Genomic DNA, 72,089 nt, shown 5'->3' with positions numbered 1-72,089 from the left:
CTGTTAATGACAACACAATTACGGTCAATGTTTAGCGGCTGGCGTAAAAAAAATAATAAAAAAGGTCACGGAAACTGACGGCGTAAAAAAAATCAAAAAGTCAATGCCGGAAAACGGCAGCAAAAAAATAATTTCTGAAAAAAAGAGAGTCAAAATTGGATTTTTTTGTCAAAATTGATTAAAATGGGGTTACAATTAAGAACTGGATGTAAAATTAAAGGTTGGGGGTAATTTTGTCATATACATAAATTTTTCTTTATTTATAGTACATATTAAAAGGATGGGCTTATTGGCGAAAGAGATATAGCCCATGAACTTAGAATAATAAAGATGGTTGGTCAGAGACTTATGCAGAATCGGCTTCGAATTCTAAATAATATCAATGAGAGAGCAGAATCCGACGGAGTCTGCCCTCTTTCTGATTGACTGTGTGTCGGTGCCTGCTCGCTGGAGAAAAGAGATCCCACGCTCACCATCTCCACCGAAGTGTTAAGGTTGAAGTGGAGACGAAGAGGGTGGGATTAGGTGGGCTGGAGGTAGGGTTTTGGTCCTTTTGGATTGAAGAGAGGGGGTTTTCTGAATCTATCAGGAACTCAACTAAAATTATGAAAACTTATGAAAATTCTTAGATTGATCTGAAATTTTAGTATTTTTTTATTAAAAGGGTATTTAGGTATTTTTAGGTTAAGAAGTATACTCCTAGTCACACAAATCGGGAGTGTATCGCACTCGCACCTCAAACATGCAAGGTCATTATTGTCTTTGACTAGTTTTCATAGAGAGTATGTGCTTATTTTTTTAACACAAGGGTTTTTTCGGTAATTTGAAATTACACATGGGTATCTTTATATATAAAGGAAAGGTTTTACCCGAAACCCTAATCCCGTTTTTGTGAAATATTTCTCATGGCCTATGGGATTCTTAAATTTCCATTCTTGGATCTTGCGGCCATGTTATTTGAATTTTTGTTTACCGCCAGAAGTGAAATCTGAATTTTGCTTCTGAAGAACTCCTCAAACCAGCGCCATAATCATTAAAAGGTATTCTAGATGAAAAAAGGCTTTATTTTTTTCTCTTTTTATTAGTTTTGATTTTGATTTATTTTGTCCTGATATTATTTAATTGGAGTTTTTCGTACATAATTTTCTGAACTTGGATCTCTTGTGTGTGAGTTTTTTTTTTTTTTGGAATTTGTTAAATCAGTTTTTGCATTAATTTAATTAATTGATTACATTTTGTGACGTGGTATTTTTCCAGATTTCAAACTACAGACATTAGAGAATTTTAAATGTGTGCTGTTCGATTCATTTTATTTCGATGGGGAAACAGTCTTCTTCTATCTGTTTGTAAATGCGCCTTTTCCAGCTTTTTGTTTTCTTCTTTATCATTTTCTGGAATTTAAATTTTCAGTTGCCATTAGATTATTCCTTTAGTACTACTACTTCTTAGTGAAGCCGAATTATTTTGCAATTATGTAACTGCATTATCTCATTATTTGAAATAATATTGACTTTGGAGTAAATATCTATTTTGTGAATGAAGTGTATTGCAGTTCTAGATCTTGCTACAACACATTCTGTTTTGGTAAAAAACATAATCCCGATTTTCATGTTTCGTTGGTTTTTATATTTTTTTGTTTGTTGATGAATGCCCATTTCATTGTAATATTGTAATATATTGGTCGAGCAAGTGACGCCTTGTAATTTTTTCTTTTAGTTGGATGAAAATTTCGGCCAAAAAAAATTTACAATTTATATTTTCATGAAATATTCACAATTGTCCATTTTGCTCAAATGGCGTTCAATTCCACTGTTTTACGTTTTCTCGAGATGGTTCCTTTTACTAATTTATGTTTTTTTAGGCCTGAAGAGCGTAAAATCAGTGTTTCGTTATTTGTTAACTGCTTGGTTCCACTGCAGCTTTTATTCATTTCCAATTGTCCGACGCGAAGCAGTAGGAGGAAGCAAGTTTGTTCAGGTTTCACCTTCTGAACTTCCGCCTCTTCTCCCCTGTATCTGCCACCATCCACCACTGAAAGCCGAAGCAAGTTTGTTTACATGTAATCCCATTAATATTAGTTGCAATAAAATATTTTAAAGAAATGTGTTTATGAAAGTATGAAGAATTTTTACCCATAAATAATAATAATAATAATAATGATAATAATCTTTATACATAAAAGAAAGGTTTTCCGAAACCCTAAAAACAGTTTTTCTTATGTTCTTAATTCCGTTTTCTTTCCCTTCTCCACTCCTTATTCAATTCTCTGACGGTTTCTTCACAGCCTGCGTTACAAGGTAAGTTTTCTTTTCCTTTGTAAATTAATTATTTGAAATTATTCTGCTTCACCCCACTTCTCCCAGTTTTTCGGCGCTTCATCTTTCACCCATTTCTCCCTCTGTTATTTTATTCCGTTTTCATTTTCCTTTTCTTTTCCACTTCACACACACATCAATCCCCACTTTTCTCAGTTCTTCATCGTCTCCATTGTCACCCACTTTCTTCTCTGTTATTCTTTTTCTTTCTCTCCACTTCATACGGACATCAATTTTCCAATTGTGGTTTTCCGGAAATATTATTTTACAAGACAAGGAAAAAAATCAGCTTGCTCGAGTTAATCCATAGAATATGAAGTTGGTGGTGATTGATCGGTTTTTCTGGCATGTGCATAATTTTATTAGTGTAGTTTCTTTGTTTTTTTGATAATTAATTAGTGTAGTTTCCTTTTCTTTGTTTATTTGATAATCGATTTGTTCATAAAAGCATAAAAAACCTTAATTTGCGTAACCAACTGAAGAACCATTACCTGTAGCTTCCTTTTCTTTGAAAACTGAAACGGTGGTAAACTACTATCAACAGAAGAAAAATGGTCGTCGGACGCCGATTTGGAGTCAGAATGAACGAGCAAAAGTGTTTTACATGGAGATGAAGACATATAATCCACAGCAAATGCAATTTATAAGCAAGTGATGCGATATATTATTTAATTTATTATTTAATTATTAGATTAGTTAATAGTTTATTATTAATTAATTAGATTAGTATATTTATAATATAAATATTACCGTGAGTTAGTAGTGGTTAGGATATTATTAAGTATTTTATTAGTTAGGTCATTACCTTTCCTAGTTAGATTAGGATTCTAGGGTTTTATTCTCTTTAAATAGTCGTCTTGTGCTAGGGTTTTATTATGAAGAGAAAAATATTAAAGAATAGATCTTACGTTTCGTAGGAAATATTTATGATACTCAAGAGATCGTATCAATTGGTATCAGAGCGAAGTTGCGATTAACACCAACGCTTCGTTAGCAAGGCAGCGATTATATCAAAGCTACGCTGGAGCAAAGTTGAGATCACATCAAAACTTTGTGAAATCATGATGTCAGAAACAAGACGGTTGGAGCGATTGGAAAAATCCGTAGAGAAATTACGGATCGATTTTCAGAAATTACTCGAACAAAGTTACGGACGACGTCAACGCCAACACAAAAGCCGAAGGGACCGCCGCCCATCACCGCCAACGCCACCGCTACCATCACCACCGCCGTTGCCGAGCCTGTCGCCGGAGGGAGAGGAAGAGGACAACGATGATTTTTTCGAAGAGCCCCGATTTTTTGTGAGTTCGCCGAAAGAAGAATTACCGGATTCGGTAGAAGTAATTTGGGATGAAGACGAGAAATTAACCAATAAGGAGATTGAAGAATCACTCGTCTTAAGTAATTTGGAACGGGCACGAGGAGTTAAGTAGCGAGGAGGACAAAGAATTAAAAAATATAGTGGAAGGATGCCACGACTTCCTGGAGAAAGGAAACGAAGAAGTGCTTGTGATTGTGAGTGAGCCAGATTCTATAAAGACAGTCGAAGAAAAAGTTACGGTGAATGTAAGGAAGACGAAACTCGAAAAGACAATTGAGACGAAGGTTGATTTATCGGGTAAGAGATTGAGAAATTTCGTTCGGGCAGATGGACTCATGTTTGGAAAAAAGCTCGATTTTTCATCATGTTTTTCGGATTCAATCGGAAAGAAATTCGATGGTGTCAAGCATAGATGGAAACATAGAAAAGAGAGACGATTATTGGGCAGAACCTTGAGGACAAGGTTCATTTCAAGAGGGGTGGTTTGATGCGATATATTATTTAATTTATTATTTAATTATTAGATTAGTTAATAGTTTATTATTAATTAATTAGATTAGTATATTTATAATATAAATATTACCGTGAGTTAGTAGTGGTTAGGATATTATTAAGTATTTTATTAGTTAGGTCATTACCTTTCCTAGTTAGATTAGGATTCTAGGGTTTTATTCTCTTTAAATAGTCGTCTTGTGCTAGGGTTTTATTATGAAGAGAAAAATATTAAAGAATAGATCTTACGTTTCGTAGGAAATATTTATGATACTCAAGAGATCGTATCAGCAAGTAAATGAGAATAAACACATATATAATAAAATACAATCTTCAATCCCTTACACCATATCTAGCCTTTTCAGAAAGGAACAGTGACGACCCAGTAGACTTTCAAAAAGACAACAACAGAGAATAGTAAGTTAATTGAAGAATCGGATTCCTTCTTCAATACGATAATTGGTAGGATCAGAGAATCGGGATGTGGATAGAGACGAATATGGTTGCCGACAGAGAGAGAAAGGAGATGAAGAACCCTAACCAAGAAAATAAATGTAGAGAGAGAGTGAGTTGGAGAGAGGAGAGAGAGTGAGAAAATTCAATTACAAAGAAAAAGTTGGGGGACAAAGTCTGAGAACTGAGTGCACATATCGAGAGAAAATTGGAATTAATTTTCCCGAAAGAATATCAAAATTCAATTTCAAAAGCCAACCAAACATACTTCTCATTTCTCGAAATTGTGAAATGAATCTGAGAAGGCGTCCAAACATAGCCATTGTTTTGTCAAGAGTGTTCATGTTTTTTATTTTGTTTAGCTTTGTTTGATACACAACTTTGATTAAGCATAGCAAAATGATGATTGAATATAGGTATGTTCATATTTCCAAAACAAAAAAAAAAAGTCGTTACAACATTTTTCTCTATTCGAGGCCTAATTGCTTCGGTTCATTGCTAGATTGTTTAAAAATAATTAATATTTTGGATATTCCCTGTTTTTACTTCTCAAAGTTTTTTCGGCGATATATTTCTTTTCTAGACAAGCTAAGTTTGTGAAAAAAACTCGATTTGTTTTCGCGAAAGGATTCCTACGGAACTTTCCTATGTTCTCAGAAATCAGTTCACATATTCAAATTTACACCATGGTTTTGTTTTCTCTCAAACATCGTCGTCGTCGTCGTCATATTTTGTTTTTATATGCTCTTTACGTTGGTGTCCATGTGCATGTAATGCAATAAGCGGAACAAGTTATAAGATGAATGAGTAATTGAGGATTTATGCCTATTGTTTTGCTCATTGATTATGACTGATCCGAGTATAGGATATTACGAAGCACATTTCCTCCTTCATGTCATACCTACCGTACACAACGGCGGAGGTTATTACGTTCAAGATTGTGTACCTCCACACCCTTGGAATTAAACAAAAAAAAAAAAAAGAAAATCATATCTATATACCAATAGAAATTGGTTAGGGAGTTTTTCTATCTTTTTTTTTTTAATATTTAGAATTGTAATAAAGTAATCAATCTAAAATTTATTACATATTAAGAATCTTTATTTCCAAAATTTATAGAATTCCCTATCAAAATGTTAGGACGAAAATTTCGCTATCATTCATTCCTGTGTTATGCCATAATAATATACTTTTTGTCTTTCATTATATCCATTTTCATGCGGACGTGTTTAATGATGTTTTTATATTCAAAATAATTTTCTTCTTTTCTGGACTACCGTGCGTGCATCACACGGGCATGATTACTAATTTTCTATAATTATATTTGATGTATTGATCATTTTCATATCGTTGACATACAAAGGGTTGACTTGGACAATTTTGATGGGATAATTCGATTCTTCTGAAATAGAATAACGTATTAATTAATTTGACTTGGGACAATATTGTCTATGTGGTCGTTACAGGAGGAGTGCGTTGTATGATTCAAAATTAATTAAAATGTCTACAAAGTCCCTATTAGCTTTATATTTCTTAATTATTTTTGTATGTTTCAAAGTTCTACACCAAGATGCTTTTAGAGCTAATGTAACTTTCATTTTTTGTAACCATGAATTCCTTCTTAAAAAGATATTGTTGCTACTGTTAGAACAAAAATATTGCGTAAAATATTTCTCTCACACCACTCATGAAAAAGTGCTAATAATAAGGAATATTTTGATCATTTAATCTATAAGGAATACGTATAAATTGAAAATGAGGGTCTTTGATATAACCCCTAAATAGTGCCACCTTATCAGCCTTTTTTTTTATTATTATTTTTTTTGTTTTTCTTTCGTTTTTACTTTTTTTTTCTCTATCAGGTATATTAATCGACTATGAGATATAAACATAGTCGATTAAGGAAGTGACTACTAAAAAAAAAAAAAAACTATGTAAAAACGAAAATCGACACTATTTTACATAACAAATAATATACATAAATTGTAATTGATTTATACGAATAGGAATCCAAAAATGAATTGAAAAAATAAAATCAAGTAACCTTAATCGACTACCAAAAAATTCAATTAACACTTTAATCGAGTATCAGAGCATAGTCGATTAACTTAATCGACTACAGAAAACATAGTCGATTAAGGGTCCAGCCTACGCGAATTTCTCTACCCGCGCCGTCCTCCGTCTGATCTACCGAAAAACCCTAGATCTGCTCCTCCTCGACACCAAGCCGCCGCCACACCACAGCATCACCACCACACTTCCATATTATGACGGCTTTTAATGACAAATAAAGTAAATTACATTCCGCAGCACCAACCCAAGCAAAACCACCACCATTAAACTACCCAAACCCAATTTTCCATGACCACCGCCATATCCAAAAAGAGGCAGCAAAAGCAAATTAAAATCCATAACCTGCGGCGACGAAGAAAAAATCTTCACAAAATCGAGAAATTGTGGGTTATCCTAGATGAGGGTCTTGCTAATTTTCTCAATTGAAAATACCCCTAGGTACCAAATAAATTACCTCACAAACAAAAATACAAATCGAAAATACACAAATATATGCATATGTAACTACATGTAACTGTAGTAAACTATAGTCATTCGTAGTTATGTTTTTCTTTACCCCATATTTTTAGTCGATCAATTATTTATACAAAAAATATAAATTTTAGTATTGATAATATAAATCAGCTCTGAACTAATAAAATACAAATTGAAAATACACAAATATATGCATATGTAACTACATCTTATTATATGTAACTAGTAACGTATAGTAATGTATAGTAATGTACAGTAGTATATACAGTCTGTTAAACACTGTAACTTGAAGTAGATGTAACTTCAACAAAAAAAGTTGACACCTTCAAGGAGAGGATCAAAACAATAATTATTATTTTAGTGCAAATCAATGAAAATTGAAATATCAAAACACTCACAAATCAACAAAAATTAAGAGATTGACAGATACAAAGAGAGGCAATAGTTGCGAAGTGCTACTAATTTTAGACCAAACCGCCAATAACTCCTCACCCCAAGCGCTCCTACCAAAACCCTAACCATCGCTTACTACCTAAGGTTCCGCGCTCACAAATGAAAAAAATATATAAATAAATATGGCAATAAAAAAATGAAAAAAAATACCATCAAAATATAGATCCCGATGAGAGGAATCCAACGGTGGGTAGCCCGTCAAATTCCGACTGCCAGAACACTAATAACACCTCCGACAAGACCCACCGTCGTCGAAATACGCACCGACAGTAAAACGATTGCATAAATATATCGAGTGCTCCAACCTGAATGAAATCACCACCAAAAGAAAGAGCTCGACGATAGGAATCCAACGGTAGTTAAACCATCAAATTTCAACCACCAGAGAGAGAGTTATGACTCCAGGAAGCAACTTTACCGGTTGGAGATCTATGGGATGGGATATGAATCTCAGAGTTGAGAGAGAAAGAGAGAGATGATTGTGAATGGCTAGGATTTAAACTGATTTTAAAAGGACACTTTTAAAACTGATTTTATGCACAAGAATTTAATTAGCTTGGTGGTTAGTTATATATAATTTTCATACGAGTGGTGTGACACCTCCTAGTTATAATATGGTAAACCGATATGGTTTGCCTTTAACAGAATGAACGGAAGCTATATATATATATATATATATATATATATATATATATATATATATATATATATATATATATATATATATATATATATATATATATATGTGTGTGTGGGGAAAATTTCAAAGTTTAAGAAAACATTTTCACGACCCAAAAACTTAAGGACGAGGTGGGCTTCGTAAGAATTTTGGTGAAGGGATTTAGTAGGGTGGAGGAGTATTCATCAGTCTACTCTATTAGCCCTTTGTAAAATCTGAAATAGGTGTCGCTATGATAATGCATAATGATAATATATATTAAAGTCCATAGTTAAGACAAAATATTAGTCTGACATAATATGGCCATTACTTATGGCGGAATATTATACATGGACCATAAATATCAAAAAGGGGTCCATTTTCGGGGGAGTTATCCTCCTTTACCACGGATAATAATGCACATGAGCTACTACGGAAATAGTAATTGTCCTAAGGACAATATACACAAAAGATAAGATTACAAGCATTATAAGTAGATCCTCCATACGAGTAAAAACCCGGAGTCGGCTTCTCGAACCGTCGACTAGTCCAATCCGGTGGAGTTAGTACCACTAATACCTGCAAACGGAGAATATCTATATGAGCTAACAAAGCTCAGTAAGGATCTCGAAAGATACCGAGATTTGAAATTATAGTTCTACTACGTATATCATATTGTATTCAATGCAAATAAATTGAAAGTAGGTATAAAACACATATCTTGGATTTACACATCGTAAACTAAAAAAAAAAAAGAAAAGCTTTTTCATTTTATCGGATCCGATGAGAAATTAATTTCTTTACTTAGACAATAAGAAGATTATTCTGAGCCCGTTTTCGGTGGAATCAAACCACCCAACTGTCGTATCTATAGTTGGAATACCGGCCCCCCGTATCCTTTCTCATCCTTTCTAAGTAATCCATTAACCTCCCCAATTTATTTTACTTAATTTCAAAAGTGGCATGGTCGAAGTATTTAGAATTCCGTTTGGGTACCTAAAGATACAAATAGTTCACAGCAACTCATAAAGAATTTGAAACATCATAAGACATCACAAATATCAATCAAGTGACAAAAAATCACACATCACACAAAAGATCAATCATCACTATATATCAAATTACGTATTCATGCATGCATACCCACATATGCACTCAATTAAATCACAACATACGACTATTAGAGACTTACTTAATTTCTATAATTTCCTTAAGCCACTTAACCCCAAATTTCTTTGCTAATTAATTTAGGATCAAGAAAACATATCAGTTTAGAAGGTTTAGAATATTCAGCACAACGCCCCTAATTTCTGGAAATTACAGTTTTGACCCCAAAGTTCAAGACCTACACATGCAATCAACCTAAAAGTTTAAAATCCACATTTTCATGAAAATCAACCCCTGGCAATTCTGAAGTTTCGGAAAAATGCATAAAACCGAGTTAGAAATTACTATATGCAGAAATTTTGGAAATTACCTATTTCACCCTAAATTCTTTAGATCTACACATGCAAGACCATAGAAGTTCCAAAAATTCTTTTTCTTACCAAAATTTTAAAAACTGAAATTTGTCCTTCACTAAAGGCTGGAAAACAGTTTTTGGAAACCTATATAGGACTAATTTTTCAAAAATTATAGATTTGGCCCAAAAAGCTTTCGATTTATACATGCAACCACACTACAAGTTCAAAATTCACCTTTTTATGAAAAACCTCTAACAAACCGAAATTTTCTGTTCAACATATGCAGAAAACGAAGTCAGAAAGTTAATTTGTGCAACAACTTCGAAAATTACATTTTTCACCCAAAAATCTTTAGATCCATACTTGCAAGACCACTAGGAGTTCAAAAATCACTTGTTTTGGTAAAACTTCCTTAAATCTGAGATTTTCGTTCAATAGATGCTAGAAAACAGTTTTGAAAACCCATATAAAACTGATTTCTCATAAATTACAGATTTGGCCCGAAAATATGCAGATTTACACATGCAACCCCAAAACTTTGCCCAAAATTGATTTTCTCCACATTTTTTGTGAAATAACTAACAGTTTCTTGAAATTAAACCACTCGAATCCACCATTTATGACCTCCGATCATACATGCAGTGATATAAATCATATGAACTAACAAAAGTGAACATTTAAATGCAAGAACAACATAAAACAAGAAAGAGGGGTGTCTTTTAAGTTAATTTCAAAATTATTTTCTTGATACTTGATACCTCCATTTGCAGCAAGGATTTCGATTCCTTACCTAAAAATAGAAAGGAACAAGGCTAGCTGAAAAGAAAAGGTTCTGGAGGTCCTTCAAAGGAAAGCCGAGGTTAGAAGAGAAGAAAAGGAAGGAAAGAAGAAGGAAGGGATTTAGAACTGCGGATGGCAGTTCTTACCTCTTCAAGCATGGAGATTCAACCAGGCTACTTTGATGGAGAATGACACGGTATAGATTTCAAGGTGAGAGGTATTTTCACTAGTGAAAGGACACCATGTATTTATAGTGTTTTTGGAGTATTCAAGAGCAAGGGTTAGATATGGAATTCTCATCTTTTGGTTTGAGAAATATCTTGCTGAGTTTGGGGGTGGCTCAAGCTTGATGGAGCTGATGACAATGGTGGTTTCGGTGGTTTGGAGAAAAGAGGAAGATAAGGGAGAGAAAGGGTGAAGGAGCCGAAGTGTGTGAGGGAGAAGGAGACTCTTGGACTTCTAATAGGCATGCATGAGGTGGAGTGTGGGATTAGCCATAGTAGGTATTAGGCTAGACTTAGATTATTATTATTATAACTAGTAATTGTACCCGTGCGATGCACGGGACAACAAATTGCATTCTTTTGATGTTGTAAGAATATAAACAAACGTTTGATGTATCGTATGATCGAAATTCTATTATACTGGAACATTATTAAGTATACTACACAAAAAAAAAAGGACATAACTTTACTGTTGAATAATTTTCCAAATGAATTGAATCAGCTAATACCAGTAGATTGAAAATTTGAACCAGGAAAAAAATCATCAATTATGTCTTCCATGTTGAGCTTAAAAGTAATTAGATTTAATAACTAAGTTAACATAATCAAAACTAAACTATCGACAACATTCCATCGTAAAAGGCCATCTATACATCTTGCATCGGAACTAAGCCCTTCTCCACTGCCTCATTTTAAGGTTGTTTTGCCACTGAAATTAACAATTGGAAAATTAAGAAACAAAAATAAATATAAACAATAAATTAAATATCGCATACAAACAATAAGTCTTGAAGGTCGACTTCCAATAGCTTGTGGCTCCGCCCATTTTTGGTTAATTTTCTCAAATCATCCCTTTCAATAACATGTCCAATAACATATAAAATGAAATAATTGTTATACATAAAATTTGAAAACTTTGGTATAAATTAATGAAACACATAATTTAACAAAATTAAATTACCTATAAGCCATGATGGAAAAAGATGTAAACTAATTGCCACAAATGCAATAGGATGAAGAAGAAGATAAGAAACAAAATCTAAAGACGGGTTACCAAAAGAAGAAGCCTTAGGTAGGGAAGAAATAAAATTCAAATGTTGCAGACATTCTGTAAAACGATGTCACAAAATCCGCTAGGGATGAAAATCAGATTTATTTACCCTTTTCTATAAAAATCGAAAATCAGATTATTATAAATAATATCTAGGAGAATTTGATGAAAATCGATAATAATATTTAAAATAATATTTCGGAGATAAAAATTTGATAAAAAAATCAAAAATTAATATTTAGGAGATAAAAATCAAAAATAAAATTTAAAATAATAGTTAGGAGATAAAAAATTGATAAAAAATCGAAAAATAATATTTCAAATAATGTTAATGAGATAAAAGTTGATAAAATATGAAAATAATAATTAGAATAATATTTAGGAGATAAAACATGATTAAAATCAAAATTATTATTTAAAATAATATTTAGGAGATAAAAATTTGATAAAAATCGAAAATAATATTTAGGAGACAATAATCTGATAAAAAACGAAAATAATATTTAGGAGATAAAAAACTAATAAAAACATGATAAAACTCGAAAAAAATATTTAAAATATTATTTAGGAGATATAAATTTGATAAAATTCGAAAATAATATTTAGGAGATAAAAATCTGCTAAAAGTTGAAAATTATATTTAAAATTATAGTTAGGACTTAGGAGATATAAATTTGATAAAATTAAAAAAATATTATTTATAATAATATTTAGGAGATAAAAATTTGATAAAAATAAAAAATAATATTTAGGAGACAAAAATCTGATCAGCCCTTTTGCTGGATTGTTGGTCCGCAGTGATAAAAATAAAAAAATAATATTTAGGGGATACAAATATGATAAAGTTCGAAAATAATATTAAGGGAATAAAAATTTGATCAAAATTGAAAAAAAAAATTACAAATACGACATTAGGGTTTCTTAGGGTTGCCCTAGCGTTTCTTTCTTTTATATATAAGATTATTTAAAGTTTAAAAATCCTCCCCTTAAACATACACACACACGGTATCCTACACACACATATATAGTTATTATATATCATGGCATGTGTGATGAGTGTGTGAATATGCTAAGTTATAGCATGCATGTATAATTCATCCGTAAACACGTACGCACATAAGGTCACATATAAAATTCGATATCTATTAATTTTGTAACACCCTCCATGTCGTTTATATATTTAAGAATAGTTTTTAGAAAAATGGACTTTATTAAAACCTTCGGATCCTATTTGATCCATTAGAAAATAAGTTTGGAAATCGTCAAAGCATTTTTCTTTCTTCAAAACATAACCCACATTTGAAAGATATAATTTTCATAAAGAGTGCTACTTCAACATAGACGGGGTTTTAAAGCAATACTTGGAATACAGCGGAACACAAAATAACTTTATTTTACATACACTCCGGTTTAATAGACTAGATTCCTAAATAGAGTACATTATAATTACAACTATAAACTTATCAAGTTAAAACACTTAAAAAGAAAGTGACTAATAAAATCTTTGAAAATAGTCGATTGATATAAAAGCTCGTGATTCCTCGAACTCCGCTCCACCAATTTCCATAACCGCTTCGAGAAACTCAACCTTGACATGGGCGAAGAGCTTCCCCTGCTTAACGTATACTCACAAGGTTTTCTCACGTATAAACAAAATATTGTATTAACATGGGGATGCAACGACCGAATAGCTGTAATACACATAAACATAAAGTCCCCATAGTCCGTACTAGCAATTTAAACATATAGATGCAATATGACGGGATACCTATCAGATTCATAACATGGTTATCGGTAATAGACATCGATATTCTGAGCCCGTTTATTAATGGAAGCTATCCACTCTATAGTCTATAGTACCGTAGTTGGAGTACCGGCCCCTCCGTATTTCCGTGTCTACTCGACCGATAGCCATTTAAGATTCTGACTTCCTATACTGACCATGCAAATATCATAAATGACAAATCATATAAACAATTCAAAACACATTAATAAACATTCTCGTACTTTATGTCAACACAAATACTATAATGTGACGGTATCCCTATCAGATTCGTAACATGGTTATCGGTAATAGACGTCGATATTTTGAGCCTGTTTTGAGGGGAGCTACCCACTCTAGTCTATAGTATCGTAGTTGGAATACTGGCCCCTCGTATTCCCGTGTCTACTCGACCGATAACCATATTAAGATTCTGACGTCCCTATACTTGACCATGCAATACCATAAATGACAAATCATTCAACTCCAATAATATAACCATGTTAGATCGGACTTGCGCTTAGCATAATAAACACATAAACGCCTAACCACATAGCTAACAAACCTATTCAAACCATTTTCTTCCTTAGAACTTCTTATTCAAATGACTCACATAATTAATTCAAAACACATAAATAAACATGCTTGTAATTCACATATATTATGCAACGTACACGTACCACACACCAGAGGTATCACATACAAGAGAAGGGGATTATCATATTATTTCATAGAACCACTTTCATAGTTATAACATACTAAAGTGATTATCTTAAATGCATCATTCATGCGTTTCCTAAGCTATACATTTATGTGAACATATAAGCATACGATAATCATAATAGCACATACGCACATAATATATGAAATCCGAATCCACATAATATTTGGCAGATTCGGTACTTCAACTTTGGAAATTCATATATCTTAAACCGTACATACAAACATTATGAAATTTTAACACAACGTTCACATATATGTGATTTATACCATATTAAAACAGTTCAGTAAAATACCTATCCATGGGAAAGAAATAATTCATTTAGTGCAGTAACACCAGCAGAATTTCAGAACAGAGCATTCAACTTTAAAAATACTAATTAAATCATTCTTTCAACGAAACACCATGACATTTCACGGAGAATCAGATTTATCAGTCTATAAACATATCCAGTTCGAATCGCATGAATCGGAACAAGATAAAATATAATTTAAGACATAAATCATAGATGACTCAGAAATCCTGCAGTTTCAGAAAACGGTTCATAACTTGATCAATATAATTCCAAATTACGCATACCGTATATCACAACGAAGCTAACAGAAATATCTACATGCAGAATTAATTTCATAATTTTCAGAAAATAAATCATCGATGAAACATGCACTGGAACCTGAGGCTACGAATCTGGAAATCGAATTAGGGTTCATTGAAATCTATGTTTCATGACCTAGATCCCTAAATCCGATTCCTAAGCATATTAATCAATTAAATCACATAAACATCATCTTATTATTATCATTAATCGAATACAAGGAAGAAGGGGAAACTTTGATGAGTTCTCGTTACGTCTTCGGGGTGAGGCTGCCGAGGGATGGGAGGAAGAAGAGTGAAGACCCCAAAATTCAAATAGAGAAGGAAAGAGGAGGAATCTTCCTTGGCTTATACTAGGAAATTAGGAGGAAGTTTCCCAAGGGCTATTGTGCAATATCTAAAACCATGGGGGTCCTAATAGCAATTCAGAAAATATGTTGTACACTAGACTACATACTCTAAACATGCATATATATACGGCACATACATGGCAATCATACACAAATCATAATACATGTATCTATAACAATTAATTACTACATCTTAACCCATGTAGCATATAAATATACACAATATTCATCTATGCATCTACATTCATTAAACCATAAATCGTAAAACAATTAAAGATACATTGCATAGATTAATTATTCATTTAAAACACATAATGCATTTAATCACATAAATAGAATTACTTAATCATTCAATCAAATCGAGTTGATCGCACATTGCTCATATATAGACATAACATAAAATAGCACAGTGCATATAAACCACGTAATCATTTTGGGTACGCAAAAGTTACTAATTAATTCATGAATCGGAAATTATCAATTTACTCAATATAATTTCATATAATATGCTTATGAAAATGCGGGGCGTTACAATTAGTGTACTATATTTTCTTATTTTGTATTAAATTGATTATTTTTTTTCACTTTTGAAATAATATCCCGTGCATCGCACGGGGAAAAAATACTAGCATGCATTATTTCAATTCTTTTCCAAATTTACATCTGTGAGTATTTTTTTTATATTTTGAAAATTCAAAATATGCTAATGAAATAAACATTTTGTCACTTGCAACTCTAATATGTTTACCATTCCTTTAATATTTTCACCAATTTTATGTCTAAATATTTCATAAATTTGCCCAAAATTTGTAAAATAATCCGTTTAAATTTGAAAATATTACATATTTTTATTAATGTGTATAGTATTAAAAAAAAAACGGGGCGCTGCCCCCAAACCCCTGTAAACTTTTACCCAACAATTATATTTTTTACTATATTTAATTCCGAACACCCTTGGCAAAAATTCTGGATTCGCCACTGATCATCAAGATGTTTCCTCATTTATTTCGATTTTTCCATTTGTAGTGTGTACGATTTCTTCTTTAGGTAGAGTCTGTGCTCCAATGGCAGATCCTTCTTCAGAGATCTTTTATTGTAACTGGTTCAAAATATTTGGTAAAAATATTTTGAAGAAAATATGATTTTCAGATATCTTGATAACGGAATAACTGAAATGTTTTTTTTTTTTTTTTAATATTTTATTTTGATAAAAAAAAGTATAATTTTTAAAGGGCAAAATGCACTTTGCCCCCTTAAAAAACTCATAATTGGCACTTTCCCTCCTAAGAAACCGAAAAAAAAGACTTTCCCCTTCCAAATTGTGCCTCAGTTGTACTTTGCCCCAAAATTCGAATTCTGATGTATTTTTCACCAGATTTCACATATCTCCGTCCAATTTAAGGGGTACATGCGTCATTTTAGTGTATATATGTTTTTCTTTTAAAACTTCACTTGATTTTAAATTTCTCATCTAAGTTGTAAGGACTAAATTGCAATTTTTCAGAATTGCCTTAAAAACCCTAATCCCCTTCTTTCTTCCCACCACCGCACCACCACCACCACCACCACCACCTCTACCACCGCTCTTCATAATCATAAAAAGTCACAATCATCACCAGGACAAAAGACCCACCAACTAATGCTTGCTCTCACTATTTTCAAGTTCTTCATAACTCTAGTTTTCTTAGCCACAGCCATAACCTTCATCACGCTCACCCCATTGTTGCTCAATTTTCATATTCGCATTATTAATTTTTGCAGCTCGATTAACGCTGCTCCCGCCTTCTGCGTCACCAAAAGCGACCACTTCTGCGACGATGAAGACGACGACGTCAGTCACACATAAATCCCTCCAATTTCTTCGGCCACCTAAAATCCTATGTGCTATGTTGGACGACGGATTGTTCGAATTTAATGTTAGTTGGTTATGGGCGGCGGATTATCTGGATCTGGGCTTGGTTCTTCGTGGTGGTGTAGCAACTGCGGTGTGGTGGTGTTGGGTGGCGGAACAAAAGGTGGATGCAGAGTTGTTTGGCAGTGGAAGTGGGTGGGGAGGTGCGACGAGAAGAAAATTACTAATTATTTTTTCTTTTTGCTTTTTTTTTTCTCCTAGTTATATTGAATTTATATTTTTTATTTTGTTTCTTTAAAATGCAATACTATTAAAACTTTATTAAACAATAATGAAAATATTTGTAACATGAATAACAAATACGAAAATGTTTTTGGAATTACGCAAATTTAAGTCTATTGCATTAAAAACTATAATTTGTAAATGAAAAAATTAAACAAACAAATAAAAACTTTTCAGGTAAAATACATTTTGCACACTTCAAAATTTTCAAATGGGTGGAAAATATGATTTGACGCATATACCTCAAGTGGATGGAGAAATTTAATTTCCGGTAAAAAAATATACCGTAATTCTAATTTTGGGGCAAAGTGCAACTGGGATACAATTTTGAAAGGGGAAGTCTCTTTTTCGGTTTCTTAGGGGGGAAAGTGGGAATTGTAAGTTTTTTAAGGGGGCGAAGTGCATTTTGCCCATTTTTAAATATGTTGATGAAATGTATTTTTATTTTGCACTTTATAGTTTCAAAATGAGTGGTGAATAAAATATTTGACATTTGACATCCCAAAAAAGTATCACTAAGAATATTAAATTACAGTTTTAGCTTTAAAAATTCATTTGGGGTGCATTATGCATCATTTATTATGCTTCGAGTGTGTAAAGTGCTATTAATTTTTTTCGAGGGTTCAAAGTGTCAAAATGGTATATTTCAAGGGTGCAAAGTGGGATTCAGAGCCGGCCCAGAGGTGGGGCAAACATGGCCACGCCCAGGGCCCAATTTTCTAGACGGGCCCAGTTTTCCATTTTTTTATATATACATATTATATATTTTTTACACGCAAAAATTAATAGTTTTGTTAATTTTTTTTTTTGCCAAAAGATTTTATTATTCCATTAAATATAGGTGAAAGGGGGCATCGTTAAAACCTTGTGGGTCTAACACAAAGAAAAAGAGTACCCCTGCAATGGTAATAAAAAATCCATCTCTAATCTAACTAGACTATTACAATACAGCCCCAAAATGGGGTAAAAAGTGAAAGAAAAGAAACTACAAGTCCTAATTCTAGAAACCCAATAAAAGTTTGTATTATTGTTGTTAACAACATATATATGATCTTACTATATTTAAGAAGGTAGTTTCTTTACTACATTTGAACAGCAAAACAAAATGATACAATATAAATAAACGAGATGCAGAAAGGATTTTTTTTTCTTCACAGCTTATCATGAAGAAGAAGATTAATAATATTTTTACCGAAACATCTATAGATAAAGAAAAGAAAAAAGTCTTGACTTGATTTGTGAGTATACGCCCAGTTTGCAAGACGATCAACAACCATATTTTTTTGACGAAATATATGTTGTAAACGGAACGTAGCATTGACCTCTTGCATGCAAAGTCGATGAATGTATGAAAGATCCCAGGCAATCGTATTGGTCCCAATGGAGTTTATGACCAACAAGGAGCAGGGCCGGCCTTGACCATTTTAATGCCCGGGGCAAAAAAGATAAATTGTGCCCTCAGTTTTATTTTTCTATAAATGATTTTTACAAAATAATAATAAATTATAAAAGAAAAACTGGAATTTCATTAAAGCCTTGGGTAAAAAATATTCAACGGCACAAAAACTCGCATATATAAAAAAATCAGAATATTACAATTTTAACAAAACAAAATGAAATAAAAAGAACGTTTGAATTCCCACCCCATCAAAAAAATGTTTTTTCTCCTAATCTTCCGTCATCAACTTTCATCTTCTAAAAAAAATTGTCACCTTCTGTCACCTGCATCAATAAAAAAATAATGAAATAATTCATTGAAAATGTTTTCGAGTTGCACTTTCATTCTCATGTTCAATATTGCAAGAAAAACCGATATGTTTATTTTCTTCATTTTTATTGACATCATTCTCATTTTCTACTAATTCCACATTCAAAGCATTCCTATTTTCATTCATATCACTCTCATTTTCTACTAATTTCGCATTCACATCATTCTCATTTTCTACTAATTTCGCATTCACCGCATTCATATTTTCAATAAATTCAGCATTCACAACATTCCCATTTTCAACAAATTCAACATTTATGTCACCTTCGTTATTTAATAATTCTTCATTTGCATCAAAATTATGTTGTTGATTACGAACTAAAATTGCGGGACGAAAATATCTATTCAAAGAATACTCTAAACTTTTGGCAATTGCTTCTTTTCTTTTCTTTCTTTGGTTTTTTTTATATCCACCAAATTGTTTCATGCTTAGAGAAGTAAATTAAACACTAAAATCCAAATAAAAGTAACACACAAAAATGAAAAGAAAAAAGACACAACTAGCAAACTATTAATAAAAAAATAAAAGGAAATAATAATTAGCAAAAAACAATAAAACCTGATGCAGACAACTTCTTGTATTATCAGTGAATCGTAGCAGAGGCAACTTCTTTGATTTAATTGGTGAACATCTTAATCTGCAAAATACATACAAATAATCAGAAATACATAAGAATAAAAGAGATACAAAGAACAACAACTTTAAAATTGAACATATACCACTTTAATCTCCATGGATCTGAAACAAATATATATCTAAAATTAATACTATACACACAATTTCAAAGATCGCAGTTTTGTGGAAGATGTGAAAAACTTTTGTAAGATCTAGAGCGAGAGAAAAAAAATGACGATTAAGAACAAGTTTAATTTAAACGACATAAATTAAGTGAGGAAATGAAAAATTGAATTCATATAAATTAAGAGATAAGTGCAAAAGTATCGGTAATTTAAAAGGTAGGAGGATCAAAATTAAAGAGATTCTTGGAGAGATTTATGGATTTAGTTTGAGAGATTTATGGGCTGTAAATTGGAGTTAATGTTAATTGTGGGAGTTGAACCGTTTGTTTGTGAATTAGGGAAAAAAAATCTGATATATATATATATATATATATATATATATATATATATATATATATATATATATATATATATATATATATATATATATATATATATATATATATATATGAAATTAAGTAAAAATGGGCCCCCCTAGCAACTATGGGCCCTGGGCGGTCGCCCAGTTTGCACCGGCCCAGGGCCGGCCCTGACAAGGAGTCTGATTCAACCATAACCGAAGTAACTAACAACAATTTACATAATCTCAGCCCATGAACTACTGCTAGAAATTCCACATAGTTATTTGAACCCACACCAAAGAAGATAGAAAAGCCAGCAACAAGATGTTCTCCCGAGTCTCGAATAATACCTCGACCAGTACAGTGCTCTGCCGTAGCCAACCATCCGTATATACCACGCCACTCATTTCACTGTTATTGGAAAAAATCGAAAACCCTCAGCCTCCACTTGTACCCGTTGATTTTTCGTGGAAGGCTGCCTTGGCACATGTACCATGCCCATGCTCTGGACGTGATAAAAAACTCTATGGATAATATCTGCACTTGTTATCTTACCTTACATCGAGCAACCCAAAGTTCTCGAAGAATATTGCAAGCCACCGAGGTACGAACCATATTGTAGAAAGACAGATTCTCGGGCATTGGAATCCACACATTTAATGCTTGCTGACGACCTAAGACCCTAATATGATCCCAGTATGCTTTGCTTGAGAATTCACCATTTTGCGTGAGAGTAAAAATCAATCGATCAGGGCAATTAACGTCTAAAATAATATGTCGAATCTTGTCATGCCAATGGGTGGGGATTATCGGTAAATATTCCTCGATATGTGTGAGAGCTTCAGCTACCGTGAGACGAGCATCACATGGCAAGGGTCCAGTGAGTTGTTCACCAAGCCAATTCTCTGACCAAAATGTGACCGCTCCTCGCGACCCACGATCCACTGAGTGCATTCCTCCATTGTATCAACATGGCCGTGAATCGAGTTCCAAAGGGGAGACACCGTCTGCCTACTTATATTAATCCTCTTATCGCAGTATTTGGCTTTGGCAAAACGAGCCCATAACGAGTCACCTTTCATCACTTGCCATAAAATTTTTCCATGCAGGCATCTCATAACTTGTTTAATTGGACGGATACCCAATCCACCTTCCTCAATTGGTGTACAAACCGTGGACCATTTAACCCAATGAGCACGAACATCACCACCCGAGCTCCATAAAAAGAAAGCCATAAGCTGTTCGAGACGGTTAAGAACTAATGCTGGGACTTTCGAACATGCTAATGTGTAAATCGGAATACTGCAAAGCACCAATTTAATTAGCGTGATTTTGGCCGCAAAAGAAAGGATCTTGCCTTTCCATCCTTGGAGTTTTCAACGGACTTGCTGAACAAGACATTCAAAGTACTCGATTTTACTTCTCCCCATGTAGATTGGCGCCCCAAGGTACAGTAGAGGTAGGTCTTTCGTACGTATCCCAGTTAACTGTTCGATACGTATATAGATGACTCTTTGATGTGTTGATTAACTGAGCAGAGGACTTCTCGTAGGCCGTAAAAACGGTCATAAGCGCTTGTATAGATTGTTGCCCGCATTAGCAAAGACGAGGATATCGCCCACATAAAGCAAGTCGGAAACCGCCAATTTCATTTTCGCCACTTTATACTTGAATTTGATTAGCTTCAATTTTGTGGGTGATATTGATTGTTAGAATTTACTGTGTCAGGATAAATAGGAGTGGAGATAGCAGATCTCCTTGGCAGACCCCTCGAGTCGATTTAAATTACCCACAATATTTTTGTTGACTCGGAATGAGTACCAGATACCACAAATATTCCGATAGATAAGGTCACACACGCTGCATGTGAAAAACCAAAGGAGCGCATGGCTCGTAAGAGAAACCGCCATTCCAATCGGTCATAAGTTTTGCCATATGCAATTTAAAAACAATATTCCCTTCTTTACATTTACGATTGATGTCGCGAATTAGGGCCAAAACAATATGAGGTGACTTGCTGACCCTGAACAAATTCCGCTTGTTCATCCGAAATAAGAAGAGGTAAAATTTTCCCCAATCTGGTAGCGAGAATTTTGGAGATAATTTTTCCAGAGAAGTTACATAAACTAATGGAACGGTAATTGGGAATATTCCGAGCACTTTCGGTCTTTGGCAGTAAAACCAGGATGGTTCTTTTCATCTCCTTAAGCATATAACCTCCACGGAAGAAGTCGCCAATAAAGTTATTTAAGTCGTACTTAATGGTCTCCCAACAGGCTACATAAAAGTGGCCTGTAAATCCGTCATTACCTAGAGAGCTCGATGGATTCAAACCTTTGACGGCATCATATATAGATTTCGTCCATGCTCGAAATTCGACAAAAATCAACGTTAAGGTCATCATTAACCAAAGTAGATACTCCATGAAAAAGGTCATCGATCGTCCATATAGTAATCTGAGGCTGAAAATAAATTGGTGAATTTTTTTTCAGCAATGGGACCAATATCTTGAGGATGTGTAGTAAGAGAGCCATCTTGACGAGCAACTTGGATACATGATCGTTTTCGCCGATCTTTAATATCGATGAGAAAATTATGTGTCTCTATGAATGCAGTATAGGATAACGTGTACAAATGTCTAACAGAGACTTGATATGCTTTGAGCTGACAAATGTGTCATATTCTGAATTCTGATACAGAAGTTGAAGGGAGCATAACGTGCATCTGTGGAATCAAGTAATGGCGGCTCGTGATCATAGGTGCATGCATCTCCAGTTTTAATTGCACACGGGTTGTATGTATATACACGAATATTCCTGAAAGAAACTTTGTAAATTATAAAACGTACTTTTGTTGTATTAAAGTGATCGAGTGGACTTTTGTTGTGTAAATGGACTTTTATCTTTAAAATGTAAACCACATAAAGCGAATTCACGTAATTTATGTCTGGAATTGGCATTGCTTAATAATGGAGCGGGCCTCGGTTGATTGTGATTGGGCCCGGAATTGGCATGTGTTGAGACTGGACTGGACCTATTTTTGTGGCTGCATGAATTATAGAATGCATGAAATGGGCCTTTATTTGTTGTTGATTAGGCCTCAATTAATTAGTATATGGTCCTTTAGTGGGCACGTTTTGGGCCACGGACGGGGCCCAAAATATATGCAAAATAAATATAAATCGGGGCGTTGCATAATGGTTCACTCGAGACCACTATTAGTCGTACAAATTGTATTCTCGTCCCGGGCCCCCAAATACGCCGGACCGGCCATGGAGGGATTAATCCTTATTTCGTTCTTGTCCAATTACACCCTTAACCCTATGTTCCACCATTATTGTTATTGCACTTCCTTAACCCTATGTTTTCAATGTCCTTTGTGATTCTTTAATTAAATTATTAAACGTGCATAGAATAGACCACTTGGTTATGAAATTATTGCAAAATAAAGATCTTTATTAATATAGCAGCGATTTTTGGAATTATAATTTCACAACCAACATATTGATTGAGAAATACATATCACCAATCATACACTTTTGTGAAATCCTTTGGAGGATTACTAAATGACTTATATATACCATCACTCCTCGCTTCCCAATAACAAATACCGTTTACGCCGCAACGTTCACCATTTGTCTTATAAACAACAAAAGCTTTATCTTTTCCGTTCCACCAAAGATGGCAAAAGAATAAGGTTCTGCTTTCAGAGCAAAATTGGAAATTAAAATTCTGACCAACACCAAGTGTATGATATCCTAGATCATCATCACCTGACGCGCAATGCAAATACAAACTTGGAGAATTTGTAGGAAGATTGTTGGCAACATACACATGAATATGTTCCTCCAAGATACACGGTTGCGCTTGAACAATGAGAGTTGAAACAATAATGAACAGTTGTAACACGTATTTACCCATAGTAAAATGCATTTTGATATATGACGTTGTCAGTCTTCTTTTTCGTTGAATTTATAGATGAAATCGCTGCAATTTGAAATCAATTAATAAAAATGTAATTTGAAATGAACTATTTTAGAAAATTTTGCCAAATTTCGGTAATTACTTTCTATTTTCATGAAGTTTAAAATTACATTGAGTCGATTTGTTGGATAATATATTACTAAATGTGACTGATCGAATATTGTGCCCCAGAAATGACAATATTGGATTGACAAAACCAATCCTCAAATTATGGCATGAATCAATTCTTATTTTACATTTTTATCTTCGGAGAATGAGAAACGCCACAGAAAAGTTTATTTAAACGGAAAATATTCGACACGTTCTAGACATTTCAATCCCATATAAATAGATATAGAATCAATTTTCCACTGTGCTATTTAATTTGAATTAAGGAAGCAAATCAAGATTTTTGGAGATTTTTTAGTTTCTTAATCAACACACCCCGTGAGAAGTTTGTTGCAGCAGGGTTAGAAGTTTTCTTTATGCTAATCCAATGAAATATATTTGATAAATTAATTACATATATTTACACACAGATAAATATATTCCTAATAAAACTTATTGTGTGAGGATAGGCAATACCGACTTAACTCCAACAAAATTGTCTCTTTTTCTCATGTTGTTTACAATTTGCCCAATTTTGCTTCCACGAAATCCCCCTGCTTCTTCTCTTTAACAAATATTCTGGATAACCGTTCCGGTCTCTATTTTTTTCCCTCCGTCTAAAAAGTTGCCGCCGTACACCGCCGTTTTCCGTTGATGCCAACAGCGTTGCTCCGCGCACACTACAACAAAAAACCTCTATCGAGGCACAGATAAGTGTCCCAAAATACTACATATCGGGACACTTGCAGTTTTTGGGATACTTATTGCAAATGTCGCGTGTATTGGTGTCGCATAAAGTTTTGGGTCACTTAAAGTGTCCCTATATTGTGTTTTATTGGGACAATTATATATGTCATGTGAATATGGTTACGGGATACAAATAAGTGTCCTGTTATGTGATTCCATGTGCAGGGATCCATTCTTTAAGGACACTTATTTGTGTCTTCAAACATATAGGAGACATTTACAAATGTCTTTTCAAAATATTTATATGTCTCAAAAAATTGATATTGGTACATGCTATAAGCTCTCATAAGTAAAAATTAATAGGTATAAAATACCATTTTTTCTTGAGCCTAAAAAAATATAGAAAATACAAGTACAAAGGATGGAATGAAGATCAAATAAAATGTAATTTATTCATTGAGAATCAATAATTAATACAATGTATTTCCATGAGATACAAAATCCCAACTAATATATGGTGACAAACCATAACATATAAAACAGACCTATAGCCTCTAGATAACTTGCACACTACCAGCTTGTTTTGTTCTCAAATTTAGTTCTTTTCCTTTGTGATTTGATCATTTTCCTATATGCATCTTTGAAATCACCCTGTACAATATCAAAGAGGTCACAATTAGAGCAGAAATACTACAACCTATTGAAAGATTCAAAATCCATAAAAAATAGTGAACCATTGCAAATCATGCACCAATAGAGTAGTATGGTCATGAAAAGGAACATACCACACCTAAATAATGTGATAACAACTAACAACCAACAGTGACGTGTGAATTTAAATTTATCTTGAAGTACTATAGTTACACTAAAGAAATTTATGCACACTAGGACTACACCCTGCGGTAACTAGTTATATTATGTGGAAACACAAGTTCTCAAAAGTTAAACCATCACATGAAACATATACTAGTTTACCTCATAGCTCTACTTTGTAGGGCTTCAAATGCTAATCAGTCAAATGTTTATCCCGAAAAAATGTACCTGTGCATCGGTTTTGGTGAAAACCGAAAGAGCAATTTAAATGTAAATGAAAAGAATGAAACTAACATAGTTCAGTACGATACGAGACAATTTCTTCAGGAAATAATAAGAGTTGGTTCATCAATTTTATCAGAGTAACAAAGAAAATAGGCATCCATATAAACGAAATCCTAAATGAAAAATAATTGTAGTAATTATCTGAAAATACCTCATAAATGATTAAATGTCAGGGTGCATTTGGATGGAGGGATTTCAAATCCATAATAACAAATCCCTCGGACTTGTTTGGATTGAGGGATTTGGAGATGGATTTCAAATCCCCACCCCTCCTTTTTAGTTGATTTTGGAGCAATAGTGATGGATTTCAAATGACTCCAAAATTGGAGTCATTTCAAATCCATTCCCCAAATCAAATCCCTCCATCCAAATGGACCCTCGGACCCTCAAGGTAATACAAAATAACTCCCAGTTGATAAACTCCTGCACCAAAATTCAGTTTTGAGTTATTCTGTCTTGTGGCCTACACTAAATACAATGTAAAAGAAAAATATTAGAATCCAAGAAAATTGATAACCAAAACATACACAAAGTCAAGGAAAAAGAATTCACTATCCATATTACAATTGCCATATAGAGATGAATCAAATAAGTGGTGACCAAAATATAAACAACTAAGAAAATATACCTTTTATGTTCCAAAATTTCCCTATCCCGGCACATATTACGCTATAACAGAGGGTTACTAAGAAACCCAATTTTAGGATACAAAATATGGGGTTTTGAGATTACATAGTGAGATCGTTAATTAGCAGAACGAGTACCTCGTGCGAATCCATCAAAAACTTCAGCCGCCTCTCGTGGATCCCTAAATAGCTCTCTTCAAATCCAATGTCATGGACCATGGCAAGGGCGAGTTGGTAGGGCTTCTAATGGCGCAGGTTAGCATTAAAAATCGAAATCCCACAATCGTGCTCTTCGTGGGTGGTGGCGCAGTAACTGGGTGGGGCAGGGGATGGGGTGTGAATTTTTCTTTCCGCCGGAAGATATCACCGTAATATAGGGTATATTGGCAATACAAGGTCAAATGTATAAAATATTCCTGGTAATTAATTTTAGATAAAAATGTCCCAACAAACCAATTAATTGGGACACAATCTTAAAGTATCCTAAAATATTTACTTACGGGACAAATATAAAAAGATGTCCCTAGTTAAGTGTCCTAATATATATTTTTTGTTGTAGTATACCTACCTCTTCCAGCCTCAAGGCCGTGAATTAACCGACTATTGTAATTATATGGTTATGTTTTTTAGACCTGGGAATGGCAGGGGAATTACAAATTGCAACAAATAATTTGTGAAATTATTTTTAAGTTTGTGAGGACTGTGCGTGCATTTGGGCCATTGTCAACGGCATGTATTTCTCTTCCTGTTCAATTATCTATTCCTCTCGGTATTTTAGTATATTACTATGGATTCAAGAGAAAGGAAGAGGTTGCGTGTAAATAAGCACCGGCGTGATCGCTACGCCTCCACGAAGCGTGCCTGCTCAGTCCAACTCCTTTACTCTCTTCTCCTCTTGCTTCTTCTTCGTCGGCTCTGGGCGATGGTATGCTGGATTTTTAATATTTTTCCATTACTTATTTCTACTGTTTCTATTTCAAATAATAATTCTCATCCGATACTTACCTTCTGTTCAATTGTCGGACAAGTTATTTGTGTTCTTTGGTTGTTCGTGTGATCTTTTATAAAAAAATAGACCATTTTTTTTATATCTTTCATGGTTAAAAAGGTGCTGCTACTGCTTGCAGTCTACCTTCAAAGCCTGCCAATTTTTTTTAAAGAGGTAATTGCAAATACTACCCCTGTGTAATCTCTAATTGCCAAATACCCCCCTATGAAAAAAAACTCACTAACTCCCCCCTATGTTAACAAAGTCAAGGCATCCGACCCCCTGGAGGCAAATCGTGTCTCTCACTCGCGGATTGTGCGATTTTTTATTCTATTTTCATGGTGAAATGACAGAAATATCCCTTTATAAAAAAGGAAAAAAAACATATTGATTTAATTATAAATAATCTAAATTTATAGGACTAAATTGTAATTTCCAAAATTACAAAATAATAATAACAAGGGACAAGTACAGATAAATCCCCAACTCAAAAACTAACATACGGGTCAGTCCCCAGTAATGTTTTACTAGCGGGTCAGTCCCTACAGCAAACATAAACATGCAGTTCAGTCCCTGACCCCACTTTTTTTCACTTTATACACTCTCTCTCCTCTCTCATCTCTCCTCTTTCTTCTATTTCTTCTACACTCTCTCTCCTCTCTCCTCTTTCTTCTACACTCTCTCTCATCTCTCCTTTTTCTTCCATTTTTTCTCTTCTGTTTCTCTCTCCTCTTCGTTTCCTCATATTCTCTGTTACAACTTTTTGTTTTCCGACCGCGAAAAAAAACTGTAATTTCCCACAATGGCAGCAAATGGTGAATCAAACCCCATCGTCGCTGGTATTATTGGAAGTTGTCGGTACAGTGATTCTCTGCACATCATTTCCATTAAGAATGATTCGACTTTAAAGGAGATCTATGAATCTATCTTAATGAAGTGGAACGATATACATCCCGACAAATTGGTGCTCCAATACTTGGCTCCCCGTGAAAGAATGTTCGTCACACTGACTTCTGATGAAGACGTGGTGAATATGGTTACATTGCATTTGGTAATGCACATGAGTGTGGTCGACATTATGGTGAGCCGCACTGATGAACTTGATGGGCGTAGAAGGAGGACCCCCAGCAACGGGTATGCAGCCATTCTGTTTTGTATGCATTTTCAATTTGTTTATGTGATCATAGCATAGAATATAATACTACATAGTATCGTGTTACTACAGTGATAGTGTAGAATAACTAAGCTCGTAGTATCATATAAGGCTACTAATAGTATGGAATGATTGTATATCAAGTATCTTATAAATTGAGTTCTCGTATGCAAGCATTCCACTCAAAGTACTTATTTCAATTGTTACAATTTATTTGTAGTCCACTGTAATAATCCAATTTGTTTCATTGTTTTTGCATTTTCCAGTGAGTCTGTTAGTTCCAACAGTCCGTTGCAAATTGAGTACAATCCGGTTGGAGATTCAATTGATGCATGGAGACATTGCATACGCGGGGAGAATCAAATTTTCAAAGATGCTAATGATTTTAGGTTTATGTTAAAAAATTACTGCATTGCTAACAATCGAACCTTCAAGTACAAGAAAAATTATCAACAAAAGATCATAGCCGTATGCATTGTTGAAAATTGCAAATGGAGGGTTTATGCATCAGTTCAAAAATCAGACAAGTTATTCGGCATTCGCAAATGTATTCTTGAGCACAGTTGTGGTGATGCTACTCTTCGTACAAGGGGTCATCCCAAAGCCGATGCTACGTGGATTTCGCAACTTATGAAACAAAAATTGAGAGATGAGCCAGGTTACAAACCAATTGCTATTTTGAATGAGGTCCAAAGAAAGTACGGTGTGGAGCTTAAGTACTATACGGCGTGGAGAGGTAAGGAAAAGGCAATGTATGACATTCATGGGCATGAGTCGAGCTGTTATGATAAACTGAGACGTTATTGTCGTGCACTAAAACAGAATAACCCTGGTAGTTGTGCCGATTATGAGATTGACCCTCAAACTCAAAAGTTTCTTCGGATCTTTATTAGTTTTGGAAATTCTATTTTGGGTTTCCACCGTGGGTGTAGGCAAATGATATGTTTGGATGGGACTCATATTAAAAATAAGTACAAAGGTTGCTTACTTTCTGCTGTGTCCAAAGATCCAAATGATGAGTTATACACATTGGCCTATGCAATTGTTGATGCCGAGAATGATAGGAATTGGGAGTGGTTTTGTAATAAGCTGAAAGATACTCTTGTTTATCACAATGGGGGTTTATTGAAAAATTACACAATTTTCTCTGATCGTCATTCGGGGCTTATTAAAGCCATTCCACTGGTATTTCCTGGTAGCAACCATGCTTATTGTTTGCGAAATTTGGAGGATAACTTTAGAACAAAGGTTCTAAGATCGTATCCATTGCACAACAAAGCATATTGGGTGAGTGTTCTACATAAGGCTGCAATTGCTCCTACTCGGCAAGAGTTTGAGGAACATGTATCTCATATAGTTCAATCAATGCCTCGTGCGGAATCATTTATCCGAGACTCTGATCCCAATCGTTGGGCCAATGCATACTTTTCTGGGGATAGATGGGGAATAATGAACAGTAACCAAGTTGAATGCTGGAATGGTTGGGTTAAAGATGAACGATCTTTGCCAGTTCCATCCATGATTGATATGATACGAATCAAAATAATGAAGATGATAGGTAATCGACAGGAAGATTCTTTAGTCATGGCTGGTACAGTGTGTCCAAGAGTTGAAAAGAGATTATAAATCAACTATACGGCCTCTCGCTTATTAAAATATACCAGATCCAGTGGTACGCGTTATGAGGTGTATGAAGAGGATAAGTCGTATGGTGTTGATTTAGAGACTAGGACCTGTACATGCAAATCTTGGCAGTTGGATAAACTTCCGTGCAAACATGCATGTGCATGTATTGAGGCGAAAGGATATTCGGTATTTGAATTTGTTGATCCTTGCTTCCGGGTTGATTTGTACAAAGAAGTATACAAGTACACAATTAATCCAATTCCTTATTTTGACGAGGAATTTGATTTGTACAATGCACAAACAAATCATGGCCCGGAAGATGTATTTATTAATCCACCTGCATCGAAAGCTCAACCAGGCCGTAGAAGGACGAAAAGAATTCCATCGCAAGTCGAAACCCGTGCTATGAAGTGTGCACGGTGTGGTAAACCTGGACATAATCGCCGTACGTGCAAACAACCAGTCCCGTAGCACTACTCTGTTTCTACTTTCTTTTTATGTTGTTTGTACTTTGTTGACATGTATTTCGTACTATTTATCCATTTGTATGTACCATGATATGACTGTTTTAGTTACAATAGAGCGCACTGTTTTGGTTACAATAGTATTGTTATTACGTTGATATGGTATAACGTACAACATAATATGGTTCACAGAAGAATAATAAGTGAATCGATTTGAATTTTATGACCGTTACAATAATATAGCCGTTATTTTTGTCGTCAGAACTTATAAAAAGCACGTAATTATGTTCGTCTGCTTCTCATTCATGGCTTCTTCCAGTAGCAACTCTCAAAAGAGTAGCTTAAAATATAAAAAAGATAACTGCAAGCGTCGTGATTGTGGGAAAAAAACAATAATCATGGTTTCGGAGACAAGTTTGAATCCAGGGAGGCTATTTTATTGTTGCCCAGACCATGGCTATTCTCATTGGTGTGAGCCATTTGAAATTGGGCAAACTTTCTCCCACAACTATTCTCGATATGAAGAAAGTGAAGCTACGAGTGGATCGACGAACCAAGTTCATCGCGAAAGTAAAGTGAAGAATTCCAGAGATGAAGCTGGAGTAATTCAAAGTTTGATAGTGTTAAACCTAGTAATATTTGCAGTTTACATGATTTGTCAAACCTATGTACTGTTTCTTAACTAATCACCGTAACAATACGAGTTAAAAGTTAGTGTCGTGTATTGTAGCTCGTTAATCGTATTGTAATTTCAATGTGTAAGTACTTTGGGTACTTACAAATAAATTAACTCTATCGATGAATCAATTGTTGTTGTTCGTAAGAAATGTACTCATAAAATATAGTGATAGTTAATGTTCTTTTACTGGTCTGTATATCACGTTCACAACTCACGCATGGATCGTACAATATCTACGTATTATAGTTCCTACAATATAGTACTTCTGTACTGTACTAATGGTACCCTTGTTATAGTACCATTTGGGGTCAACACGACCATAGAAAACCATCTCATTCCTCATTTATTCATTTTGTGACTCATTTAAAAGAATTGAGACAACTTGGGAGTTGATAGTTGTTGAATATGGTCACTTGTGATGAAAACAATCACTTATACATAGAAGCCTTGCACATTAGTAGTGTATCTTGTAAGGAATTCGATACATTTGTTTCATTTTGAACCCCAAAGTTAAAACTAACCTGAAAAAACCTTACAACCTTAATTTAAAACATATTATATGTCTTTCCCACACTTATGGATCACAAATGTATAAAAAAATATCGAGCAATCCGTGCCATCAATATTATGGTGTTGATTGGTCTAACGACTAGTATAATCGGTGGCGTGTATATGGATGGACGGAACCGTTGTTTTGTATCTGTTTGCTCACGATATAGCACTGATGTACTTCACTAATAGTACCCTTGTTATAGTATCATTTGGGGTCAATACAACCATAGAAAACCATCTCATCCCTCATTTATTCATTTTGTGACTCATTTACAAGAATTGAAACAACTTGGGAGTTGATAGTTGTTGAATATGGTCACTTGTTATGAAAACAATCACTTATACATAGAAGCCTTGCACATTAATAGTGTATCTTGTAAGGAATTCGATACATTCTTTCCATTTTGAACCCCAAAGTTAAAACTAACCTGAAAAAACCTTACAACCTTAATATAAAACATATTTAATGTCTTTCCCAAACTTATGGATCACAAATGTGCAAAACAAATTTGAGCAACTCAAGTCATCAACATTATGGTATTCCTCATTTTAGGTAATGGTATAGATGGGGTAGGTTATACGGATCGACAAGAAACTAAAAGTGTATTAAAAACTAATTTGCAAAACACTTACACTATTCAAAATAGGTGTCACAACACCACAAAAAGAGGACAAGTTTTAAAACCATCATCGCACGCAAACACTAATCTAAAAGTACTTGTTCATGACAATCACAACCCAAAAACACCCATAAAACAGATTGTTCAAAAATAATCAAAAATAATTTTTAAAATTGTTCAAAATATGTTCAAAGCATCAGCATCTACTGCCTCTCTATCCACGCCTTGGTGCTTTAAGAAGACAAGTGCTAGTTTTGGACGGAGTTTTTTGATCAAGCAAGTTTTCGCCTTTTTCCAAGTCTCGGCGTCATCTCTAGCATGGCAATATGCCCACATGCACACAAAAATCCCGCAATCATCATTCCCTTCTTGTTGTCTGCATCCTTCTACCCATTCGACATCTGAAGGTATATCCAACGCGGTTTTATTTTCAATCACCCTGCTATAATAACTCGCCTACAAAAATATACTATTATATTAGTATACATGTATTTTCATTACCATATTGCAGTACCGTTCAATCACAGTACCCAAACTATGGATTAATAAAACATATACCACATTCCCCAATATATAAATTAAAGAAGTAATCATCGATTTAAGGACTTACGATATAATTTGCAATTCCTGGGCTCGTCGGAGAATGGGCTAGGGAGTTCCAATGCCGAAAAACTTTTTCGTTTGGGTCCAATACAAGCAAGAACCAGTGATCTTTGGGATTTATAGGTATCAAAACATATTTTTTGCTGTAGAGACGTGCTATTCCAAGCTTCTCAACTGCGGTAGATCCAAAATATGTTAAGCTCTTTAAAAAGGTATCCAACTCTGTATCCCCCATCTTTCTGAAGTCCATTCGATCTCGTGCCAGTATCTCATACTACGAAACATAATAAAAAAAATATAAGATAAACCAGTATACACAGAATGCAACATATTTGTTAAACCTGTATACACAGAATGCAACATATTTGTTAAACCACTTTATACCTGGGCAGGGGTCTCGAGATAATCAATCTCATGCCCATGTTCATCCATGATCGCTTCGGAATTTAACAGGCTCATGTATATGTCGATGTGCTCCCCACTCAGATGCTGATCAAACAAAAGATCGCACATATGCTTTCCAGTTAATACGTTTGGGCCTCTTTCGATCACAATTGCACTACAATAGAAACAAACATGCACTATTTGTTTAGTACGCCGATACTACATAAGAAGTTATTATATACCAAATGTTCTGTAAGTTAGTGATTTTACCTCAAATCAACATCAACGAGGTACCCATCCAGTACTGCCCTCTCTACATCAGTAAGCTCATCTCGACATACATAGTCTGTTCTCCCCTGGTACGTAGAATTATCTACGACAACCTATATCCAAAGGAATCATTAGTGATAATAGTAATAACAATAATAATAATAATACTTATTATTAAATTATAAGGCATAATTACTGTTGTGGGCAGTTTAGCAGAGACTACGCTGCTTTCTTGTCCTCGACTCTTTCTTCTTCGATTGTCTTCTCTTGCCTTCGACCTTCTCTCCCTCTCCATGTTCAGTACTTTTATCAATGTTTCTTCTTCTTCTTCTTCTTCTTGTTCTCCTTCTTTCTCTTTTTTTTCCTCATCTCCAAGTTCTTCAACAACATTAAAAAATTTATCTTCCTCCTCCACTTCCTTTTTCCCTTTATCTTACTCCTCTTCCTCTTCATCTTCCTCATCTTCCTCTTCAAAAATAAGAGCTCTTCTTCTCTTCTTTTTCCCCTCTGTCTCTTCCAATCTCACATTCTTCCTCTTCACTTGTTGTGCATTTCCAAAATGCTGCTGCAGTTCACATAAAATAAACAATGATTAGTGTAATAAAACAACATCACGTTGGTTTACAAATGGGACATGTCCATCTCATTAATAGTACTCTTCACTTACACGCCTGACTTCGACTTTTCCACCGACCTCCAAAGCTGCAACAATAGGACCAGATAGTTCTTCCACAGGTGAAACCAAAAAACTTTCTCTCTTCTTTGTGCACGGAGAATGATATCACCTAATAAACATATAGACAAATTGTACATTAGTTTATTACGTAAGCAAATAACACAATGAAAATGCATAAATCAAAATTGTTACCTTGTCTGGTGTAAGTTCTCTAAAAAGATGTTTAGCCTGACGTTCATCGGCTGGTATTTTAGAGTCGGACCATCGAAAAAATCTTGGGTATTCGAAAATGCTTATTGCGAATCCCAAAGAAGTGATCCTTTCACTCACCCATGCCAACAACCCAATGGTGCAACCATCAAAATACCCTCCTGCCCCAGCCAAGTGTGCCTCAATATTTTCAATGAGCACATCATACACCAACTTTCCCCACGCAAAATCTCCTACGCGCTCCAATTTGTCAACATGTGGATAAACGTACCTCGGCAGTTGAAAGTTGCCCTTTGGCAATAAGAAAGTATTGCAAGCGAAAATAATGTACAACCTACAAAAATCCTCAATTGATTGTTGGTCGGTCCTAACAGCATACTCTTCCAATTTTTCAGCAATTTGATGACGCTTTACTTGGGTCAATTTACCCCCAAAAACACGTCTAATGAAAGGAGTTTCTATTTCCAGGTTTTTATCGATGGGTATCCCCTTAAACTGTAGTCCCATCATGATGCAGAACTCCCTAGGATCAAAGACGATAGGGATAGTTTTACCTCCAAACCAGAACGTACGTGTCTCCACGTTGTATGTCTTCTTCAACAGAACAGACACCTTTAAGAAACTATGGTATATCTTAGGCATGTTTAAGAAATGCCCGAAAGGATTTTCCTCCAATGCAGCATAGTGTCTGGCCGTCATCATAGGTTTAATTATGTCCATTTGTTCTTTGAAGGCGCTAGGAGAGCACCTGCATGCTTGTTGGGCGTCATCATCTGCAAGTGTATTACGATTATAAAGGAAAAACAATAATCAGAAAAAATACAATTGTAAGATAACAATGGTACTATTTAGGTATTGTAATTATACCGTCCCTATATTGTATCAATACCATACACCTACAGTACTTATACTATTGGGCAATACGACATATACTATTTAATTACATCAGAAGAACTGCCATTACCTTTTTTTATACCTTCTAACTACAATAGCACTACCGTTGTGTAGTAAGACTTATATTATTTAAACACATCTAATGCCCAAGATCAAACCCTTGTTATGACAAAAAGTGATTTGGGAAAATACTAATATTTCAGACGAATGATACCCAAGAGCGAAAGTGTTCAAAATCATGCAATTCCACAGAAAATGAACAATTTTTGCAAGCATAAACAAGAAAACAACATTTTATTGGAACCAGTTGTTCGATTTTTTTATTTCAGAAAACCCTAATCTCGCCGTTGGGTACTACCCACTACTGGAAATGTTCAAAATCATTCAATATGAGAACATGCAGTTTGTTTTTTGCTAACAGCAACAAAAAACAACAACAAATTTCATTATCGATTCCTGAAAAAAAAAAAAAAAACCTTGCTTCTCATTCCCCTTGTTTGTCTTCACCATTCTTCTACTTCGAAAATTATTACTTTAGTTTCCTGTCTACTTTCCGCCTTGTTGGGGTTATTTATACAAGCAAACAAAAACCGAAGAACTTGAAGAATCGCTTGCACGAAGAAAAACTGTCTGAAACCGCTGAGAAAATGGTTCGAAAATTGAAAGACAACGGATAGTTGAAAGGTATGGAGCGTGATTCTCAACCGGCGCGTGAAAAGTAGGTGAAAAGGTGTGTCAGAATTTGCAGGTAATTTCAAAATAAAGTGAAGGGTTTTTCAGTCTTTGCACACCAATTAGGGAGTTAAGTGCATATTTATGTTTGATTTAGGGTCCAATACGCTTAAAATATGTTGTTGGGGACTGACCCGCACTTTGTGTTTGGGTTTAGGGATTTATCAGTATTTGCCCCATATATATATATATATATATATATATATATATATATATATATATATATATATATATATATATATATATATATATATATATATTATTTTTTTAATTTTTTAATTTTTTTTAAATTAAAAAAAATATTTTTTTAATCTTTTTTTTATTTTATTTTTTTTATTTTTTTTTATTTTCAAAACAATTTGTTTACAGTACTGAAAATAACTGCATGTAACTACAGTACCTATAGTAATTCATAGTTATGTTCGTTTTTTCCCCATATTTTTAGTCGATCAATTGTATACACACACGAATACTGACTTATACAAAATAAATTCATAAAACCCCAACAAAAATTTACAAATTTAAATATTTTTATTATAAATCACATCAGAACCAATAAAATATAAATCGAAAATACATAAATATACGCATATGTAACTACATGTTACTATAGTAATGTATAGTAATGTATACAGTCTGTTGAACAGATCTGATGTAACTTAAAAAAACAAAAATTTGACACCTTCAAGGAAAGGATTAATGGCTTCATTAAGCTGCAATTGCAAAATCAAAACAAAAAGAAATTACTTTAGTGCAAATCAACAAATTTGAAGAAAAACATCAAAACACTCAAAAATCACCAAACATTAAGAGATCGAGAGATAGAGAGTGAGGTTATTGCTGAAAATGCTACAAATTTTAAATCAAACAGACAGTGACTCCTCACTCCCCTCGCCTCCTACCAAAACCCTAAACGCCGCTAATAACCACCAATGGTTCCGCGCGGCCACAAATGCAAAAAATATAGAAATAAATCTGAAAACATAAAAATAAATGAAATTACCATCAAAATATAGATCCCGACGAGAGGAATCCAACGGTAGGTGACCCGTCAAATTTCGACGGGTGGAACACAAAATAAAACTCCGGCAAGACCACCGTTCTAAAAATGAAAAAAAAATTGCAGAAACAGACCAACATTCGAAACTGAATGAAATCACCACCAAAAGAAAGAGCTCGACGAGAGGAATCCAACGGTAGTTAAACCATCGAATTCCGACCACCGGAGAGAGAGTTATGGCTCCGGGAAGCAATTTCGCCGGTAAGAGGTTTATGGAGGCGGGATTTTGAATTTGGGAGAGAAGAAGAGAGAGACCATGAGTGGCTAGGGTTTAAAACTGATTTTAGAAGGGTATTATAAGAACTTCAGGGTAGCTCAGGGGGGTATGTCAAAATATATTCAAAATGAGGGGGGTTTCCCCTAGAGTGTAATCCACTTGGTAGTTAGTTATGTATAATTTGGAAATGAGGGGGTCTACAAAATAATAATTATAAATTAGGGTTAATAAGATATAACCCCCTCATTATAAAAAATATTAGGACTAACCACCTTACAATATTTTTAATCGGTCAAACCCCCTCAAAAATGTCAATTACTGAACTACCCCTATAATTTGTAATAGCAAAGACCCCCTACCGTTTTCCCCAAATACTGCATATCTTCAATCATATTCCTCAATATAATTTCTCCCCCATTTCCGTTGGTTTGCTATATTTATGCCGAGAAATTCTCCCAAAAAACAAACTGCAATATATATCGGATATTTTCCCCTTTCAAACATTGCCCTAGTTTGCTACATCTTCAGCGAAAAATAAAAACCAGAATACCATTATATTGTGCAATTCGTTCAGCAACACAGGTTGACAAACAATGGTGAAGAACGGCAAGAAGAAGACAGGTAGTTTGCTATATACCCATCTCTACCACATAATTTTCTGTTTTTGACACCTTCTTCAGCGACTCCGAAGGACAAAATCGAGGTTTCCTACAGAAACGGTATACAGCGGTACGCGACGACCATATGCGACGGTTCGGATGTCTACCATGGTTGATTACTAAAAAATCGAGTTTGTAAACACGATTGTTTTTTAGATCTACAGATCTATGGTCGCACTATTTGTTGACTCATAAATATTTGTTTTCCTATGAAATTTGTTTTATCAGAGTCAAAAACAAAGAAAAGATCAGTATAAAAATCGGTAGTTCACTATATTTTTCCCGAAGTCAACTATAAAAATCGGTAGTTCACTCAGAGTCAACTATAAAAATCGGTAGTTCACTATATTTTTCCCGAAGTCAACTATAAAAATTAGATAGTTAACTATAATTTTTACGATGTCAACTATAAAAAATGGTAATTAACTATATTTTTGCCAGAGTCAACTACAAAAAAATAGATAGTCAACTATAATTGTTCAAATGTCAACTATAAAAAAATGGGTAGTCAACTATAATTTTTCCCTTAATTTACCATATTATTTTTCAATTTAAGATACTATAATGTTATAAAATTGAATACTCATGATAAAGATCCCATCTTCATGAAAACATAAATTTCATAGAGTAGAAAATAAATTGATTTCAAGGACCAAAAAATGAGATATAGAAGAAAATGTACAGTAGCGAGAAGAAATAGTGGAAAAAATGAAACAGAAACAGACGAGAAAAGAGGAATTGAGGGAAGAGAACGAAGAGAGAGAGAAGAGAGAGGGAGAAAAAGAAAAAAGAAAAAGATACGGGAAAAGAGAAAATTGGGGAGGAGAGAGAAGAGAGAGAAGAGAGAAAAATAAGAGAGAGAGAGAGAGAGAGAGAGAGAGAGAGAGAGAGAGAGAGAGAGAGAGAGAGAGAGGGGAGAGGGAGAAAAAAGAAGAAAAGAAAAATATAAGGGAAAAGATGAAATTGGGGAGGAGAGAGAAGAGAGAGAAGGGAAGGAAGAGAGAGAAGATAGGAGAGAGGAGAGAGAAAAATAAGAAGAATAAAAGAACACGTTAAAAAATTGAGGAAAATAAGGAAGAGAGAGTAATTAATGGAGACATAAAATGACGGATATGAGAGAGATACGGAGAAGAGAGAGAAAGTTGGAGAAAAATATGGAAAAAATGGCATAATGGGCATTATCATAAGCTTAGGTGGGTCACACAATTCAGAAAATATTAAATGGATTTGTCTACAAATGGTCAATTATAAATTGAGCCTGTACTATATTATTTTACCTAATGAGGGGGTTATCCCTCATTTTTCCTATAAATTAAAGGGGTTATTTTACATACCCCTTAGCCACCAAATAAACTAGGGATAAACCCAAGCCCAAATCATCCTTTGACGTACCCCCCTGGAGAAGGGAAAGTACTATACTACTCTTATATGCAATTTTCGGCCAAACTGCATTCAGCATTTCTGGTACTGTATTTATCATTTTCCTTTTTTTTTTATAAATAATAATAAACCTGTTTGTTAAATTTATTTATATTTATTTTTTTTAATTTTTTAATTTTTTTTTAAATAAAAAATAAAAAAATTATTTTTTTAATTTTTTAATTTTGTTAATTTTTTTAATTTTCAAAATAATATGTTTGCTTTACTGAAAGTAACTACATGTAACTATAGTACCTATAGTAATTCGTAGTTATGTTCGTTATTTTTCCCCATATTTTTAGTCGATCAATTGTATACACACACGAATACTGGCTTATACAAAACAAATTCATAAACCCCAATAAAAATTTACAAATGTCAATAGTTTTATTATAAATCACCTCAGAACCAAAAAAAAAATAAAAAGTTGAAAATACACAAATATATGCATATATAACTACATGTTACTATATGTGTATATTAATGTATAGTAATGTATACAATTTGTCAAACACTGCTTCACATGTGACTTCAACCAAATTTTTGACACCTTCAAGGAGAGGATCAATGGCTTTCATAAGTTGCAATTGCAAAATCAAAACAAAAAAAATTACTTAGTTGCAAATCAACAAAATTTGAAGAAACATCAAAACACTCAAAAATCAACAAACACTAAGAGATCGAGAGATAGAGAGAGAGCTTATTGCTAGGAAATGCTACAAATTTTAAAACAAACACATACAGTGAATCCTCACCCCCCCCCCCCCCCCCCCCCCCCCCCTCCCCACTCGCCTCCTGCCAAAACCCTAGGCGCCGCTACTAACCACCCACAGTTTCGCGCACCCACAAATGCAAAAAATTATAGAAATAAATCTGTAAACATAAAAAAAAACAAAATTACCATCAAAATATAGATCTCGACGAGAGGAATCCAACGGTGGGTAGCCCATCAAATTTCGACTGGTGGAACACAAAGAACACCTCCGGCAAGACCATCGTCGTCGAATGAAAAAAAATTACAGAAACAAATCTGCGCTCCAAACTGAACGAAATCACCACCAAAAGAAAGAGCCCGACGAGAGGAATCCAACGGTAGTTAAACCATCGAATTCCGACCACTGGAGAGAGAGTTATGACTCCGAGAAGCAATTTCACCGGCGGGAGGTTTGTGGAGGCGGGATTTTGAATCTGGGAAAAGAAGAGAGACCGAAATGTGAGTGTCTAGGGTTTAAAACTGATTTTAAAAGGGTATTATAGGTACTTCAGAGGGGCCCAGGGGGGTATGTCAAAATATTTTCGAAATTAGAGGAATTTCCCTTAGAGTGTAATCCACTTGGTAGTTAGTTCTATATAATTTGGAAATGAGGGGGTCTACAAAATAATCCCTAAATTAAAATATCAATACTGTTGACTTTGAAATACAAATTAGTACTTATATGAATAATTGAAACAAAAATGTACATTAATTTTAAGGTGATGTATAATAAGAGAACATACAAAATAAAATAAACATAGAAAATAGATAAATAATATTTATTTTAACAAAACTACTTGGCCTATAAATGACATATCATTAATTCGTATTCAGAGCTAACGAAATAATATCGAATACCTAATAATAAATACATATATGTGACAATTTCATAACATAATAATTATCGTGACATATTGTTTGACTTCTTAATGTTCATTAGGGTTGTCAATTGGGTCAATACAAGCTTGGATTGGCTCAAGCTCACATACCATCGAACCTGATTATTATATGCTCAAGATCATCTACCATCAGACTTTATTATTACGGGCTCAAGTTAGGCTCAAATAATAATTTTTCAGGCTTCGGGTCTATATCGGGCTTATGCATTCAAACGTGTTCAAAAAAAGAAAAAAATCTTTGTAACCGAAAAATAAAATCTAAAAGTTCTCAAATCCCAAAAAATCATGCCCCGGTTCGACTTAACTGTGCACAATTTCTTCCAAGAGGTCCATGCCATCCTTTTCCCAGTACCACCCCCACCAAAATCTTTTAATCGCGGACTCCAACTACTTCACGAGCAAGCTATGTTCTAAGGTGAAGCAACTCATCATATATATATGATTGGATTGATTGTAGCACGACTTTAATCAAAATTTCTTTCCCTGTTTGAGACAAATGTTTTTCACCCCACCCCTTGATCTTGGCCCACAAACGATATCTGAGAAATTGGAAAATATCCTTCTCAATTTTCGTAATGAAGGTGGCTTGCCCAGGTATTTTTCGTGACGATTTACCACCCTAAACCCATCAAATTGTGTATAGTTTCTTTCATAAATGGAATAGCAGGGCTAAAGCACATTGTAGACTTCTCAAAGTTGATTTCCTGCCATGAGACTCTATCATATTGATCATGGATCGATTTTAAGGTGTTGGAATCTTCTTCAGTAGCTCCACCAAACAAGAGTGTATCATCGGGAAAGCAGAGATTGGAGATGATAGGTGTTATCGGGGCAATTTGAATCCCATGTAATTAACTGTCGTCCACGGTCGTTGTACCATAGTAATAAGGGCCTATGCAACAAATAAACAGATAGGGAGAAAGGGGGTCGCCTTGTCTTAATCCCTGTGAAGGAGATAGAGAGCCAAACTATGAGCCATTGAATAAAAAGCGTAAGAGACAGATGAGATACAAATCATAATGAGATCAACAAATTTTGGTAAGAAACCAAAGCGAAAAAGAATTTTCCTCAAAAAACACCATTCAATCCGATCGTATGTTTTGCTAATATCAAGTTTAACCGCCATACATATTGAAAACAAATCAATTTTCTGAGATGATTAATGCTACAACACACGGATCTGAAACATATTATGATCATTACTCATTAGGGCCTAAGCGAAGCCCGATAGCTCGGCCCGACTATATTTGAGTCGAGCCTAATTTTAATGAGCTGAGTCGAGTCTGAACCATTTAATAAACCCGATTCGTGTATGAGCCGATCTTGAGTCTACTATGACTCAAACCAAATAAGGCTCTCCGATTAAGTTAACAATTAAATATATAATATGTTTATTATTTTAATGATATGGCTCAATATACATGTTACAAATTGAAGACGCATTAGATCATTTTATTTTGCAAAACGAAAAAATCATAAATAAAAAGCAATTAAGTGGCGGCGACAGCAATAGTCAAATAAAAATCATATAATTACTTAAGGATTAAATATTTGCAATATTAAACTTCATTACTTTGAAAAAACATACTATGGTTTTTACCTTATTTTGCGAACATGGTATAAGTAATTGTAATTCTACTTAATTAAAGTTTTAAACATTTTTATAATAAATATAATGAATGTAGTATTTTTTTTAATATTAGAATGGCAGCTTGTAATTTTATATAATAAAAACTTCAACTATAAAGATCTCATGTAGACAAAAACATGAAAATTGTGACATAGGAAGAATTACACTTTTACTCCTTCATGTTAGGATCGATTTCACTTTTCTTCCTTGTTGTTCCAAAGTGGACAAAATACACATTAAAAAATCATTTTTTAACACATTTGGTTTACTCCGTTCTACATCAGTTAGCAACTAACTCGAATATGTACCGTGCAATGCACTTAACCCCCAATATGTCTGAATTAGGGCAGAATGAGGAAGAATTGCGCTTTTGGTCCCTAATGTTTGCCCCGATTTCACTCATAGTCCCTATTGTTCAAGGTGGACAGATAAACAGATTTTTTGCACTCATTACCCATGCAATGTTTAATTACAAGGGTGGTGAGTGCCAAAACCCCGTGTATTTTGTCAACATTAGAACAATATGGACTAAATATGAAAATGCAGCAAACATTAGGGGAAAACAAAAGGAAATGAAAGAATTCAATATAGTAACATTATCTCAAATATTTACCATTTGAGTTGCTCTAAGCTAAGTATTAATTATTTGTCTAACCTTTTGCTAATGTTATATATTTTTTAACCTTTTGTTGCATTAGATATCCTATTGCGCTAATTTTATATAATTTTTAACCTTTTGTTACATTAGATATCCTTTTGTTCGTATTTAGAAACTGGAGATCTCTTTTTAAAAAAAAAAAAAAAACAAAAGTATGTGTATTGTGTATTTCATTCTCATCATATTAATTTCTCCTCAATTATGATTTTTTTTCTTACACCTCCACCCTTATGGTATCAAATTCAAAATAATCATCTAGATTTCGTGGAATGTGGCTAGAATAAAAGCACCTCCAAAGGCTCGTTAGAACTCTATAGGATGAAAATTAACTAATATATCAAATTACAACCCATTAGGATTATACGTATATTCATCTAAATATATATTAGACGATATGGTTCGGGGTATAAATATTGCTATATAGAACAATTTCTGGTGACTTTTAATCGTCCTAATCTGCTAAGTAATTAGTTAAAGGTTCGTTGAATCGCTTAGCAATTCATGTACGAAAGTAGTCATGTGGCAACCATTGCACAAGCTTGTGCAACTTATAACCATATCAATATATACCACCAATAGAATGCTTACCAAAAGGTATTCATACAGAATCGAACATGCCACTGGTTGTGACCATTTGATCATGAAGGTCGTTCCCTTCTTCTTTCCCTTTCGCACATACACATGCCTCACATTTGTTCATCTTCCAAGCATTCTCATCCTGAATGCAAATTTTCATTTTTCATTTATGATGTTTTATTTAATTAGAACTAATGAGGGGGACTAAACATAGAATAACAATGTAAATTGGAACATTTTCTTGATAAAAAAAAAATCTTAGACAATTTTAATAATGTATTTTTTAACAATATATACACATCGATAGTAACAACACCATGAAAAAGAGAGAAACGAAAACTCCAGAGAGAATACCTCTGAAGGATGAGAAATAGAAAATTTATTGAAGATCGGGGATAGGATAGCGGGTGAAGTATGAAATTGTGAGATGACATGATAATATTTCGATGAATTTATGTTTAGTAGTCTACCAGTATGAATTATATTTATTAATTGGTTATAATATTTAACTTAATGAGAAAACTAAGTTGTAAGAGTGGGATAAAACATTTTTTCTCATATAATTCAATGATATTAATGGTGAGTGAAGATGCTATTTAGTGAGACCGAGATCTGAATGAAGGAATTGACAATGGAATACCAAAAGTTGGATGAGAGAAAACGTTATCTTCAATTTATTCATTACGTAGACATGAACTTATTAATTATTAATAATATTAATTGAAATCAACTGTTAGAAAATAAACTCTATTTTACGTGCCATAATTAATTAATAATAATAATAAAAATAAACCTAATAATTAATATTATTATATTTATTTATATTTATTATTATTATTATTATTATTATTATTATTATTATTATTATTATTATTATTATTATTATTATTATTATTATTATTATTATTATTATTATTAGCCTTAAGTACTCTTATGATTTTGTCTATTTGAAAGGGCATTTTTGTACATAAAAAAAGGGAAGAAACCCTCCTATTATTCACACTTATATATATATATATATATATATATATATATATATATATATATATATATATATATATATATAGAGGTATAGATATCTAAATATTGTCATGTGGGGCCCTTGGGTTCATCTTATTTTATAAGATTTATACATTCTTGTATATATGTGCAAAAAGTTATTTCACATATTATTATAATATGCGTTATTAAGTTCTACGATATACGCTCCTGTCTCTCTCCTCTACCCGCCCTAACCGTAGCCCCTATTGTCGTTGTCCTCCTGTCGCTGGCGGCATGCAGCCACCGGATAAAGATGATCCACCAGGGCAGCAACTCCCCTATCAAGTTACCGGGCGACCTTCGTTTGCGGAGATGATAGTCTCTAAGCGAACAATATCGCCTCCACGCCTCGTCCCTGTTGCCCTAGCGCCACGTCCCACAGCCTCCTTTGAGCAAGCGCCTGTTGTGTTCTTCTCGCCGATTGAAGTAGATCAACTAAATCGCCAAGTGGATAACACGTTGAACATGAAGTTCTCGGCAGGCCGCCCGAGCTTACATGATATCCGCACCCACATATACTCGGAGTGGAATTTGGCATCGGAACCGGCAATAGGGTTTTGGGACCCCCGTCATATTACCATTCACATGGGATCTATCCAAGATGCAAAATTAGCACTCTCCCGTAACTCTAACAATATCAAGAGAGGCGACTCCGGCAATAGGGTTTTGGGACCCTCGTCATATTACCATTCACATGTTCCGCTTGCTATTGGTAAAGACAGTAGCAAAGTGGCTATATGGGTTCGGCTACCGAAACTACCACTTCCATATTTTACTATCTCTTCGCTAGAACGAACTGGATTCGCGCTTGGTAATGTTTTGCAAGTAGATAGAATCCTTGCATTCACACACAATCACTACGCTAGGGTATGTATTGAGTTTAACGTGGCTCAGCCACTGCCGGAGTCAATTTTCATCGGAATGTTGAAGGATGACGGTTGGTGGCAGAAGGTTGAATATGAGGGAAATCATATATATTGTGCTTACTGTGGGTTATTGGGGCATCTTGTAGGTGAGTCTAGGAAGAAACAAGATCTTCCAAAACCCACTTCAAAGAAAAAACAATCGGTGGTGCCGCAAGCTATCCGAATTCTTCGCCGAGGTGATCCCGAGACTACTACAAAATTTGACGATCAGCCTGCTCCTAAGATGGATTTCGTTGGTGCTAACCCTCAGCCTGTAGTACAGAAAGAGGCTCCCAAAGAACCATCTCCACGTCTCAAGTCTATTGATGATGGCTTAAAGCCTAAGTGCCAAGAAAACGAATTTCCAAATCCTAATTTACAGTTTTTCGCTGGTAAAGAACTGCGCCAGGCAAAAGACGTGAGGAAGGAGACGCACATTCAGCCTCTTATCGATCAACCTCACTTCATGGCACGGGGGTGTATCTGAATACGACCAACAAGTCCCAAGAACATAGATTGGATAAGAGAGACGTCTCTGTTGCTGTTGGAAATCTGCTTGAGGCTCTAAGCTCCATAGGCGAGGAGAAATATACCATTACCGTTTACCATTCAGATGGGGAACATGACGGCGAAACATGTATCTGCTTCTCGCCTAAATCGGATTGTGAACTTACAGAGATAGAGAGGGCGCCTGGAACAAGAGTAAAAAATTCCAATAGTAGGTACTTTGTTCCACCTACCAACCGAATTACCAGATCATTGGCAAAGCTTCCCAACAATCCCCAAGTTTAATTATGTCGTGCATAATATGGAATGCTTATGGAGTTAACCAACAAGCTACGGTTAATCATATTCAAAACATAATCCGACAACAAAGGGTCGCATTAATGGTCATCCTGGAACCCAAACTTCCAGCGTCGAGGTTACAAAATTTTGCAAGGAAATTAGGGTTCTCATCGTTCTTGCATGGGGACGATACTAACAAGTATATATGGATTACATGGAAAGTCGACATTGATATCGAGTGCTTGAATGTGTTTGAGCAGGCTATCAGTGTTTCAATAACTAGCCCTCGTCAACCATTATTTACATCTACATTTATTTATGCTAGTTGCTCGTACCGATTGCATAGAGACTTATGGGCGCACCTCTCGTCATTGAATGAGGTTATTACGGGACCGTGGTTTTTGGGTGGTGACAAAAACGCCATTCTGGATAGTTCGGAGAAAAAAAGGGGGATTGGTTGATACCTCTAACTGTATGATTTCCAAAACTTTGTTCTCCATAATGGATTGTTAGATGTCAGATTTATAGGGAATCCATATAAGTGGAGTAATAACAGTAATAAGATTTGGCAGAGAATAGACCGTGTGTTGGTGAACACGGATTCCATACAAGTTTTCCGGTACTGAAGGTGGTTCATCTTGAGCGTGCGGTATCCGATCATGCTCCTCTGTGTATAAGGTTTGAGCAGGTGCAATCACTGGGTCCTCGGAGGTTCATTTTTCAGCGCATGTGGACCAACCACGCAACATATCAAGAGGTTGTTAGAAAGGCTTGGGATATTCCAATACTTGGGTTGCCATCTTGTGTTTTCCAACATAAGTTATATAATGTACGTAAGGTGTTGAAGACTCAAAATTGGGAAATATTTGAAGATCTTCATAGGAATATCAAGGACTGCCAAGATAATATTCAAGGTTTTGAAAATTGATTGCAGCATGGCTGCAGTGACTTGTTTCAGAGAGTTGTAAGTGATTTTTTTCGTGGGGATACTTATTGAAAGAGATGAACCGGTCTACCTTGGTTTTAATCCCGAAAGTCGAGAATGCTCCTAGTATTGCAGACTATCACCCTAGTAGCTTGGGTAATTTTTCTGGAAAGATTGTCTCTAAAATTCTTGCTACACGTTTGGGTAAAATACTGCCTAATATCATATCGGAGGAGCAGGCTGGATTCATTAATGGTCGACAAATATCGTCGCACATTGTTATGGCACGAGAATTGATTAGAGATATTAATCGTCCGAGTTAAGGGGGGGACGTGGTCCTCAAACTTGATATGGCCAAAGCATATGACCGACTGGAATGGCAATATATGCAATATATGGAATATATGGAATATATGCAATATTTGGATTTTCTCACTCTGCATGCAATCTTATTTCTCGCAATATATGCAATATATTGTATGCTTTTAGCATTAACGACAATATTGTAGGTAACTTAAAATCTTCACGCGGGGTACGCCAGGGTGACCCTCTTTCTCCCCTTATTTTCATATTGGCTCGACAAATTTTGACGAATAATATACATAAGGCCGTTGCGGCGAAGCAAGTTGACCAATATAAGTTGGGAAGACATGAGCTGGCTATTTCCCACCTACTTTAAGCGGACGACATTCTCGTTTTTACGAATGGTGGAAGACACTCTATACATGCCCTTATGGAAATAATCAGATCTTACGAACGGTTCTCCGGTCAGTTAGTTAATGTTTCGAAGAGCCAGCTCTACGTTGGGAAGGGGGCGGAAGGAGAGTATGAGTTTCTTGCACAAGTGACGGGGATTCGACGAAAAGCTCTTCCCCTTCGTTACCTTGCAGCGCCTATTTATTTTGGTATAAGCAAGGCGGAGTATTATGAATATATTGTGAAGCAAATCAGAGGCAAGCTTATTGGATGGAAAGGGAAACTCTTATCTTTTCTTGCCAAAATTACTTTGATATAGGTGTAACTAGCCAGTATTCCCGCTTACACATTGGCCCGTATGAAAGTTCCAGCATCGATTATTGCCCATATCGAACAAATTATGGCATTTTTCCTATGGAGCTCTAGTAGTGAAGTAAGAACCCATTGGGTCAAATGGGCAACAGTATGTACACCCATTGAGCATGGTGGGTTAGACTTTTAAAACAAGTGATGGATTGCCTTCATGGTAAACTTTGGTGGCAAGTTCTCCAAGGAAAATCATTATGGGCTTGTTTTGCTAAGGCAAAATACTTTGAGGAGAGCTTTAATATTAATAGACGGACGGCTTCACCGCTATGGAATTCGATTCATAAGCATGTTGAGAGCATGGAGGAATTCACCCAATGTATTGTAGGTTGTGGAAAATTAAATTTTGGACATATAATTGGCTTCGAGAGCAATTGATAGGCCCATTGTCGTACGATAATAATCTCAATGTGGCAGCCGCTTTTCATAATATTGCGGAGTTTATGCAGTTTATCCATGTGCAATTACTTGATAAAATTAGACGTGTCAGGCTAGATAAAAATATTCCTGATTGGCGAATTTTTACTCTTTCTCAAAATGGAGAATTCTCGATCAAGGCATATTATAATCATCTTCGGATTCGGGGGCACCCGGAAAGTTGGACGGATCGGATTTGGTTTAAATATGTACCCCCTAAGACAAGATGGTTTATGTGGAAGCTAGTTCACCATGCGCTTCCGATAGATCAGCGCATTATTTCTCGGGGTATCCCTCCGGTATCAAGATGTGTTATGCTGCAAAAATCCAAAGCAAGAAGACGTCCCACATTTATTTTTTTGGATCAGAAATTGCCACGGAATTATGGACATGCTTGGGTGATTTATTCAATCTCCCATCGGAATTTTCTTCTACCAAATATGCTTTAAGTACGTGGAACCCAAAGCCAAATGCGCTTTCCAATTACACGATAATCCGAACGTCGGCGGTGTGTCACATTTTTCGAGAAATTTGGCTTGCTCGGTGTAAGGTGGTTTACGACGGAGGAAGTATGTCTTTTGAAGCCATAAGCAGACGAGTTTTCCATAATATTCAACATTTGGGTACAGTACACGCTCCTCGCCAACCCTCCACTAAGATTCAAAGGTTGCAATTGGAGGCGGCTGGATATAAGTTAAATACTGACGGCTCTGCTAAAGAAGATAGTTGCACGAGGCGGGCGATGCAGTTAGGCGATGATATTTTTTGAAGGGAGGCCCATTTGTTGTACGGCGGCGATCAGTCGCTAAAATTATTGGAGGAAGTTGTGACATTGTGAGGGCCTGAGCCGCGAGCACCCCGGCAAAGTTATAGAGGGTGGTTGGGGTAAGCATGACGTCACGCAGCAAGGAAACTCGTGCGGGTGGGTCAGCTGCAGCTAGTGAGTCAACTCGATCGGCTCCGGGTCAACTCGGGTAGGACTGCAACTTGCTCGAAAAAAGAGGGCTGAGTGGTGGCGTGACGTCAGCTGGGGGAAGTGTGATGTCATGCGGTTCAAGGATCGAAACGGGAGCTGTAGTGTAGTTTAAGGAAGTTGTGACGTCTGTCATGTGGAGGCCTAAGTTATGTGGCGCTGACTTCGAGGTTGAAAGGGTGGGGATAGATGAGCTGCTGGGCGGTCATACCCCAATTCACCTTTTTTCTTTTTTATTTATTTATATTATTATTATTATTATTTGGAAAGAAAAAAGAAATACTAGGGTCAATTTGCTTAGGAGAAAATATCTCGAGACTTTGTGAATTGGGAGTCCGTTCCTCATCAGGAACGAGGACTTATTTTATCTTCCTTAGTGGGTGATATTCCTTGGCTTTGTTGTCTAGTGAGAATCGCACATTTCCAGAAGAATGAGTTATGTTTAAACTTTTACGGGGAGACGGTATCCCTTGGCTATATCGCCTAGTGGGGGGTCCGTCTCCCGTAAAGAATGGGCTTTACTTTATCTTTTTAGTGGGGCGAAATCCCTTGGCTTTATTGCCTAGTGGGAAACACGCATTTCGTAAAGAATGAGTTATGCTTCATCTTTTCCGGTGAGACGGTATCCCTTGGCTATATAGCCTAGTGGGAGGCTCGACTCTCGTAAAGAATAAGCTTTTACTTTATCTTTTTAGGTAAGACGGTATCCCTTGGCTTTAACGCCTAGTGGGAAGTCAATATTTTTATAAAAAATGAGTTATGCTTCATCATTTTTAGTGAGACAGTATCCCTTGGCTATATCGCCTAGTGGGAGGCTCGGCTCTCGTAAAGAATAAACTTTTACTTTATCTTTTTAGGTAAGACTGCATCCCTTGGCTTTAACGCCTAGTGGGAAGTCCGTATTTTTGCACTTGGTGGTTTATCAATCCCTCAAGTTTTTTATGCATAAAGTCTGCCCTTTTACCTAAGTTTTTTGTGGCGGGTAAGACTCCCCTCAGCTTTAGTTGCTCTTTTTTTTTTAGCTTTGGGGAGCGAGAAACCAAGGTTCGGGTTGGCCAGACCCTTTGTGATCCTTGATATCTTCCCCTTCAGCTATTTTTTTAGTCTATTGATTTTTTATTAAATCGATTGTAGATTCCTTGAACGAAAACGCGTAGAGAAGAAAAATGGTTAATGTAGAAATCACGGCGGCGATATCCCACCGACTAAAATAGTTTATTAAGAATCATGCGGCTGGCAGTATGCCTTGAAAATATTGTGCGGGGCGGTATGCCACCGACTTATTGCTGAAAAGAAAATACATGGGGCCCGCGTGGGGCAATAGTAAATACTAAGTAAAGTGTTTCTTCAGGATTGCGATTGTTCTAGGAATTCTCTCAAGTGCCCGTTTTGGACAAGTCTTTCGAGCGCTCGCATAAGCTGAAAACACTCATTCGTAGTGTGACCTCAATCTATGTGGTACTCACAGTAATCATCCGAATTTTGTCGTTCTGGATTCTCCTTCATCCATCTCGGTGGTTTTAGAATTAATTTCTTCTCTGCAATGATCATCATGCCAACAAGCTTATCCTTGAGAGGTGAGAACTTCTCGAAGGTGCGATTTTTTGCAGGACGACTCTCTTCTTCTCTATTATAATTGTGGCTTCCCTCATCTTGCTTTCACTTAAGGAGGACCCTCATCTCTGCAATTTCCTCAACATATTTCTCAGTGCGGTTCAGGAGCTCCTCAACATATTTCTTGAAAACAAACATGCTTCAAATTGTGTTGCGCTATGTCGGTTAACATTTCGTGATTAAGGAAGAGCACTTCATGTACTGCTTTGGCAAATCGTTGCAGGTAATTCATGAGTGATTCTCCATCCCGCTGTATGACCTTGAAGAGATACGATCCAGTTTTGGCATTTTCTTACTTATAGAGTATTAGCGAAGGAAAACCGTCGCTAGTTGGTCCATATTGTCTATGGACCATCCGGGCAAGCTGTTGAACCAAATTTGTGCCTGATCAGCTAACGTGGTCTGAAAAATCTTGCAATGAGCTTCGTTACTAAGACCGTAGAGGTCAATCTTGGCGTAAAAATTAATTAAGTGATCTTGGGACCTCCGGTTTCGTCGAATTGGGGGAGATTGGGATCCTCAATCCGAGAGGCAACACTTCTTCCATAATATAAGGAATAAATGAGTAATTAGGGTGGAGAATGCCCCAAAGTGAGCGGCCGTTGACCTCGAGACTTCTCGCCGAGGACTCCTTTAGTTGCAGTCGCCGGACCGTTCTCGATGCCTTCTTGTTTCCTGGTGTCGGGAAGCTCTGCTTCCGAGTTGGTTTCGAGGGGGGTTTTCGCGGTGATGCGCATCTTCGCGGTGTCCTCTGTCTTGAATCCTTTGACGATAGTCATACGACCGGGAATAGCCGTTTCTCATCCGACGACTTTGCGTCGCTCTCTCCCTTGAAGGGGCTCGGGCTCTTTGACTTAGTGGACGCTGTGATTGGCGACGAGTTTCCCTTCGAGGCGCGCTCTGAGGATATGTTACGCTGAGGCGAGTGGTAGTGAGCATATCTTCGAGGCGCACGGTCTGAAGATGTGCTACGCTGAGGCAAGTGGTGGTGAGCGTATCTTCGAGGAGCCCATTCGGAGGAATAATTTTGGTCATAGAGCGATACTCTTTCCTCTGAGTCATGGAGCTCCACGATTGGCGGATTGGTACGGACATGCACGGAATTCGTAGGATCGCTTCCCATATGAATAGTTTCTTCAAAGTCAGTTGTAATTTGAGCATTGATATACTGAGCTACAGCGTTCGTCGCTGCCCAAGCTGCTACTTTGGCCACCGTCTTCTTCAGTAAGGCTTGTAATTCCTCTACAGTCATCTAGATGACCGGCGCTAAAGATCCCGCAAGGTTGGCCGCTCCTGTCGTCCTCTTTCTTTGTGGTTGGCCGCTACCTTGAAGCGGCTGGTTGAGATTGCCTTGACCACCTTCGTTTTCCTCTCCCGTAGTTCTTTTCCTTCGAGGCAGCTCTAAGAATCCACCGCTATCATGAAGCGGTTGGTTGGGATCGCCTTGACCCTCTTCGTTGGCCTCTTTTCCTTCGAGGTAGCTTTGAGACTCCACCGCTACCTTGAAGCGGTTGATTGGGATCGCCTTGACCCTCTTCGTTGGCCTCTCCCGTAGTTGTTTCCTTCGAGTCGCTACCTCGAGGCGGCTAGTTGAGATCGCCTTGACCATCTCCGTTCGCGACACGCGCTCTAGTTTTCATTCCCACGGACGGCGCCAAAATGATACTGCTCCAAAATGTTGGGTCAACCCAATGGTCTTGAAGCCCACATGTCTCCTAAGTCCGGGAATCTTCAAGCCCAATATCAGGAATGCGGAGAGTCATTGACACACGTCTGAGGTAGTCAAAGGGACGGCCTCACTTGATAACCTGCAAAACAGTTGAAAACACTAGGTGACACACCGGGGGTAACCCGGCGATTGTCCTACGACGCTCAAGTCATAAAACTATCACAGTATAAGCTAATAATATTAATTAATTGCATAAATAGTGCCTACTTTGTTATGTGATTTGATAACACATATTTATAGGTGGAGTTTGGTATGGTTTTCTTGTAGAAAACCAATGTGGGATAAAAAATATTAGCTTTCTTCCCATAAGATTTATATTTCTTATAAAGTTCCTAATTAATGGCATTTGTGTTGGCATTTCCTTTTAATTAGCTTCTTGGAATTTTGGGTTAAAGCCCAATTAGGCACATCATAAGGCAACCTGTAATTCATTAAAAAGTCATAATCCTGTTGTATCATCAATATTTAAAAATTCTAGAAACTACTCTTCTATATTAATTTGAGAAGGTGAGACATCTACACATCTCAATATCAGAGTCATCTGTTTTTTATGACTTGCATCCGGTGTACAATCAAGAATCAATGAAAAATACATTGCTTTTTTAATTTTTTTTTAATTATTGCAGTTTTCAGGGAAAATTACATTTTTCGTCCTCATACTTTACCAACTTTTTCAAAACTGTCCCTAAACATTTTGGAGTTACAATAGTAGTCCTTAATCATGTCATTTTTTGACAGAATTGGTCCGCCGTTAATTTTTGCAGTTAAGTTGGATGGAAAATGGCATGTGCCTCTCACATGCCTTCAATTCACAACACTACATGAAACTTTCAACAAGATGCATTGCCTTGTTAAAACATATTTTTTATAATTATTATTTTTAATTAAAATTTAATATAAAATCGAAAGCACGTAAATTTCAAAAAATCAACTCGTTTCGGAAATATTGTTTAAAAATCAAAATATAGTCTAAAAATTTAAAATATTGTTCCAAAATCGGCATTTTTGGAATTCAATTAAATAATATCGTTTCAAACCAAAATAAAAAACCCAATAGGAATTGGGGAATTAGAAATCTCAATTCCAATTTTCACCTCTAGTCAATTCTAAAAATCTCAGTTGTGAGCTAATATGTCGAGTTTTAAATCATTCAATATGGATGAAAATTGGAAAGGAATTTTTTTATGCTACCCAGTTTTATAGAATTTTTATTTTATTTAAAATAATATTTTCATTCAATTTCCAAAAATGCCGATTTTAAAACACAATATTATTTTTTTAGACAATATTATGATTTTTTTAAATAATATTTCTGGATTTATTTTGAAAAAAAATTGAGTTTTATAAGATTATTAAATAAGGGTGAAAATTGGAACGGGGTTTTCTTACTCCGCCTATTACGATCAGATTTTTATTTTATTTAAACAATAATTTTCATTTGGATCAAGAAATTCCGATTTTAAAACATTATATTATTATTTTAAAAAAGACTTCTAAAAATATTTTGAAACAGTTTATAGAGTTTTACATTATTAAATTAGGGTGAAGATTGAAATGGAGGTTTCTTATCCAGCCTATTGAATCGAATTTCTATTTTATTTTCAAACAATGTTTTCATTCGAATTCCGAAAATCTTGATTTTGAAAGCATTATTTCATTTTTTTAAATAATGTTCAATTGTTTAAAGAATATTTCTCAAAATATTTTAAAACAATATATATCGATTTTGTTTTTTTGGAATTTATATAATTTCGAATTTCAATCAAGTTTTAATTATGAAAAATATGTTTTAACTAGACGCAATGCGTTTTGTTTAAAGTTCATTTTCATGTAGTGTTGTATATTGAAGGCATGTGAGAGGCACATGCCATTTTCCATCCATCTTAACTGCAAAAATTAAACGGCGGACCAATTATGTCAAAAAATAGCATGATTAAGGACTACTATTGTAACTCCAAAATGTTTAGGGACAATTTTGAAAAAGTGGGTAAAGTATGAGGACGAAAAATGTAATTTTCCCCAAATTTCAACTTAGAGGATAAGATAGATATCCCGAATTATGACCGAGATAGTGATAGTCTCTTTTTAAACCGAATTAGTCGAAAAAACCCTTGCATTATTGAATCAAAATCCGCAATCATTTCAAGCATGCCTAAAAAGTTACCATTACTATCTTCATAATTTTTTTTATGTGTACCACGAAATGCCAAATTATGTGTAGCAAGTCATTTAACAACAGCAATAATTCTCAGCATAACATGCTTCCAGTGTTTTTAATATTTTTTAATTTGTTCTTGTAATTTTTTATCAATGGTCTTATTTTTAGTTAATCGCATTTCTAGTTCAACACAAGCTGTCAAAGTAGTAAGGTGCTCAACACTATGTTCATGTTGTTTCAACTTATCACCTAAATGTTTCCAATCGTTAATCCCATCGCTTGCTAAATTACTTCTAGTGTGCATTACTTTAAACAACTTGCAACAAAAACAAAATATTTTATCTAACTCCTTTGAGTAAACCAACCATTTTCTATCTCGAGTTTCACCATTTGGTAGCATCTGCACATAATATGTATATGAAAAATGTCTAGATTCTTTATCCAAAGAAAACTTGAGATTGTATTCTTTTTTGGGACCCTTTTCAACAAGCAAATTTCTCATTGTTGTATTTAAACCATCCCACACTCTTGGGTCAAAAATGTCTAACACGTAGCTTGTTTTCAAATGGTCATTTTCATTCTCATGTTCTGTATTGCAAGAAGAACCAATATGTTTATTTTTTTTATTTTCATTTAGATCATTCTCATTTTCTACTAACGCATTCACAACATTCTCATTTACATTCACATTATTCTCATTTTCTACTAATTATGTATTCACAATATTCTCATTTTCCACAAATTCAGCATTCACAACATTCTCATCTTCAACGAATTCAGCATTTGTGTCATCTTCATTATTTAGTAATTCTTCATTTGCATCAAAATTATTATGTTGATTACGAACTAAATTTGTAGGACCAAAATATGTGTTCAAAGAATACTCCAAACTTTTGGCAATTACTTATTTTCTTTTTATTTTCTGTTTTTTTTTTTATATCCAGATAATTGTTTCATGCTTAGAGAAGTAAATTAAACGCTCAAATCCAAATAAAAGTAACACACAAGAAGAAAAAAACACAGAACCAGCAAACTATTAATAAAAAAAAAGAAAATAATAATTAGCAAAAAACAATAAAACTTGATGCAGACAACTTCTTGTATTAATCAGTGAATCGTGGCAGAGACAACTTCTTGTGTTTAATTGATGAACATCTTAATCTGCAAAATATAGACAAATAATCAGAAATACATAAGAATATAAGAGATATTAAGAACAACAGGGTTTAAAATTGAACACATACCACTTTAATCTCCATGGGTCTGAAACAAATATATATAAAATCAATGCTACACACACAATTTCAAAGATCGTTGTTTTGAGGATGATGTGAAAAACTTCTGTATGATTTCGAGCGAGAGAAAACAAGAGACGATTGAGAACATTGAATACTTTTAATTAATCGAGAGAAATTAAGTGTGTAAAAGTTGAAATTGAACTTATTTAAATAAAGAGATGGATGCAAAAGTATCGGTAGTTTAAAAGGTAGGAGGTTGTAATTGCAAAAGTATCGGTAGTTTAATTATTCTTTTGGAAAAATCTAAAACAAAAACATTTCTCTAAAGTTGAAATGAAAATTAAATAAAAAAATTATGTGCTGTAAAATAGAAAAAACACAATAATATATTATATTTCTCATTTTACAAAAAAATACATTAAACTTTTCATTTTATAAAATAATTATTTTTAAATTAAAACAAGAACTTTTGACTTGATAGGGGTAATTTAGTCTTTTTCAGTTTTCTATTCAATGGGTTTATGTGTCAATTTCATATCATAAGGGGGTCATGTGCAAAATGTTAAAACCACAAGGGGGTTATGTGTCTAATTTCATACTATAAGGGGGTCATGTGCAAAATATCAAAACCACAAGGGGGTTATGTGCATAATTTCATACCATAAAGGGGTAATGTGCAAAATGTCCAAATCATAAGGGGGTTAAGTTCTATTTACCTTATTTTTAAAATAAGGTGGTGAAGTGAGAAAATTTGAGGGTGGAAATAGCACAACTCCTACAAAAATCAATATTATTGTGTAAACAATAATATTAATATGTTGACCGTAATAATTAAAACCAAAAATATTAATATTGATCCGGTTGACGGTAATATTACTTTCAACCACAGTAATATTGTAATAGTGTTGTCAACCGCAGTAATACTACTGTTAGCCACAGTAATATTATTGTGTTTACGGTAATTTTACTGTCAACGACAGTAATATTACAATAGCAGACAGTAATATTATTACGTTGACCGGTCAACAAATCGAACAAAATAAAAAACCAAAAGAAAAATATTGATGTGGTTGATATTAATATTATTGTGTTGCAATAATTTTTACTGTCAACGACGAGGATATTACAATAGTAGACAATAATATTATGTTGACCGGTCAACAAATCGAACAAAATGAAAAATCCAAAAAAAAAAAGTAATATTGATGTGGTTGTCAATAATATTATTGTGTTTACAGTAATTGTATTGTCGTTGACAGTACGACAATACAATTACTGTTAACGGTCAGCGGCGGGCGGATAAAAAAAGAAAAAAAAATATAAAAAAAAAGTCAACACCGTAAACCGGCAGCAAAAAAATATTAAAAAAAAATTGAAAAAAGAAAAAGTCAAAATTAAATATTAAAGGGATGAGTTTATTGGCAAAAGAGATATAGCCCTGAAATTAGAATAATAAAGATGGTTGGTGGCCAGAACCTATGAATAAAAATCCTGTAAGCTAATGAGAGAAAATTAACTGGAGATATATTGCAAGTAAAATTATGAAGGGTAAATTGCAGTGTGCCCCCTCAACTTAGGGTCATTTTCCACTTTGCCCCCAAACAAAAAAAAGTTGCACGAGTTTACATAAACTCAATTTTTCGTTGCACGGTGCTTTAAAATTGCCATTTTTCGGCAATTTTCCCCGGAATCTTACACACACACGATTTAACGCGAGTTTTGCAGGGGCAAAGGCGTCTCTTCACAAACTTGTTAACCACGTATTTAATTTTTCCTCCATTTTGTGCCCATTTTCTCTTCCCCTGTTCTTTTATGGTATGGTTCAATATTTCCCTCAATTTTTTTGTTGCCATTACCCTGGAATTTCCATTCTAGCAATATCTCATGCGTGAAGAGGAATTGAAGAAAAAGAGTTGAAGGAGAAAATGGTTGTGAAATGCACTAATAATCTCATGGACGTATGTGTATCCCATTATGTAATATGTTGTTATGTTCTTGAAAACAAATTATGTTGGAGATTTTGGTGCTATTTATGTATTGTTTTTATGTTCGTATGTAATGTTGTTTTTATGTTTTTATGTATTGTTCCATCATCTTGTTCTTGTGTATCTCATTATGTAATTCAGTTTGTTATTGTGTTCTATGTTCTTATGTACTGTTATGGAATTTCGTGTGTTCTTGAATATTTGTTCATATGTTGTGCCGAAGCTGCGCTCTCATAGCGTTGATCACCAAGTCGGAGGAACGAGGGCAGCTTAAAGGCGTTCGGATTGCGCCATCAGCACCAACCATTTACTTCCCTATGTTTTGCCGATGATACGCTGATTTTTACCCAAGAAACAGAGGAGGACGCTAATATGCTCAAAAATACTTTAAACAAGTACGCACGAGTGTTATGATAAAATCAACTGTTGCATTATGCCTGACTACCGTGGAGACTCAAAGAGATAGAATTCATCATATCCTGGCATTCAAAATCGCCGATCGCCACGACAAATACCTTGGGATGCCAACATGACTAGGAAGAACGAAAAAAGAGATCTTTGGGTACCTTAGGGACCGTTGGGCTCGAGTTAGATGATGGGGGGAGAAGCAACTGTCGAACGCGGGGAAGGAGGTTCTTATCAAGTCCGTACTTCTAGCAGTTCCATCTTATGTGATGAGTTGCTTCCTTCTTCCAATCGGGCTCATTACAGAGTTAGAAGCCAGTATCAAGAGATTTTGGTGGGGAAATGGAGATAATAATAAAAAGAAGGCATCGGTAGCATGGAAAGAGATGTGCAATTCGAAAGAGCACGGAGGGATGGGCTTTCGCGACTTGAGAACTTTCAATATAGCTTTGATTACGAAGCAAGCTTGGAGGATTTTAACTCGGTCGGACCTTCTTCTTTCGAGGTTGATGAAAGCTTGATATTTTCCTCACGGTAATCTAGCTACAGCTGCGATCTGTACACGGCCTTCAACCACATGGCGATGCATTTGGCAAGTCCGAAACTCTTTGGCCACGGGACTACGAAAAAGAATCGGCATTGGCGAAGGTACATTTATGTGGGCGGACCTATGGATTCAAGATGAAGGGAGTTACAAAATCATTACAAAGAGGCCTATTAATACGGCCTACCCGATTACGGTTGCGGATTTGCTCGTCCCGGGAGAATGTATATAGAACAAAGAGATGATCGAATAAGTTTTCTGGCCAATCGATCACGAAAGATTTTGTTCAATCCCGATTGGAAGTTCGTTGGCGGAAGATATATATGGATTTGGCATTTCTCGAATACAGGTAAGATTACGGTTAACTCATGCTATCATAATCTATTAGCTAGAGGAAGTATGCTGGGCAATCCTAGTGTCCAGAATGAGGCGTTAAGTAGCGGGACAATAGCAATGGAATGGAAGGAATTATGGCAGATACAAATTCCCCCAAAAAATCGTATTTTCCTATGGAGAATATGCTCCAACATCCTGCCTACTAGTGTTGAACTATTTCATCGAAAAATCATTGGTTCCTGCCTATCTTGCACGTGGCTTTGAATTGTCGTGGTATGAATACAGCATGGAGTTCAAGCCCTTTTTCTCTTCCTTGCTTTGAAACCAGTACGTCGCTGGGGAGCTGGCTGAAAACCATGCGGGAGAAACTTTACACGCAATGGTTTACGTTGGCTATGATCATTGTGTGGAAGGCCTGGGAAAATCGGAATAAGGAAAGAAATGGGGAGCATATCATCCCTTCAACTCAGTTGGTGCAATGGGGTGCTGATAATCTTCACACATACCAGCACACTGGAAACCCCCACCAAATGGATTTATTAAGATAAATTTTGATGCTTGTTTACCGCTAGGGGGCAAATATTATTATATTGGCATCGTCAATCGAGATTGGGAAGGACAGTGTGTCGGATGGAAGACGGAGAGATTTCACGGGAGAGTGAAAGCGATAGAGAGTTAGGCGCATGCAGCACTAAAAGGAATGGTCATGGCGCGGGAAAAGAGCTGGTGAAGGATTATTATTGAAGGGGACAATTTCATGGTTATTGACGCGCTTGATAAGAAGGATTTTGATAAGAATGATAACACAGATGAATGTAAGCAAGGAAAAGAAGAAGAAAGAGTTGAGAGGAAGAAGACTGTATTTCATATATATTTTCCAACATACAAACATTATGGCTATATTGCCTTACATTGATAGAGGTTAATTAACTTACTAATACTAATAATAAGGATAGTGCTATTAACTACTTAATACATATCTCTAATAACTTCCAAGAACTAAATTAGAGACAACCACTGCCACTTAAGGATTATCACATATCATCCCCCCTCACTTAAGAATCCTTGCCCACAAGGATGAAATCGGGATACGATCTAATGAAGCGCCGCTCATTTTCCCATGTTGCATCTTCGACTGGTGCACCTATCCATTTAACGAGAATTTCTGACCTCGGCCGATATTTATCTTTGCAAATGACCCTGCGATCCAAAACGGCTTCGGGCTGAGGAAGAATGATTGAAGAATCTGAAATTGGAGGAAGAGCAGGTGATGTTGGGGCGACTGGTCCCAAATGTTTCCATAATAAACTCACATGAAAAACGTTATGAATTTGAGACTCGGGCGGCAAGGCTAATCGGTAAGCTACCGAACCAACTATCTCAGTAATCTGGTATGGACCGAAGAAACGTGGGGCGAGCTTCAGGGAACCCCGAAAAGCTACTGACTTCTGCCGATAAGGTTGTAATTTCAAATACACATAGTCCCCTTCATCGAATGAGACTTCGCGACGATGTTGGTCTGCTTTACATTTCATCCTATTGCGAGCTATTTGAGATTGTGTTTCAACTCACATAGAATGGCATCTCGATCCCGCAGATACTCATCTACCGCTTATACCCGAGATGTACCAGGAACATAATCCAATAAACTTGGAGGAGGAATGCCATAAACAGCCTGGAACGGGGTCATCTTTGTAGATGAGTGGGTGGATGTATTGTATCTGAACTCAGCCCAGGGAATCCACTCGAACCATTTTTTTGGTTGATCGCCAGCAAAACAACGTAAATATTGCTCCAAGGTTCGATTCACAACTTCCGTTTGGCCGTCGGTTTGGGGGTGATAACTCGAGCTCATACACAGCTTGGTCCCTTGCAATTGGAATAACGTTCGCCAAAAAGAGCTGATAAAAACTTTGTCGCGGTCACTAACAATTGTCTTTGGAATACCACGTAGTCGAACCACATTAGCAACAAACGCCTTGGCGACAACTATAGCCGTAAAAGGGTGTTTGAAGCCTATAAAATGAGCATATTTTGTCAATCGATCGACGACTACCATTATCACTGTATATCCATTCGAAGACGGTAATCCTTCTATGAAATCCATGGAAACGTCAGTCCACATTTGAGTTGGAATGGGCAGCGGCTGAAGTAACCTTGCCGGTTTCATGCAATCGGTCTTAAACCTCTGACAAACATCACATTGTCGTAAAAAAATCTTTCAAGCTCTGACTCATATTAGACCAATAAAAATTATGTTTAATTCGAGAAAGAGTTTTGTGAAAACCAAAATGACCACCAATTGGTGATGAATGGCAATCAACAAGTATTCCCGGAATCAAGGTAAAGCTGGAGCTTAAATAAACTTTGTCACTCCGAAACCATACGCCATCGAGTTGCCGCAAAGAGTGGTCTGATTGAGATTTTATTTGCAATTCTGTATAGAATGGATCTTGTTCCACTTCTTTTTGAAGCACGGGCCACCAATTTGCATGAGTTGTAGAAATGGACATGAACTGAAATTCAACAACACGTGATAACGAATCAGCACCTTGATTGTCAATTCCTCGCTTATACTCGATAACATAATCGTAACCAATTCTTGGACATCCAGCGTGTTTGTGCCGGTGTGGTAATTCGTTGCTCAAGTAGATATTTGAGACTTTTGTGGTCGGTGCGGACAAGAAATGGCTTTCCGAGCAAATACGGACGCCAATTCTTGACTGCTTTGACGATAGCGAGCATCTCCTTCTCATATGTGATAATCTCAAAGCCGATCCTTTCAAGGATTGACTAAAGTACGCCAGTGGTTGATTATGTTGGGAAAGCATGGCACCAATTCCAACTCCACTAGCATCACATTCAATCACGAATTGTTGAGAAAAATCTGGGAGACTTAGAGTTGGTGGCGTCGTTAAAGCTGCTTTCAACTGTCGGAAAGATGCCTCGGCTGTTTCATTCCATTGAAACCCGTCTTTGGTTAAGAGTTTAGTCAAAGGAGCTGCTATACCTCCAAAGTGGCGAATAAATTTTCGATAATAGCCAGCCAAGTCGAGGAACCCACGAACCCCCTTCACCGTTGTCGGTGTAGGCCATTCAATGACAACCTTTATCTTTGCCGGATCAACCGATACGCCTTGCTCCGTAATTACGTGACCCAAATACTCCACCTGTGAAACGCCGAACCGACACTTTGACTCTTTTGCGAATAAGTTGTTAGATGATAAAATTTGTAGAATAATTCGCAAATGTGTAAGATGGTTTTTCCAAGATGTCGAGTACACTAAGATATCGTCAAAAAATACCAACACAAATTTCCGAAGATAAGGGCGAAAGAGATCATTCATGAGACTTTGGAATGTTGCTGGTGCATTCGTGAGACCAAACGGCATTACAAGAAACTCATAATGCCCCTCGTGCGTCCTAAATGCTATTTTTGGAATGTCATCGTCTCTCACACGAATCTGGTGATACCCGGACCGCAAATCCAATTTAGAGAAAAACTTAGCACCGTGTAATTCATCTAATAGTTCATCAATCACCGGAATTGGATATTTATCTTTAACCGTGATGTCATTTAGAGCTCGATAATCCTGAAAAAATTGCCAAGCTCAATCCGCTTTCTTCACCAAAAGCACTGGTGACGAGAATTGGCTTTTACTTGGCCGTATCAAACCCGATAGCAAAAACTCCTTCACCTTTTTTTCAATCTCAGATTTTTGAAAATATGGCTATTGATATGGTCGAACACTCACCGGTTTTGCATTTGGTTGCAAAGGAATGTGATGATCATGGGAACGCCCTGGGGGTAAGTTTGAGGGCGGTGCAAATATATGAGAGAACTCAGCAAGTAGACTGCCCATGTCTAGTGGACGAGTTTTTGGCTGGTCGGAAAGATTGGATTGAACCATTTGAAGGAAAAAACAAGTATCTGGTAGTCCATTGATCTCTTTGTTGGTTAATGCCCCAACTAATGCTCGTCCCAAACCTCGAAAGGTTCGAGAAACTCCATTCACTTTGAAAGTCATGGTTAGTTGTTTATAATCCGTCTCAATGGGACCCCGAGTATCCAACCATTGTACTCCCAAAACCAACTGGCAAGCTGCAACTGGAAGAATATAATAATCGGCAGTAACACTACAACCTTGAATTGAAAGGGTGAGGGCCTGACATTGACCTGCACACTCGATTGTTTCCCGATTTGCAACCATTACCTGGAACTTTTTTTTCGTGGGCGATAGGTAAATTAAACTTAGAAACAATATTCTGATCAATAAATTCTGTGTACTTCCACCATCAATTAGGACCTTAACATCCTTATTTTTTAGCTTCCCCAAGACACGAATAGTTTGTGGGTGATCTGTTCCAGAGATAGCATGAAACGAAATTTCTGGAATTACTTCTGCTGGCTGCGCGTCTGGTGAAAGAACTGCATCTTCTTCGTTCGTAAAAGTAGAATCGGGAATATCCTCTATCATGAATAATTGTGGTCGTTTACAGCTGTGCCCGGGATTGAACTTTTCATCACAATAGTAGCACAATCCTTTTTCTCTCCGTTCTCAAGCCTCTTGCCCGGTGATGCGACCAAAAGAAATTGGAGTTGTGGGAGAGTACGAGTTACTTGGATGAGTGGGAGGTGGTCATAGAATGCCTGGGGCAGAATGGGGCATAACTTTGGTTGTTGGAGTAATTTGAGAACGAAAAAAAAACGGAGTATTTTTTCGTTGAAGCAAATTACGCTCCTCGACCAGTCGTGCCACGCCTATTGTGTCGGCTAGTGTTTTAGGCTGCTTTATTTTCACGTCCAATCGTATCTCATCACGAAGTCCGGCAATGAAACAGCCAATCAAAAAACTTTCCAGAAGGCCATCGACTTGGTGGAACGTACAATTTCTCAAAAACCTCCTGGTATGCTGCAATGGTTGTGGTGTGTTTGAGACGGGCTAATGCTTCAGACGAATCTTCATAGTCGGTTGGTCCAAATCGATGAATAACAGCCTTGGAAAATTCCACCCAAGTCAAAGGTCCTCGAAATTTGGTGAACCACGTGTGCCATTGAACGGCGATCCCATCAAGATGAAACGACGCCAGTTGAACTTGCTTGTCCGGTGCAATATTCGTAAATTCAAAATATTGCTCAGCCTTGTAAATCCACCCGGTAGGATCTTCTCCATTAAATTTCGGAAAGAATAGTTTTAAGTGATTAAAAGGTTGCTCGTTTATGGTGTTAGTTTGGATTCGGCGACAGGATGTTTCACTAGATTGAATTGGAATATTGTCACTCATAGAGGCTGACTGTTGCATCCTCAATGATTGAATTTCAATGGTTGGCTAGAATCTCACCGACTTCATTGCGGAAATAAGCATTGGTTTTGTTGCGAGTGTCCATGGATTGGAGTGGCCCTGATACCACTGATAAGAATGATAACACAGATGAATGTAAGCAAGGAAAAGAAGAAGAAAGAATTGAGAGGAAGAATACTGTAGTTCATATATATTTTCCAACTTACAAACATTATGGCTATATTGCCTTACAATGATAGAGGTTAATTAACTTACTAATACTAATAATAAGGATAGTGCTATTAACTACTTAATACATATCTCTGAAGACAACCACTGCCACTTAAGGATTATCACATATCAGATTTTGCTCCGTCTTCATTCGGTGTATATATAGAAGAGTGTTTAATTATTGCATCTTCTTTTGATAGGGTTAATTTTTCAATTTGTTAAACGATCGCGCAACAATCTTGCTCATACGATAGCTAAGTTGTTTAGCAATATTTGTAATGAGGGTTCTTCCCTTCCTCAAATCCTGGCCACTGTGGCCTAATAAATGTCTGGTTTTCGGAGAAAAAAAAAAGACGAATTCAATTAAGTAATAGTACTTTTACATGGAGTAACACTATAAATATAATATTGAGTTCATTTGTGTGCTCTGTCTAGATTCATAATGTGGATTATAATAATTCATTCATGAGCTTGTATGTATAAATTATATGGAGTTTCATGCACACAACTGTTATTTTTTCTTTTGGGAGTTGTGTAGGAATGGCTATGGGACGTGTATGGGGCGGTTTTTGAAAAATTCTCACCTGCCCAACTAGCAAAACTCCCTACCCGTACCCGTTCCGGGTGTAATATTAAACCTACCCCTGCCCCGCCTTGTACCGGTAACAAAATATACATTTTTTATTTAAATTTTATTTAGTTAAAATATCTCTAAGAATTATTATTTTATAATATGAAAAATATATAAACGGGTTGGATACGGGTGAAATTTTTAAAAGCCGTACCCGCCCGGACCTGCTACGGGTGAAATTTTTAAAACCCGTATCCATCCCATTAGCTAACGGGGCGGGGTCCACTGAGATTACCCGATAATTCTGGGGCGGGGCGGGTACCCGGTGGGGGTTAAGTTGTCTATCCCTAGAATTGTGCGTCAATGAATCTTAATAATATATTAACGGTTATTATAATTAATATTCTTAACTAATCAATTTATTTAAGGGCACATTACAAATAAGTTTATCATGGGATACTTATTCGGGGTTGTCTAAGGTCTGAGAGGATTGTACTTCTCGGACCGTAACCAACCAATAAAATTGCGCCATGTAGGATTAGTACGTACCCAGTAAAAAAAGTACGAAGCCTACCTTATAAGTAAAATTACAGAAAAAAACCTTTTTATTAAACTTAAATATTTTATCAGAAACTCAATTATGTATAAACCCAATTTGAATTATTAAACTTAAAAACTAATTATAGAATTAATAATTTAATGGTTATTTACAAATTGGAGAATATATTAAGGGCAATGGTAAATATGGACATGACAAACGACTTACATGCATATTGGTGCACACAAAAAACAGTTTTTCAAATAAACTCAACCCCATGTTTTTTTGTGCAAAATACCCTCCATAATCTATTTTTTATCAATTTCATCCATTATACTATAATTTCCTCAATATTACACATTGACCTATAATTTAGACAAATATATTACATTAACCCCCATTTTAATAATTTTTTTAAAAAGTAATATTTTTTTGAGAAAATAAAATTTTTTTTCCAGCCAAACTCCGACGTTGACTTTTTTTTTTTTTTAATAAGAAAAATTATTTTAATTAATATTACTGTCTCGACTGCTAAATTACTGTCTCAGACAGAGTAATATTACTATTTGAAACAGTAATACTATGAATATTACTTTTCCGAACTAATATTACTGTCCGAAACAGTAATATTATTGCATGAGACAGTAATATTACAGTCGGAAACAATATTATTACAGTCGAAGACAGCAAAATTGTAGGGCAAGACGATAAAATTAATTAATACAGTAAAATTACTGTTTGAGACACTTAAATATTGTTTTTGACAATTAATATATTGTTGGAGACAGTAATTTCGCAGCCAAGACAGTAATATTAATTTAAATATTTTTTTTAAGAAAAAACATAATTTAAAAAAAAAGTCAATTAACAGTTAAATTAATGTATCCGACAATTAAATTACTGTTGGAGACAGTAATTTAGCAGCTAAGATAGTAATTTTAATTAAGATATTTTTTTTAAGAAAAACAAAATTTAAAAAGAAAAAAAGAAGTCAATTAACAGTTAATTTAATGTATCCGACATGAGACAGTAATTTAGCAGTCAAGACAGTAATATTAATTAAAATATTTTTTTTAAGAAAAAAAAGTCAATTAATAATTAAATTACTGTCTCCGACAATTAAATTAATATTGAAGACAATAATTTAGCAGCCAAGATAGTAATATTAATTGAAATATTTTTTTAAGAAAAAAACAAAATTTAAAAAAAAAAAAAGTTAACGCCTGGGACCTGACAGTCAACGGCGGTTGACCTACCGAAAACAAAAACAAAAAACTAAATAAATAAATTCAACGCCAGAGACCCGGTCTCTGGCGGTGGCGGGTCTAAACTAGGCTCAAAATTGGTTAATTGGTGAAATTGTGCTAAATTATGGTGTAAATCATGAAATTGAAGTTGAATTGGTTTGCAAGGAATTATGGATAATTTCGGTATATATAAAAGGGTTTTTCTTATTTGCAAATAAGTTTGAATGAGCTGGAATTATTTGAAAGACAAAAAGAAAAACTCATTAGAAGGCATTCTTTTAATAATTGCATTATTCTTTTGGAAAAATCTAAAAAAAACCATTTCTTTTAAAATTGAAATGAAAATTAATTTAATAAAAATATATGTGCTATAAAATTAAAAAAATACAATAATATATTATATTTCTCATTTTACAAAAAAGTACGTTAAGCTTTTCTTTTAAAGAATAATTATTTTTAAATTAAAACAAGAATTTTTGACTTGACAGGGATAATTTAGTATTTTTCTAGTTTTCTATTCAAGGGGATCATGTCTTAATTTCATACCACAAGGGGGTCATGTGCAAAATTTCAAAACCAGAAAGGGGTGATGTGCCTAATTTCATACCATAAGGGGGTCATGTGCAAAATGTCAAAACCACAAGTGGGTTATGTGCCTAATTTCATACCATAAGGCAGTCATGTACAAAATGCCTAAACCACAAGGGAGTTAAGTCTTATTTACCTATAAAAATATAAATAAATGATGTATAAAATATCTTAAATACCCTTAATAACTTATATTTTTTGACACCTTCATTTTAAATTTAATCCACCACCGTCCCAATATTTGCATCTTCTACACATTTCATCTTCTTCCCCAAATACTTATAGGGTCTTTCTAGGGTGAGACCACCTGTGTTCTAAATTTATATGAGATATGTATTAATTACCATTAATTTTCTAAGATTAAATCTGGACCCTAGGAAAATAACATGTCCTATGTTCTAAAAAATGAAGTACTTTACCAAATTATCCTTCGATTACTTTTTTTATTAAATTAATATAAAATTGATTAACATTGAATTGTCTAATTTACCCCCTACTATATTTTAATTAAATAATTCATTTAAATTCATTGTGACCGAGTTTTATTTGATAAATAATCGAAAAAATGCATTCATTAAGGATAGAACTTGTGACATCTTAATACATTCATCACTCTTAACCATCCAAGCACATTAACTTATCATAATATATTTAACAATAATTGTATATATGCTGTTAATTAAAATATTAATTGCAACATTCATTATTATTCAATGATATTAAATAAATTATTAACACATTTAATATAATAAAGTTTGAAAAATATAAAGAATTGCACTTCAATACGCCAAACATCTATCATTAATTATATAATATTAGAATTATTAATAAACTTCACCATTTAAAAATGTAAAGAATGCTCAATTAAATATAAAAAAATGCATAACTTAATTCAAACTCATTTATGTTATTAAATGGATAGTGTGACAAATCCAAATAAAAAATAAAATAATATGTTTATTTAGAAGAAGAAAAATTATAACTCATTCCAATTAATAGTTTTCTTACTTTAAAACAAATTTATATACGACAAATACTATATTGTGAATTTTCTTTTAATATTTAATTTAATCAAATCGTAAGATTTGAATCGATTAAGTTCAAATCCTTTCAATTAGTAAACATTAATCAAATATTTGAATCGGTTGCTTAACTATTTAACTATCTTTAAGTAACGTCTAATATCTTTTTAATTCAATTTTGTTATAAAAAATAATAAATGTAATTCCTAACACATGTAAGAACCTAATCGTAAATCGTAATATTTTATCAAAGCGTAATATTTGAACAAATTAAGCTCAAGTCCTTTCAATTCGTAAACATTATTAAAATATTTGAATCGATTAATTAGCGCGCTCAACTATTGACAAGAACGTCTCAATAAAAGTGTAATACATTTTTAATTCAATTTTATCATAAAAAAAATAATTCAGCGCATGATTTGAATCAATTAAGCGCAAATCCTTTTAATTTATAAATATTATTTAAAAATTTGAATCGATTAAGTTCAACCACTGACAAGAACGTATTAATCGAGTTAACTATTATAATTAAAGTCTGCTATCCTTTTAATTCAATTTTCACAAAAAAATAATAATTTAATTCGTAAGAATCAAATCATAAATCGTAATATTTAATCTAACCATGAACCAATTAAATATTATGATTTTTACGAATTAAATTTTATTTTTTATGATAAAATTCAATAAAAAAAGATACTAAACTTTAACTATACTTAGTTTGATTAAGACGCTATTGTAAATTATTGAGTTTAACCGATTCAAATATTTGAATATTGTCTACGAATTGAAACGAGTTGAGCTTAATCGATCAAATTTTTGAATATTGTTTTTGAATTGAAAACACATGAGTTTAATTGATTCAAATATTACGATTTAATTAAATCTTACAATTTACGATTCAACTCAAACTTCAAATTCTTTCGAAAATCATTTTTAAATTACACGAGTTGATCATCATTTCCTTAGATTTTTAAATTATATTATATAAAGATTTGTTAGTATGGGATATTTTTAATATATAGTAATAATTATATGTGAATTAATAATTTATTTAACATTATTTATATAAGTTTGATATATATCCGTATTATTAGTTTATTGGCAATTATGTGTTGTATCTTAATGGTAATTATTCTTGTATGTTTTCAGATGGTCACAAGTTCGATTTCAAGTTGATGCAATTTTGGATGGGTGGTTTAAAGATTTTTATGAATAATGATACAATTGACTTTATAAATTTTAATTCAGCAATAAATATATATTTAAAATTGCATTAAAATAGAGAGGGTAAAATTGACATTTCATATATAATTTATAATTGCCGATGTTTTTAAAATAATTATTGTACAAAGGGTATTTGTGACAATACATAAATGAGGAAAAAAATAGGTTTTTTTGGTGGGACACGTGCCGCAATTTGAAGGGGTATCTCATATTATAAGTTTAGAACACAGGATCTCATGGTAAAAACACCCATACTTATAACAAAGTATGAGAGATTTTCATGTCTTTGCGCCGCATCTCAAGAGCTTCTAAGTTATAGTTTTGATAGATAGCCTAGTTAGAGAGCTTGACAAATTAACAATTATAAATAAGAGCTTAGATATACCGATTTTAGATAGAGAGTTTGGCAAATTAACAGTCATAAATTAGTTAGAGGTTCTAATTAGTTAGAGTTCAAATAGAAATTGACAAACAAACATTAGACATCACTTATAGATGGATTAGTACAATAGGAGATACGTGCATGGGCACGGTAGGTTGGGTGGGGAATCCTCCTCCTCCTGGAGAAGCTGAATTAAGCAATAATATGCTTCCCTGTGTCGACAAAACAACTAATATAATCAGATTATTTTCAAGACTAAACAAGTGGTCAACTGTTACCCCCTTAATCGGTGATATCGGTAATGCCTCGAGTGTGGCCGAGTCATGACCGAGAATGGGTGCCAAGCAAGGGTTGGCACAAGACAGCCACACAATCGGCCAATGAGTGGTCGAGTGTCAGGCAAGCATTCGGGGTGTTTGTCCGAGAAAGCAAGGATCGGCTTGATTCAAGTGGGAACGGTGATCGATAGTACTTGTGGCTGGCACGGGCGTTGCTCGGCAGCAAAGGCGGACA

General features: G+C 35.0%; 2 protein-coding genes and 2 long non-coding RNA genes across 7 annotated transcripts; 1 reads left to right on the top strand and 3 right to left on the bottom strand.

Annotated features, from left to right (window-relative positions):
• Positions 1 to 13,008: 13,008 nt before the first annotated feature.
• On the bottom strand, positions 13,009 to 15,064 carry LOC148766299 (uncharacterized). The gene is made up of 2 exons (XR_016034906.1): positions 13,526 to 15,064; positions 13,009 to 13,448 (listed from the first exon to the last, which is right to left on the bottom strand). It is a non-coding gene; the product is annotated as an uncharacterized LOC148766299 (long non-coding RNA).
• Positions 15,065 to 25,386: 10,322 nt separating this feature from the next.
• On the bottom strand, positions 25,387 to 27,004 carry LOC148766298 (uncharacterized). 2 transcript variants are annotated; one of them, XR_016034818.1, is made up of 4 exons: positions 26,788 to 27,004; positions 26,175 to 26,446; positions 25,901 to 25,966; positions 25,389 to 25,576 (listed from the first exon to the last, which is right to left on the bottom strand). It is a non-coding gene; the product is annotated as an uncharacterized LOC148766298 (long non-coding RNA). The 2 variants fall into 2 exon arrangements; XR_016034817.1 differs by having other exon boundaries at positions 25,387 to 25,576; positions 26,175 to 27,004.
• Positions 27,005 to 28,101: 1,097 nt separating this feature from the next.
• LOC148766297 (uncharacterized) lies at positions 28,102 to 30,416 on the top strand. The gene is made up of 2 exons (XM_088827223.1): positions 28,102 to 28,771; positions 29,057 to 30,416. The coding sequence occupies exons 1-2, from the start codon at positions 28,440 to 28,442 to the stop codon at positions 30,414 to 30,416; spliced, it is 1,692 nt and encodes a 563-aa protein (XP_088683349.1). The 5' UTR covers positions 28,102 to 28,439.
• A 2,325-nt stretch (positions 30,417 to 32,741) lies between these two features.
• On the bottom strand, positions 32,742 to 34,866 carry LOC148766296 (uncharacterized). Of its 3 annotated transcripts, none has more exons than XM_088827059.1 (6): positions 34,656 to 34,866; positions 34,185 to 34,550; positions 33,989 to 34,101; positions 33,719 to 33,893; positions 33,342 to 33,608; positions 32,742 to 33,187 (listed from the first exon to the last, which is right to left on the bottom strand). In XM_088827059.1, exons 2-6 carry the CDS (start codon positions 34,281 to 34,283, stop codon positions 32,909 to 32,911), a joined length of 933 nt encoding a protein of 310 aa, XP_088683185.1. In that variant the 5' UTR covers positions 34,284 to 34,550; positions 34,656 to 34,866; the 3' UTR covers positions 32,742 to 32,908. The 3 variants fall into 3 exon arrangements, with proteins under 3 accessions (XP_088683185.1, XP_088683183.1, XP_088683184.1); XM_088827057.1 differs by having other exon boundaries at positions 34,185 to 34,553; positions 34,656 to 34,865; XM_088827058.1 differs by having other exon boundaries at positions 34,185 to 34,730.
• Positions 34,867 to 72,089: the final 37,223 nt, after the last annotated feature.

The sequence above is a fragment of the Erythranthe guttata genome, chromosome 12 (genome assembly GCF_056151865.1).
Source record: "Erythranthe guttata isolate IM_541 chromosome 12, IM_541, whole genome shotgun sequence".
NCBI lineage: Eukaryota > Viridiplantae > Streptophyta > Magnoliopsida > Lamiales > Phrymaceae > Erythranthe > Erythranthe guttata.
This window is presented reverse-complemented; position numbering and strand designations above follow the sequence as displayed.

Coding starts and splice junctions, on each gene's coding strand:
- LOC148766297 (XM_088827223.1), top strand. CDS start 28,440: ATGGCAGCAAATGGTGAATCAAACCCCATCGTCGCTGGTATTATTGGA. Junction 28,772..29,056: donor AGGAGGACCCCCAGCAACGG/GTATGCAGCCAT, acceptor TGCATTTTCCAG/TGAGTCTGTTAGTTCCAACA.
- LOC148766296 (XM_088827059.1), bottom strand. CDS start 34,283: ATGGAGAGGGAGAGAAGGTCGAAGGCAAGAGAAGACAATCGAAGAAGA. Junction 33,609..33,718: donor ATCTCGAGACCCCTGCCCAG/GTATAAAGTGGT, acceptor TATGTTTCGTAG/TATGAGATACTGGCACGAGA. Junction 33,188..33,341: donor CAGGAATTGCAAATTATATC/GTAAGTCCTTAA, acceptor ATATTTTTGTAG/GCGAGTTATTATAGCAGGGT.